The 72,089-nt window shown below is 50.0% G+C and overlaps 1 protein-coding gene across 1 annotated transcript; it reads right to left on the bottom strand.

The window, feature by feature from the left end:
* Positions 1–53,037: 53,037 nt before the first annotated feature.
* On the bottom strand, positions 53,038–61,209 carry LOC147083926 (uncharacterized). The gene has a single exon (XM_085980047.1). It carries the CDS (start codon positions 61,107–61,109, stop codon positions 59,577–59,579), a length of 1,533 nt encoding a protein of 510 aa, XP_085836173.1. The 5' UTR covers positions 61,110–61,209; the 3' UTR covers positions 53,038–59,576.
* Between the last annotated feature and the right edge of the window lie 10,880 nt (positions 61,210–72,089).

Raw genomic sequence — 72,089 nt, 5'->3', positions numbered from 1 at the left:
ATTTAAATTATTGTTTAAAATAGTTATTTCATGTAATTTATAGTTTATTTTAAAAATGTGATTAAAATTTTTTTTTTATTTCGAAATGTTTTGGGGCTTATAGTATTTATAGGTTTGACAGGTTCCTGTCAAACTTATGAATGAAGCATTCCCTGCTACCATTGGCTCTCCATGGCCCACGTGATCCCAGGGGACGCATCGAACTAACTGCGCCCCTGGGATACGCAAGCACTGCGCGCCGGCAGTTGGAGGAGGCCCAGGATCGGAATCCCACGCGGGCCCACAGCTCAACAGCCGGCGCATTGGTAAGTGCAGCTTGGGTACTTGCACCCGCGCGAAGCCCCCGACCCGAATTTCTGGGCCAATAACATAAGAAATAGGAGCAGGAGTCGGCCATTTGGCCCTTCGAGCCTGCTGATCTTCTACCTCATCTCCACTTTCCTGCAATATCCCCATATCCCTTGATTCCCTTAATATTTAAAAATCTATCGATCTCTGTCTTGAATGTACTCAACGACTGAGCCTCCACAGCCCTCTGGGGTTGAGAATTCCAAAGATTCACCACCCTCTGAGTGAAGAAATTTCTCCTCATCTCAGTCCTAAATGGCCGACCCCTTATCCTGAGACTGTGACCCCTGGTTCTAGACTCCCCAGCCAGGGGAAACATCCTCCCTGCATCGACCCTGTCAAGCCCTGTAAGAATTTTGTATCTTTCAATGAGATCACCTCTCATTCTTCTAAACTCTAGAGAATATAGGCCTAGTCTACTCAATCTCTCCTCATAGGACAATCCCCCCATCCCAGGAACCAGTCTGGTGAACCTTCGTTGCACTCCCTCTATGGCAAGTATATCCTTCCTTAGGTAAGGAGACCAAAACTGTCCACAATACTCCAGGTGTGGTCTCACCAGGGCCCTATATAATTGCAGTAAGACGTCTTTACTCTTATACTCAAATCCTCTTGTAATAAAGGCCAACATACCATTTGCTTTCCTAATTGCTTGCTGTACCTGCATGTTAACTTTCAGTGATTTGTGTACAAGGACACCCAGGTCCCTCTGAACACCAACATTTCCCAATCTCTCACCATTTAAAAAATACACTGCTTTTCTATTTTTCCTACCAAAGTGGATAACTTCACATTTCTCCACATTATATTCCATTTACCATGTTCTTGCCCACTCACTTAGCCTGTCTATATCCCCTTGAAGCCTCCTTGCATCCTCCTCACAACTTACATTCCCACCCAGCTTTGTATCATCAGCAAACTTGGATATATTACATTTGGTCCCCTCATCCAAATCATTGCTGTAGATTGTGAATAGCTGAGGCCCAAGCACTGATCCTTGCGGTACCCCACTAGTTACAGCCTGCCAACATGAAAATGACCCGCTTATTCCTACTCTCTGTTTTCTGTCCATTAACCAATCCTCAATCCATGATAGTATATTACCCCCAATCCCATGAGCCCTAATTTTGTTTAATAACCTCTTGTGTGGCACCTTATTGAATGCCTTCTGAAAATCCAAATACACCATGATGTAAGAAAAAGGAGTCGTACCATCAAGTAAATTTAAAGTAAGCTTTAAGTAACTTATAAACACACTATATACAAGAGAGGTCTTTACCATGCCTCTGGTAGAAGCCTCTTACAATACTGAACAGACCAGTATTTATACCAGTCCAACAGGAAGTGACATATGACAGGAAGTGAGGTATGAACACAGTTCATAGTTCATAGTTCACAGTTCACAGGAAGTGATGACATAACTTCCCGGAAGTTATTATTATTATCACACACCACATTCACTGGTTCCCCCTTATCTATTCTGCTAGTTACAACCTCAAAAAACTCCAACAGATTCATCAATCATGATTTCCCTTTCATAAATCTGAGTTGACTCTGCCAATCCAATTATTATTTTCTAAGTGCCCTGTTACCACGTCCTTAATAATAGATTCTAACATTTTCCCCACTACTGATGTCAGGCTAACTGGTCTGTAGTTCCCCATTTTCTCTCTCCCTCTTTTGTAAATAGTGGGGTTACATTTGCTACCTTCCAATCCACGGGAACCATTCCAGAATCTATGGAATATTGGAAAATGACAACCAATGCGTCCACTATTTCTATGGCCACCTCTTTCAAAACTCTAGGATGTAGGCCATCAGGTCCATGGGATTTATTGACTTTCAGTCCCATTCATTTCTCTAGTACTATTTTTTTGCTAATACTAATTTCTTTCAGTTCCTCATTCTCGCTGGAGCCTTCTGAAGTGGGACTTTAGAACTCTATTATGATTACAGGGTTAAGAGTGGGTCTCAGGAACTAAATGAGCTAATAAGTCTTTTTGCAGAAGTAAGCTGTCTTAAGTTGCTGAACTGACAGTTGAGATAACGCTAAGAATGACATTGATTTTGCAGTAGCGTTAGAATGATTAACTGCGGCTAGCTGTGTAACTTGGAGATAATTGCAACTAGTTGGAACCATTGAACCACAAGAGGCCTAGAGGGGCAGATAAGCAGAACAATGGAATCTTCTTCTTAGAAGAATGTACAATGTTGGTGAAACCCCACCTGGCATAAGTACAATGTCACAGTTGCAGCAACAGCTTGCGGTGATAACGGTCATATGCTTTTCCGGTAATGAAGGCGGTATCTTGATGTCACGCGTTGGTAGGCGGCGTTAATGTAAGCTCTGCTTTATTTTATCTAACCAATCATTAAATGTGCACGCGGGGCGAAACCCAATCAAGGATGATTTTTCAGAATTCATTAGACTCGGGAACAGTGCCGATGGATTGGAGGGTAGCTAACGTTACCCCACTATTCAAAAAGGGGGGTAGGGAAAAAGCAGGTAATTACAGACCTGTAAGCCTTACATCAGTTGTGGGCAAAATGCTGGAGTCCATCATTAAGGATGAAATAGCGGAGCACTTAGCAAATGGGGACAGGATAGGACAGAGTCAACATGGATTTACAAAGGGTAAATCGTGCTTGACTAATCTATTGGAATTTTTTGAGGGAGTAACTGGTAGAATAGATGGGGGAGAGCCAGTAGATGTGGTGTACCTGGACTTCCAAAAGGCCTTCGATAAGGTCCCACATAAAAGATTAGCATGGAAAATTGAGGCTCATGGGATAAAGGGGAAAGTTTTGGCGTGGATAGGGAACTGGCTGTCAGATAGAAAACAGAGAGTTGGAATAAACGGCTCATTTTCTGAATGGCAGGCAGTAACAAGTGGGGTACCACAGGGATCTGTCCTGGGCCCCCAGCTGTTCACAATTTACATTAATGACCTGGATCAGGGAGTCGGATGCAGCATTTCCAAATTTGCAGACGACACTAAACTAGGAGGGGGGGTGGGCTCAGAGGAAGAGACCAGGAAGCTCCAGAGCGATTTGGACAGACTGGGCGATTGGGCGGATAAATGGCAGATGCACTATAATGTGGACAAGTGCGAAGTTATCCACCTTGGGTGCAGGAACGGGAGGGCAAATTATTATTTAAATGGCAATAGATTGGGAGAGGGGGAAGTACAGAGAGACCTGGGTGTTCTTGTACACCAGTCACTGAAGGCGAGCATGCAGGTGCAACAGGCGGTCAAGAAGGCAAACGGTATGCTGGCCTTCATAGCAAAAGGGTTAGAATACAGGAACAGGGATACCTTGCTGCAGCTGTACAGGGCACTGGTGAGACCACACCTCGAGTACTGTGTACAGTTTTGGTCGCCTCATCTGAGGAAGGATGTTCTTGCCATGGAGGGGGTGCAGCGGCGATTCACCAGGCTGATACCAGGAATGGCGGGAATGACCTATGAGGAGAGACTATGTAGTTTAGGGATGTACACACTGGAGTTTAGAAGATTGAGAGGGGACCTCATAGAAGTGTATAAAATTCTGACAGGTCTAGACAGACTGGATGCAGAAGGAATGTTTCCCTTGGTGGGTGAGAACAGAACTAGAGGACATAATTTAAGGATAAGGGCTAAACCATTTAGGACAGAGATGAGGGGGAATTTCTTCACTCAGAGAGTGGTGAACCTGTGGAACTCATTGCCACAGAGGGCAGTGTACGCCAGCTCATTAAATATATTTAAGAGGGAATTAGATATATTTCTATGGGCAAAAGGGGTTAAGGGTTACGGAGAGAAGGCGGGGACGGGATACTGAATTAAAGGATCAGCCATGATCTCATCGAATGGCGGAGCAGGCACGAAGGGCCGAATGGCCTACTCCTGCTCCTATCTTCTATGTATCTATGTAAATTGTTGAGATGGGTAATGCCCGAGGCTAATCATGTGCCTATATTTTGTATAAAAGACGGCTTCAAACTTTGTATCAGCAGAGAGAAGTCTGGCTAGACCGATAGCAGGTTGTCTCCCCACCGGTGCGAATAAAGACTGCCTGAATCTCCGAACACCGACCTGGTGTGAGTGTATATTTCAAATACTCCACTTGGTTCTCCAGTATTTCTCGGAAGTTTTTTGCGTCTTCTTCCGTGAAGACAGATACAAAGGGGGAAAAATTTGGTTGATTAGCGCCTCCCGTTAGTGCCCTATGAGGGCACCGCTCGTGAAATTGACCAGACATGTTGCGGCAGCGTTAAACACTACCGCCATGATCTCCTGCGCCCGCAGATCGTGACGTCAGTCGAGTGTGCAACACCCCGGTAGCGCCCCAGACCGGATATTGAGTGGCACCCCCTGACTTACCGCCTGCTGCTAGCAACGACAGGTCGAGGGGAACGTTTTGCAGTCGGGAAGGGGCTGGGGGAGTGCTATTTAAAGGCGGCCGCTTCCTGCCTTTTTTTGTCGGCGACATTTTTGCACCACGCATCCTGAGAGAGAGAGAGAGAGACTCCTGGAGAGATTCAATGCTGTGTGAAGGAGTTTTGGGTACTGAGCAGCACTTTGCAGGTTCATTTTGATTTGACCTTCCTTGCAGCGACTTAGTAGAGACTGTGGGGGCTACACTGATTCGGGGCATCGTCCTGCACCTGCAGAATCGGAGGTAGCAGAGACACAGAGACAGAGTGGCAAACATGTCCAGTGGGAGAAGGGCCAACAGGCCCCTGCACAGGAGACCTTACCCTCCCAGGGTATTCCGGGAACAATTCTCCTACATTCATTTGTCTGAGGAGCAGTGTTTGCGCCGGCTGCGCTTCAGCAAGGAGGTGGTCACTGAGCTCTGCCACCTGCTGCAACCACATCTGCAACCTCAACTGAAGACCAGGACGTCTCTGTCGGTGGCAGTGAAGGTCACAGTGGCTCTGAACTTTTATGCCACGGGCTCCTTTCAAGCAGCTACTGGGGACATCACCAATATCTCCCAGTTTGCTGTCCATTGTTGTATCTGTCAGGTCACAAATGCCCTCTATAAAAGGAGACGCCAGTACATCTCTTTCCCGATGACCTGGGCCAAACAGCATGAACGCGCATTGGGCTTTGCGATGTGATTTAAAAAAAAAATTATTTGAAGATTTAGTGATGTTTTGGGGCTGTAGTATTTATAAGTTTTGACAGCTCTTCCTGTCAAAGTTATGAATGGAGCATTCCCTGCTCCGATTGGCTCTCCATGGCCCACGTGATCCCAGGGGATGCATCGAACTAACTGCGCCCCTGGGATACGCAAGCACTGCGCGCCGGCAGCTGGAGCAGGCCCAGGATCGGAATCCCACGCGGGCCCACAGCTCAACTGCCGGCGCGCTAGGTAAGTACAGGTCGGGGGCTTACACCCGCGGGAAGCCCCTGACCCAAATTTCTGGGCCATTGAAAAGCAGCCACTCACCCTAACCACCCAAGTGAGTTTGTTGAGCTTTTCTGACATTGGGTGTGGGTCCTGGGCACCATGCTCCTGGAGGAGACGTGCTGAGCCACCTCCCTCCAGACTCTTCTGTAGTCATGGGGCAATGGCCTCCTGCCACTCTATGGATAGAGCACTGCCCTTCGCCACGCCACAGCACCAACCAGAGCCACCAAGGCCCCGTCGCTGAAGCACTGAGCTGTTTCCCTGGGCCTATCTATTGGTGGTTCCAGCAGATTTGATGTACGGGTCTCTCCAGGCCGAGATTCAAGGCTGCAATGAGCAGGGTGTGGATGGAGAGCAAGATCGACCCTTCGCTTTAAGAACTGGCTGGCACCAGTGTGTCTGTGTTCCATTGCCAACTGACATCACATGAGCTTTGCCAGCGCTAAGCTTTGCGCCCGGCCGATAATAACGCCCCCCAAATGGGGCAATACCGAATTTCTCCCCCAAAGTATTTGTTTAATGTCTCTGCCATTTCCTTATTCCCCATTATAATTTCTCCTGTCTCAGCCTGTAAGGGACCCACATTTACTTTCGCTAATCTTCCCCTTTTTACAAACCTATAGAAGCTTTTACAGTCTTTTTATGTCTCCATCGCTAGTTTACTCTCTATTTTCCCTTTCTTATCAATTTCTTGGTCTGCCTTTGCTGAATTCTAAAATCCTCCCAATCCTCAGGGTTACAATTATTGGCAGCATTATAAGCCTCTTCCTTTGATCTAATACTATCGCTAACTTCTCTTGTTAGTCACGGTTGGACCACTTTTCCTGTGGGGTTTTTGTGCCTTAAAGGAATGTATTTTTGTTGTAAATTATGTATTAATTCTTTCAATGCTAGCCATTGCTTCTCTACCGTCATACCTTTTAATGTAGTTTCCCAATCTACCTTAGCCAACTCGCCCCTCATACCTACATAGTTTGCTTTGTTTAGATGTAAGGCCCTAGGTTCGGTTTTAACTAAATCACTTTCAAACTCAATATAAAATTCTATCATATTATGGTCACTCTTCCCTAAAGGCCCTGACATAATAAAACTCACTGCACACTTGGTTGGAGCATAAAGCAAGGCTTTAATCAACTTGTTTCAGGACATGGAAGTCTAGTTGTATTTCACTAGCTCCTTGTCTTACAAAATGTCCCTGGCAAGCTGGGGCCCACGCCCGAGTATTTATACTCCTTGGACGGTGCCACCAGCTGGCCGTCCAGCGTTATTTCATAAGTAGTTTCTTGATGATGAGATTTATAACAGGCCCCTTTACTACAAGGTTATTAATTAACCATTTCTCATTGTACAATACTAGATCTAAAATAGTCTGTTCCCTAGTTAGTTCCTCAACATACTGATCTAGAAAACTATCTTGCATACATTCCATGAACTCGTCCTCCACACTATTACTGCAAATTTGGTTTGCCCAGTCTATATGTAGATTAAAGTCCCCCATGATCACTGTATTACCCTTGTTATATGCGCCTCTAATTTCCTGATGTATACACTGCCCTACATTACAACTACTATTTGGGGGCCTATAAACAACTCCCACCAATGTTTCCTGCCCCTTGCTGTTTCTTGGCTCCACCCAAACTGATTGATTTTCGGAGCTAAGATCCTTTCTCTCCACTGTCTTTATCCCATCCTTTATTATCAGGGCTACCCCTCCTCCTTTTCCATTTTGCCTATCTCTTCTAAAAGTTAAGTATCCTGAAATATTTAGTTCTCAACCTTGGCCACTTTGCAACCCCGTCTCCGTTATGGCTATTAGATCAAACCTGTTGATTTCTATCTGCGCTATTAATTCATCTATTTTGTTGCGAATGCTTCGCACATTCAGATATGGTGCCTTTAGCTTTGACTTATTTCTATTTTTCCCTGATGTCACTTTAGTCACTGATGCCCTATTACCTTTGTTACTCTCTCTGTCCCTTCCTGACTCACACTGCTTATTTTTACCCAAAACTCTGCTCTGCGCGAGAGCTTTGACATTTCTCTCGCTGCTTTTAAATTTACTCTTTCCTGAATCCTCCCACCCCCCTCCTTCATTAGTTTAAAGCCCTGTCTACTGCCCTAGTTATTAGATTCGCCAGGACACTGTTCCCAACGGAACAGCTCCCTCTTTCCCCAGTACTGGTGCCAGTGCCCCATGAACTGAAACCCCTTCCTCCCACACCACTCTTTGAGCCACGCTTTTAAACCTCTAATCTGTTTGTCCCTGTGCCAATTGGTGCGTGGCTCAGGTAACAATCCAGAGATGATTACCTTTGAGGTTCTGCTTTTTAATTTGGATCCTAGCTCCTCAAATTCCCTCAGCAGAACCTCATCCCTAGTTCTACCTAAGTTGTTGGCTCCTACATGGACCACAGCAACTGGATCCTCCCCCTCCCCTTCCAACTTCTTCTCCAGCTGCGAGGAGATGTCTTTAATCCTGGCAACACAACTTTCGGAGCTCTCGGTCGCGCCTGCAGAGAACACTATCTATCCCCCTGTATACTGTCCCCTACCACAACTACATTCCCTTTCACTCCCCCCACTTGAATGGTCTCCTGTACCATGGTGCCGTGGTCAGTTTGCTCATCCATCCTGCAGGCTTTTCCCTCATCCACACAGGCAGCAAGAACCTACCTGTTGGACAAGGGCAAAGGCTGAGGCTCCTCCAGCACAGCACCTGGGCTCCCCTTACCTGCCTGAGTTGCAGTCACACCCTCCTGTCCCTGACCACTAACCAGACCTGTACCAATACCTAACCTAAGGGGTGTGACTGCCTCCTGGATCAAAGTGTCCAGGTAACTCTCCCCATCCCTGATGCCCCGCAATGTCTGTATCTCAGACTCCAGCTCAACAACTCTGAGCTGAAGTTCCTCAAGATGCAGGCACTTGCTGCAAACGTGGTTGTCCGGGATCACAATGTTCTCCACAAACTCCCACATGCTGCAGTTGCGGCACACCATCTGCACTGCCATCCCGATAGGAATTGGTTTTATTTAATTAAGTTTAATTAAATTTGTAATTAGGTAACTTAGTTTACAGTGTAGTTTCTTGACTACTTACTTGATTTAGATTAAGTTAAGGGTACTGTAATTAAATATCTCCCTGTAACACAAAGCACTAGTAGTGTCGGCAAAAAGCAAAAACTCCTTCCCCCTCTTCTCCGAATCTCCACTCTTTCCAAATTCCAAATAAAACACTCTGGGGGAAAAATTCAGTATCGCCCCATTTGGGGCGCTGGTACTGGCGGTGCGCAAAGTTTAGCGCCAGGCGCAATTGATCACCACCTCGAGTGATATTGGGTTGTAGCGCCCCTGAAGGTGATTGCGGCGCTAAATCAGGCGCTGCATGGTAGTCTTAAGGCGCTAACCCGGCGGCGCAACGCAATTTCCCCGCGGGTGGGCGCAGCGCAGGTGCTGTCAATAATCGATTGGACCTAGACACGCTGGCACCGGTCAGCCCTTAAAGGGGCTGATGGATTCTCATCTGCAGCTACACTCTGCGCCTTGTAGGCCTCAAACTCGACGGCAACCTACCTGTGGCAGCCAAAACTTCAAGGACATGGCGAGGGTCAGGGAGAGAGCGCAGCGCTTCAGCGAGGGGGCATTGGATGCTCTGGTTGGCGTGATGGACCACCGGCGAGCTGTGCTGCACCCGGAGAATGGCAGGAGGCCTAATCAGACCGAATACCGCAGAGCTTGGAGGGAGGTTTCCCACAGAGTCACCTCCAGCAGCATGGTGCCCAGGACTCCTGTGCAATGCAGGAAGAAGTTCAACGACCTCACTCGGGTCGTTAGGGTGAGTGCCTTTTTCAGATTAATCTTCATCCCTCCACTTGCACCTCACTTTATGGCCAGAGGGTGCGCAGAGCCCCAATGGCCAGCTGGCATCCAGCACCCATGGCCCTTTCTGGAAACACACACGCACATTCAGCTCAGTGCATAATGTAAGGGCTATTCGACCATGGGAGGCATGTGATGTCAGCTCAGGGCAGCATAATGTAAGGGCTATTCTCCCATGGGAGGCATGTTTCATCACACCCCATCCTTTCTCTTGCAGGCCAAGCTGGCGAGTAACCGCAGACAACAGCTTCGTACCGGAGGAGGCCGGCCTCACCTGCAGACCCTTACAGACCTGGAGGAGCGAGTCCACCAGATCGTTGCAAGCCGAATGAGTGGTCCCATCGCCTCTGGATCTGCCGACCCCATTGTGCGCAGCGGTGGTAAGGTCATCACCTATTTGAACTCTCTCCTTCCACTTGTTCCCCACACCAGCATGCTTTTTCACTCTGGACCCAAGTCAGTGCATTGCAGCACACATGCATCTCTTGCTGCCACCCTGTCCTTTCGCTAAAGCCACTCTTCAACCTCCCTGCTTTCAGATGCTGCATCACCAGCTCGGGAGCCGGGCCCTCAAGCTGCCACTGCGGCTGACTCGGGAGGTGACGAGCAGGAGGAAGCCGGACCATCCGTACCACCCTCAGGCGAGCCAGCCCATCTGCAGACTGGGGAGACTACTCCCCTGGAGGGGAGCGGGGGGGGAATGCTCTGAGGAGGATCCAGCTCCAGGAACCAGCGGCCTGCAGCAACGCGGGGGGGATAGGGAAGCTCGGGGGCCATCTCCCCAGAGGGCGAGTCGGGCCCCGAGTGCTGCTGCACAGAGCGCAGAAGAGGTGCGTGCCCTCACAGAAATGAGCGCTCAGGCTGGGCTGAGGCACACTGAGCTCATGGCTGCAGTGGCAAGGATGCCTGAATCCATCGAGACACTGGCAAGGAGTGTCCAAGACTTCGGCGCAGCACAGGCCAGGATTGCGCAGGACTTCGGGACAGCACTGGAAAGGATTGTCCAGGGCTTCACCGAAGCACTGGCACCTGCCACGCAAGTGCTGAGTGCTGCCACGCAGTCACTCGCTGGTCTCATGCAGACGTAGATTGAGGCCACGTGAGCACTGACTGCTGCCACCCTTGCTGGATCGGGCAGGATTACCCGGGGCCCTTGCAGCACCACAGCAGGCCAGCAATCTGTGGACCAGCCGATTGCTGCGCATGCTGCGGTGCTGCCCCGTCAGAGTGCCAGTGTGTCGGCCAACCAGGGAGCTGCTGTCCGCTCTCAGGATGACAGCATTCCTGATGCCACCACTGGCACGTCTCCACTGCAGCTGCCACCACCTGTAGGACAGACTGCTTCCACCCATGCAGAGTTGGAGCAGTCAGCAGCTGGGCCCTCCAAGCCCAGAGCTCGTCCAGGCCGTCCCTCAGGGGCATCTGCGCTTTCGGACAGTCAGCAGGCCTCCCCCAGCTTTGCTGCAGCCACTGGGGTCCCATTACGGAGGAGCTGCAGGGAGGGAAGGGGCCAATCTCGCAAGCGAAGCAGATCACCATCGAGGGGAAGAAAGTAGAAGGTGCTGCTCTTACCTGTTATTTGTAGAATTCAAGGCCGAGGATGCTGGTCTGAATGTTAGTGATGTTTTGGACAGTCTCCCAGGTGTGCGAGTCACTTATGTGGCAGTCTGTTTGTTTAGCTTTTTGTTGCCATTACTTTGTCATGCGGGAAGGAAGCACATCTTGTTAAATAAACAAATTTCTTTATTTACAATGGCCATGTCTGCTCTTTATATACATTTTGCCCTTCACAGGCTTTGGGGTATCAGAACAGTTCCATTCCTGCTCTTGGAATGGCAGCAAACGTTCCCTGAGAGTGGCCTAGAAGCGGCTTCTGATAAGCCTCTGACGGACGGCCCTTCCACTTTCTGTCTCCCTCCCGTCCTTGGTGCTGTTCCTCCTCCTCTTCCTCCTCCTCCTCCTCCTCCTCTGCTGGTGCTTCAATGTCTGGTGGCATTGGCTGGGCCCTCAGGATGGCGAGGTTATGTAACATGCAACACACAACCACGAAGCTGGAGACTCGCTCAGGTGAGTACTGAAGCGCACCTCCGGAATGGTCCAGACAATGGAACCGTTGCTTTAACACGCCGATTGTGTGCTCAATAATGTTCCTGGTCGCTTGATGGCTCGCTGGGCGAACGGAGCGGGGTCATCAGCCACGGGCACAGAGCATAGCCCTTGTCCCCGAGAAGCCATCCTCCTGGGTGAGCCGGGGCCTCGAATAGGTCTGCCACAGAGGTCTGGCGCAAGATGAAGGCGTCGTGGCTGCTGCCTGGAAACTGGGCATTCACAGCGAGGATCAGCTGTCGGTGGTCACAGACCAGCTGTACATTCAATGAATGGAACCCCTTGCGGTTGCGGAACTCCTCCGCATTCTCTACAGGCACCCGCAAAGCCACATGCGTGCAGTCAATGGCGCCCTGCACCATGGGGAAGTCCGCTATTCTTGCGAAGCCTTCTGCGCGCTCCCTCTGCTTGTCCGGGGTCATTGGGAAGGACATGTATTGCCGCCTCCTTTTAAAGAGGGCATCAGTCACTTGACGGATGCAGCAATGCACCGCGAACTGCGAGATGTTGGCTATGTCCCCAGTTGCGGCCTGAAAGGAGCCGCTTGCATAGAAGTTAAGGGCAACAGTGATCTTCACAGCCACCGACAGAGATGTCCTGCACCTTAGCTGAGGCTGCAGATCTGGCTGAAGCAGGTGGCACAGCTCAGTCACCACCTCCCTACTAAAGCGCAGCCTTCGGAAACACTGCTCCTCCGACATGTTCAAATATGAAAATTGCTGTCTGAAAACCCTGGCAGCGTAAAGTCTCATGTGGCAATGTCTGTTGGCCCTCCTCCATCTGGCCATGCCTGCCCCTCTATCCCTGCATTTCTGTGCCCTGTCAAGATGATTCAGAAGCAGGACATTCCCATCCAATGCCACCCCCATATTAAGTGCGCACAGAAAGTTTTGCCGTTTCAGATGCTCACCAACAGCAAGGTAATGGTCAGAAGGCTGAAGTTCTTCTGCCAGCGCTGGCTCAATGTTGAAATGGCTCTCCGTCTGCAGCTGAGCAACTCTCTGTATCTCTCTAAGAAGTTGTGGTCCAAAAATGGCTGCCGCATTTAAACCACAACAGTCCCCTATAAAGAACGCCCCCCCAGCTCGATAGCGACTGGGAAACGTTTCAGGTAAGCTGTCCTTATTAGCGCCAGGCGGAACGGAGGGGGGCGCCACTGAATTTGCGGTCCGGGGTGCCCCAAAGGTGTTGCACACTGAAATGACGTCATGATCTGCGTGCGCCGGTGAGCGGGCGCTACGGTTTAGCGCCAGCGCAAAATGTCCGCTCAATATGGGGAGAGGCGCAGGGTTTGCTGCGCCTGGGCGCTAGTTGGTTAGCGCCCCACTTGTCGGCCTCTTTAGGCGCTAACGGGTGGCACAAAGAACCAAATTTTTCCCCCTCTGTTTCCAAATTTGGGGCTTCCAGTGTCCCTGGAAAATGCAGAGATGGTCACCAGGATCCTTGAAGACAATATGCGGACTCGCCCTCAGCATTCTGAGTGAGGGACAAAAAGATTAAGGGCTAGAAATTTGTCTTGGGTGGAGGTGCAACATGGGGGGTCACGGATCAGCCGCCCCTTACACACAGCGCCTGATATTCAGGGCCACGGGTGATTAGGAAACGCAATCCATTATCACAGGGGGACTGGTACAGTGGGATGAAGCTCAGCATTCAAAATACCCCAGGAAACATATTAAAGGGCAGTGAGAGACAACACGGTAAGCGCAGAGGGACAGCAGCGACCAGGACAGCTGCAATCTGTACGATAAGACCGAATGAAGGGCGTACGCAAGCCTGATGATGTCACTTGAAAGCTGCAATCTGTATGATAAGATGAAGTAAGCAGCCTCTTTCCGGTGTGTTATTGGCACAGGAGGAGACCATTCGGCCCGTCACTGCTGTGTTCAGTCTGAGCATCATTCAGCAATGGCACGTTACTGCGTCTTCCTGCTCCATGGACTCACCCCTCCCACATCCCCGCCCCCGCCCCTGCACCCGCCCCCGACGTCTGTAACCTCCTCCAGTCCCCGCCCCTGACCTCTGTAACCTCCTCCAGTCCCCGCCCCTGACCTCTGTAACCTCCTCCAGTCCCCGCCCCTGACCTCTGTAACCTCCTCCAGTCCCCGCCCCTGACCTCTGTAACCTCCTCCAGTCCCCGCCCCTGACCTCTGTAACCTCCTCCAGTCCCCGCCCCCGACATCTGTAACCTCCTCCAGTCCCCGCCCCTGACCTCTGTAACCTCCTCCAGTCCCCGACCCCGCCCCGACCCCGACCTCTGTAACCTCCTCCAGTCCCCGCCCCTGACCTCTGTAACCTCCTCCAGTCCCCGACCCCGCCCCGACCCCGACCTCTGTAACCTCCTCCAGTCCCCGCCCCTGACCTCTGTAACCTCCTCCAGTCCCCACCCCTGACCTCTGTAACCTCCTCCAGTCCCCGCCCCCGACCCCGACCCCGACCTCTGTAACCTCCTCCAGTCCCCGCCCCTGACCTCTGTAACCTCCTCCAGTCCCCGCCCCTGACCTCTGTAACCTCCTCCAGTCCCCGACCCCGCCCCGACCCCTGACCTCTGTAACCTCCTCCAGTCCCCGCCCCTGACCTCTGTAACCTCCTCCAGTCCCCACCCCTGACCTCTGTAATCTCCTCCAGTCCCCGCCTCCGCCCCCGACCCCTGACCTCTGTAACCTCCTCCAGTCCCCGCCCCCGACCTCTGTAACCTCCTCCAGTCATCACCCCTGACCTCTGTAACCTCCTCCAGTCCCCGCCCCCGACCCCGACCCGACCTCTGTAACCTCCTCCAGTCCCCGCCCCTGACCTCTGTAACCTCCTCCAGTCCCCGACCCCGCCCCGACCCCTGACCTCTGTAACCTCCTCCATTCCCCGCCCCCGACCTCTGTAACCTCCTCCAGTCCCCACCCCTGACCTCTGTAATCTCCTCCAGTCCCCGCCTCCGCCCCCGACCCCTGACCTCTGTAACCTCCTCCAGTCCCCGCCCCTGACCTCTGTAACCTCCTCCAGTCCCCGCTCCCGGCCCGACCCCGATCTCTGTAAACTCCTCCAGCCCCCACCCCCGACCTCTGTAGCCTCCTCCAGCCCCCACCCCTGACCTCTGTAACCGCCTCCAGTCCCCGCCCCGCCCCGACCCTGACCTCTGTAACCTCCTCCAGTCCCCACCCCTGACCTCTGTAATCTCCTCCAGCCCCCGCCCCCGCCCCCGACCTCTGTAACCTCCTCCAGTCCCCGCCTCTGACCTCTGTAACCTCCTCCAGTCCCCACCCCTGACCTCTGTAACCTCCTCCAGTCCCCGCCCCCGACCTCTGTAACCTCCTCCAGCCCCCACACCCGCCCCCGCCCCCGACCTCTGTAACCTCCTCCAGTCCCCGCCTCTGGCCTCTGTAACCTCCTCCAGTCCCCACCCCTGACCTCTGTAACCTCCTCCAGTCCCCGCCCCCGATCTCTGTAACCTCCTCCAGCCCCCACCCCTGACCTCTGTAACCTCCTCCAGTCCCCGCCCCCGCCCCGACCCCTGTAACCTCCTCCAGCCCCCACCCTGACCTCTGTAACCTCCTCCAGCCCCCACCCCTGATCTTTGTAACCTCCTCCAGCCCCCACCCCTTACCTCTGTAACTTCCTCCAGCCCCCGCCCCTGATCTCTGTAACATCCTACGGCCCTACACCACTCCTTATCTCTATAACCCCCTCCGGCCCTACATCCCTCCCCATCTCTAGAACCCCCTCCCACCCTACACCCCTCCCCATCTCTGTAACCCCCTCCAGCCCCTACACCCTTCCTGATCTCTGTAAGCTCCTCCGGCCCTACACCCTTCACTATCTCTGTAACCTCCTCCAGCCCCCTACAACCTTCCCTATCTCTGTAACCTCCTCCAGCCCCTACACCCCTCCCTATCTCTGTAACCTCCTCCAGCCCCCTACACTCCTCCCGATCTCTGTAAACTCCTCCAGCCCCCACCCCCGACCTCTGTAGCCTCCTCCAGCCCCCACCCCTGACCTCTGTAACCGCCTCCAGTCCCCGCCCCGCCCCGACCCTGACCTCTGTAACCTCCTCCAGTCCCCACCCCTGACCTCTGTAATCTCCTCCAGCCCCCACCCCCGCCCCCGCCCCCGACCTCTGTAACCTCCTCCAGTCCCCGCCTCTGACCTCTGTAACCTCCTCCAGTCCCCACCCCTGACCTCTGTAACCTCCTCCAGTCCCCGCCCCCGACCTCTGTAACCTCCTCCAGCCCCCACACCCGCCCCCGCCCCCGACCTCTGTAACCTCCTCCAGTCCCCGCCTCTGGCCTCTGTAACCTCCTCCAGTCCCCACCCCTGACCTCTGTAACCTCCTCCAGTCCCCGCCCCCGATCTCTGTAACCTCCTCCAGCCCCCACCCCTGACCTCTGTAACCTCCTCCAGTCCCCGCCCCCGCCCCCGACCCCTGTAACCTCCTCCAGCCCCCACCCTGACCTCTGTAACCTCCTCCAGCCCCCACCCCTGATCTTTGTAACCTCCTCCAGCCCCCACCCCTTACCTCTGTAACTTCCTCCAGCCCCCGCCCCTGATCTCTGTAACATCCTACGGCCCTACACCACTCCTTATCTCTATAACCCCCTCCGGCCCTACATCCCTCCCCATCTCTAGAACCCCCTCCCACCCTACACCCCTCCCCATCTCTGTAACCCCCTCCAGCCCCTACACCCTTCCTGATCTCTGTAACCTCCTCCGGCCCTACACCCTTCACTATCTCTGTAACCTCCTCCAGCCCCCTACAACCTTCCCTATCTCTGTAACCTCCTCCAGCCCCTACACCCCTCCCTATCTCTGTAACCTCCTCCAGCCCCCTACACTCCTCCCTATCTCTGTAAACTCCTCCAGCCCCTACAACCCTCCCTATCTCTGTAACCTCCTCCAGCCCCTACAACCCTCCCTATCTCTGTAACCTCCTCCAGCCCCTACAACCCTCCCTATCTCTGTAACCTCCTCCAGCCCCCTACAACCCTCCCTATCTCTGTAACCTCCTCCAGCCCCCTACAACCCTCACTATCTCTGTAACCTCCTCCAGCCCCTACAGCCCTCCATATTTCTGTAACCTCCTCCAGCCCTACACCCTGCCCGATCTCTGTAACCTCCTCCAGCCCCTACAACCATCCCTATCTCTGTAACATCCTCCAGCCCCTATAACCATCCTGATCTCTCCTCCAGCCATACAACCCTCCCGATTTCTGTAACCTCCTCCTTTCGCTATAACTCTCCCTATCTCTGGAACCTACACCTGTCCCTACACCCCTCCCTAGCTCTGTAACCTCATCCAGCCCTACACCCTTCCCGATCTCTGTAACCTCCTCCTGCACTACACCCCTCCCTATCTCTGTAACCTCCTCCTGTCCCTACATCCCTCCCTATCTCTGTAACCTCCTCCTGTCCCTACAACCCTCCCTATCGCTCTAACCTCCTCCCGTCCCTACACCCCTTCCTATTTCTGTAACCCCTCCAGCCCTACACCCCTCCCCATCTCTGTAACATCCTCCAGCCCTACACCCCTCCCTATCTCTGTAACCTCCGCCTGTAATGATATCAGCAAATAGAGATGGTATTTGCCTGTTCGATTATGATGCCTTAATAGCATGTTTGCATGTATTGATTGCTTGTGCCTGACCAGCAGAGGGCATGTGACCGAGCCAAGCAAGGCAGTTAGGTTTTAGTTTCAGTTTCGTTCTAGATGCATCACTAGCTTGATGTCTCCTGTAAAAGCTGTATAAAAGAGTTGAACAGACTTTAGATTAAAAGTCATTCTCTTTCATAAAAGTCTCGTTATTGAACCCACAAAGAAATCAATACATGGTGTCAGAAGTGACTGAAAGAGATGAAGAGAAAAAATCTGAAGTTAAATCAGCTCTCCACAGATTAGCAAGCCAAAAGAGAACATCATTACTTACCATTAGAGAATAGCTAACGAAGTGAAAAATGGAAGGTTTACTCCCACCGGCGACGCTTCAGTTGACAGGTAATGTGGCTGAAAATTGGAGGAGATTCAAACAACGTGTAGCGTTGTATTTAGCGGCAATCGGAGCTGACGAGAAAAGTGATAATAAGAAATCGTCAGTGTTCTTACATGTCGTGGGTGATGAAGTGCTGGAGGTGTATAATAACTTCACATTCGTTGCTAATGGAGACAAAATGAAACTAGATAAAATAATGGAACAGTTTGAGGCCTACTGCATACCTAAACGTAACGTGACATTTGAGAGGCACAGATTTTTCACATGTGTACAGAAAATGGGTGAGACTATTAATCAGTATGTGACTGAACTGAGAAACCGAAGCAAACATGTGAATTTGGGGGACTGACAGACTCGCTGATAAAAGACAGACTGGTGTGTGGTATTCCAGATAATGGTCTAAGGGAAAGACTGCTAAGAGAGCAAGATCTAGACCTGGGAAAAGCCATAGCACTGTGTAGGGCTACAGAGACTGTGAAGTTGCAGGCAAATGAGCTGTTCAGTGACAATAGCTGCAACGTGGATGCAGTGAGAATGAACGGACATGAACCGCTTAACAAAAAGAGCGCCAATGTGAAAAAAGAGGCGTGGCCAGCGAACGAAAATGAAAGGGACAATCGAAAGTCATGTAGTCGATGCGGTACACAGCATCCACCAAGAAAGTGTCCAGCATATGGTAAAACATGCAATAGTTGCAACAAAAACAACCATTATGCCCGTTGCTGTAAGAACCAAGCACAACAAAGCAAGGTCCATGCAGTAGATGAAAGCGGGATAGAGGAGTTCAATGTGGATGTTGTGTCTGAAAACAAAAAAGAAGAAAGAGACTGGATGTTGACACTAAAAGTGAATGACATACACATTCCATTTAAATTGAACACTGGAGCACAAGTTAATGTGATATCAGAGACTGATTTTAAGAAAATTAGACCCAGACCAAAGATACATGGAATCAAAGTGAAAGTGACAGGATACTCAGGGACTGATATACCAGTGAAAGGAAGATGCATTGTCAAAGTAACACACAAGGACAGAGAGCACAAGCTAGCATTAATCGTGGTGCCAAAGGATGTGCAAGCCATACTAGGTTTAAAAGCCCGTGAGAGACTGAACCTGGTAAAGAGAGTCCTCATTGTGGAAAGCGAAGGAGAGACAGTCTATGATGAACTGAATGTTGCGTACACACTGGGTAAGCTGATGTATACAGCAGACACGTTGTCCAGAGCTGTTGACCCAGGGGAGCCTGCAAACACAGTGAAAAGACTGAAGTACAAGGCAAAAGACAGTGGAACTGACTTCTACCAGAGCATGCTTGTATACCGCACAACGCCGCTCGAGTGTGGTAAGTCACCAGCCCAACTCCTGATGGGACGTCGGCTAAGGTCAAACCTACCCATCCCGGAGAACCTCCTGAAAACGAAAGAGGGGGAGAAAGTGAGGAAGTTCAAAGAACAACAGAAAGAAAAGCAAAAGTACTACTATGACAGAGGAACACAAAACCTACCTGAACTCCACACTGGTGACCAAGTAAGGTTGAAAGACAAAACAAACACATGGACTCAGAAGGGAACTGTCCTGAGTGAAGTTCAACCAAGATCATACACCATTCAGACAGATGAGGGTGCTGTTCTGAGAAGAAATCGTCGAGATCTTCTCATGGGACCAGCCACAGCAGGCCAAGAGACTGATACTGTTGAACAACCTGATCACACAGCTGAGAACCAATCATCTGAGGCAACAACTCAGATTCAAGGACAATCAATCAGAAAATCCTCAAGACACGTGAAGCCTCCTGAGAGACTCATTGAGCAAATTTAAGGACTATTGTTATAGAAGGAAGTAATGTTATCTTATTCTTTCTTCAAGTTCTAGTGTATTGACATATTTCATGTGAACACACAAAGCAAGGTTAAAAAACCTTGATCATGATAATGATAATGTAAGTTCATTAAGTGTTACAGTTAAAATGTAGATTAATACAAAGAAAACATGTTGTTAGTTAAAAGTAAAATACTTTTGTTTTAAGAAAAGGAGATGTAATGATATCAGCAAATAGAGATGGTATTTGCCTGTTCGATTATGATGCCTTAATAGCATGTTTGCATGTATTGATTGCTTGTGCCTGACCAGCAGAGGGCATGTGACCGAGACAAGCAAGGCAGTTAGGTTTTAGTTTCAGTTTCGTTCTAGATGCATCACTAGCTTGATGTCTCCTGTAAATGCTGTATAAAAGAGTTGAACAGACTTTAGATTAAAAGTCATTCTCTTTCATAAAAGTCTCGTCATTGAACCCACAAAGAAATCAATACACCTCCGGCCCTACAACCCTCCTGATCTCTATAAACTCCTCCAGCCCTACACCACTCCCTATCTCTGTAACCTCCTCTGGCCCTACACCCCTCACGATCCCTGTAACCTCCTCCAGCCCTACACCGCTCCTTATCTCTGTAACCTCCTCCAGCCCTACACCACTCCCTATCTCTGTACCCTCCTCCAGCCCTGCACCACTCCCTATCTTTGTAACCTCCTCCAGCCCTACACCACTCCTTATCTCTGTAACCTCCTCCAGCCCTACACCACTCCCTATCTCTGTAACCTCCTCCAGCCCTACACCACTCCTTATCTCTGTAACCTCCTCCAGCCCTACACCACTCCCTATCTCTGTAACCTCCTCCAGCCCTACACCACTCCTTATCTCTGTAACCTCCTCCAGCCCTACACCCCTCACGATCCCTGTAACCTCCTCCAGCCCTATTTCATGAATCTTATCATGACTCATGAATTAACACTGGGTGGCCAGCTGGCGGCACCGTCCAAGGAGTATAAATATCTGGGCGTGGGCCCAGCTTGCTCAGGATGTTTCTGTAACCAGGAACTAGTGATGTAACTAGAAATCTCATGGTTGTGAAACAGTTGATTAAAGCCTTGTTTTATACTCAAACCAATTGCTCAGTAGTCTTTTTACATCAATTTAATCAACTGTGTATCGGCTCCACGCTCTGAGTGATTTCGGGAACAGCCAGCTATGACTTCAACTGTAGAAGGGAACTCCGGCGTAGTAATCAATCCATCATGGACAAACTACTCAGACCCGCCCATCTTGACCTGGACCCAAATTCACCTACAACTGCTAAGGATTGGAAACACTGATATCGTACCTTCAGCAACTTCATCAGAGCGTGTGGTGAGAATGTTCCTGATAAATTAGAGATACTTGCCAATTACGTATCTCCTCATGTGTTTGACTATATCGAAGACTGTGTCGACTATGACTCCGCTATCCTAATATTACAGCGACTATATGTTAAGGCCCCAAATGAAATTTTTGCTCGGCATCTACTGGCCACTACTCGACAACAACCCGAGGGATCACTTGACGAATTCCTTCAAAAGCTTCGCAGGCTCAGCAAGGATTGTAATCTTAAAGCTGTCACAGCCGAGCAGTACCAGGAGGAGTTAATTCGTGATTCTTTTATTAACGGAATTACGTCTCCCTTCATATGCCAGCAACTGTTGGAGAATAAAACCCTCGAGTTACAGGCTGCCTATGACCAGGCGTGTTCCCTGGACTTAGCAAAGAGGAATGCAGATACCTATCTTTTACCACTGGCATGGGCTGCTTATATCACTTTTAATGACTCCTTCGATAGGTCTCGGGCAGAAGCCCTCACTGATGATGACTCTAACCTAGCGGATGACAACCCTACCCTAGAAGCCTTCACTGATGACGACCCTGCCCTAGCGGCACCTTGGCAATCTGGAAGGAAGTGTTTCTTCTGTGGAGGTGCATTCCACTACAGTAAATTTTGTCCTGCTCGTAACGCAACCTGCAACCATTGCAGCAAGAAAGGTCACTTTTCTAAGGTATGCGTCAAGAGCCGCTGTTAGTAAGAAAGGCCACTTTTCTAAGGTATACTGGTCGAGAGCTCCTGTTAGTTTTGCAGCTGCTATCTATAAAACTGCTCCTCCCCCAAGAGCCACTACTAAGTTTACAGCTGCAATCTATAAAACTGCTCCTCCCCCAAGATCCACTACTAAGGTTACAGCTGTCAAGGGTAAAACTGCCCCTCCTCCAATCACAGCTGTTTTTCCCCAAAGTCTGTCCCATGCAGTCACAAAGTTTTCAGTAAATGGACACATTTTGAGTGCACTAATCGACTCATGCAGCTCTGACAGCTTCATTAGTGAGCAGGCTGTCAGTAAGTTAAAATTGCGTATTTACCCCTCGGACAGGAAAATTGCAATGGCTCTGACGACACTGACCACCAACTCTTCCGGCTTTTGTCTTATCGACCTTATTCTCAATGGCCACACTTATTTCTCCACCCGGCTCGGGGTGCTCAAAAACCTATGCAGTGATGTGCTCCTGGGACAGGATTTCCAGAAACAACACAAAAGACTCACTTTCGAGTTTGGAGGGTCAATGCTGGAGCTTACTATTTCCAAAGTACTGTTTTGTGCGCTTTCGGCGGCTTCGCTCGACAAGCCTTCCTTGTTTGCCAATCTTTCCCCCCGATGTAAGCCCATAGTCACTAAATCACGATGTTTCAGCCAAGATGATCGATCCTTTATCGAGGCAGAAATCTCTCGCTTTCTAACTGACGGAATCATTGAGCCATGTTCATCTTCTTGGCGAGCTCAAGTCGTCATTGTTAAAAATCCTCTGAAGCAACACAAGAAACATCTTTGCATCGATTACTCGCAAACTATTAAAACAGTATACCGACCTGGATGCCTACCCACTACCACGCATTGATGACATGGTCAATAACCTTGCCAACTACAAGGTATTTTCAACTTTTGATTTAAGGAGCGCATACCATCAAGTACCGTTAAAGGACTCTGACAAAAAGTATACGGCCTTTGATGTCAATGGTCGGCTTTACCAGTTTTGTCGCCTTCCAGTTGGGGTCACCAATGGGGTGGCCGTCTTTCAACGGGCAATGGATAGCCTAGTCAAACAGGAGAACTTAACGGACACTTTTCCATATCTGGATAATATCACCATTGCTGGTCATGACCAGAAGGAGCATGATGCCAACCTCCAGAAATTTTTTGACGTTCTCCATCGTCGCAACTTAACCTTAAATGAGTCCAAATCTATGAAATCAGTACCATCAGTCAACATCCTTGGCTATTGGGTGGGCAACGGTGTCATCAAACCGGATCCGGAGCGAATTCGTCCGCTTCAGGAGCTCCCTCCCCCTATGAATCTTGGCTCTCTTCGCCGGGCACTCGGCATGTTCGCCTATTATGCGAAGTGGATACCCGTCTTCTCCGACAAGGTCTAGCCCCTGCTTCACGCAAAGTCATTTCCGTTGGAGGTAACGGCTATTTCAGCTTTCAACCTCCTCAAGCGACAACTGGAAAAAGCCACGCTTCGTTCCATTGATGAAAACCTCCCTTTCGTGGTCGAGTGCGATGCATTGGAGGTGGCGATCTCTGCTACCTTGAATCAAGGTGGTCGACCCGTTGTATTTCTGTCCAGAACTTTGCAGGGTAGCGAGCTCCATTATCCTCCTGTCGAGAAGGAGGCTACGGCCATCATCGAAGCAGTGCATAAATGGAGTCATTTTCTCGCTCGTCGCCATTTCACGCTTATAACCGATCAGCACTCCGTGGCCTTTATGCTGGATAACCGGAAACGCACTAAGATCAAGAATAACAAAACACAACTCTGGAGGATGGAATTGGCCGCCTTTGGATACACCATACATTATCGACCCGGCAAAGAGATTGTGGCCCCGAATACCTTCACGCATGCATTCTGCTCTTCTATGTCAACTTCGACTCTTGCGGATCTTCATACTGACTTATGCCATCCTGGCGTTACCCGTATGTTGCACTTTGTGCGATCTAAAAATCTCCCATTTTCTACGGAAGATGTGAAAAGAACGTGCTCCTCCTGTAGAATTCGTGCAGAATTAAAACCGCAATTCTTCCGTCCATCGGATGGCTCACTCATACACGCTATGCAGCCTATGCAGCAACTCAGCATTGACTTTAAAGTGCCATTGCCTTCCTCAACGCGAAACACCTACTTACTTACTATGGTGGATGAATATTCATGCTTTCCCTTTGCTTTCCCCTATCCCAATATGCTTACTTCCACAGTGATCAAATGCCTCAATCAGGTCTTTTCCCTTTGTGGAACGGCCAATTTCATCCACTCTGATTGGGGTCCCTCCTTCATGTCAAGCGAACTCAAAAGTTATCTTTCCCAATGGGGAATCGCCACAAGCAAAACAACACCGTATCATCCCATCGGTAATGGACAGGTTGAGAGATACAATGCTATCATTTGGAACGCTATTCGTCTTGCACTGAGGTCACGCAACCTACCAGACCAGCAGTGGGAAACTATGCTCCCTGACGCATTGCATTCCATCAGGTCTCTTCTTTCTACGTCCACCAATGTCACTCCTCACGAGCGATTCTTCAGGTTCCAGCGTCGCTCCACTCACGGGACGTCCCTACTGTCATGGTTGGCAGCTCTCGGCCCCGTGCTGCTCCAAAGATTCGTCCGACCTTCCAAAAACGATCCCCATGTCGATGAGGTGGAGCTAACGGACATTAATCCCACTTACGCGCACGTGCGCTACCCTGATGGCCGGGAGTCCACCATTTCACTCCGAGATCTGGCTCCCTGTCCAACCAATCCCACGGACTCAACTGGTAGAGGAACCCATGGTATTGATACCAATGCTCTGCACTCCTTTGAGGATGATGCCCTACCTGCGACATCAAGGGATCTAAACATAGAAGATAGGAGCAGGAGTAGGCCGTTCGGCCCCTCGAGCCTGCTCCGCCATTCAATGAGATCATGGCTGATCATCCAAATTCAGTAGCCTGTTCCTGCCTTCTCTACATATCCCTTGATCCCTTTAGCCTTATATATAAGAAATATATCTAACTCCTTCTTGAATATATTTAATGAGTTGGCCTCTACTGCCTTCTTTGGTAGAGAATTCCACAGGTTCACCACTCTCTGGGTGAAGAAATTCCTCCTCATCTCTGTCCTAAGTGGCTTACCCCTTATCCTTAGACTGTGATCCCTGGTTCTGGACCCACCGACCATCGGGAACATCCTTCCTGCATCTAGTCTGTCTAGTCCTGTTAGAATTTTATAAGTTTCAATGAGATCCCCTCTCATTCTTTGAAACTCCAACAAGTATAAGCCCAATCGACCCAATCTCTCCTCATACGTCATTCCTGCCATCCCAGGTATCAGCCTAGTGAATCTTCGCTGCACTCCTTCCATGGCAAGAACATCCTTCCTCAGATAAGGCGACCAAAACTGCACACAATACTCAAGGTGTGGTCTCACCAAGGCCCTGTACAACTGCAGCAAGACATCCTTGCTCCTGTACTCAAATCCTCTCGCTACGAAGGCCAACATACCATTTGCCTTCTTAACCGCCTGCTGCACCTGCATGCTTACCTTCAGTGACTGGTGCACAAGGACGCCCAGGTCTCATTGCACTTCCCCTTCTCCCAATCTATTGCCATTCAGATAATAATCTGCCTTCCTGTTTTTGACACCAAAGTGGATAACCTCACATTTATCCATTTTATATTGCATCTGCCATGCTTCTGCCCAATCACCCAACCTGTCCAAATCATACTGGAGTTTCTTGGCATCCTCCTCACAGCACACACGCCCACCCAGATTTGTGTCGTCTGCAAACTTGGGAGATATTACATCCAGTTCCCTCGTCTAGATCATTAATATATATTGTGAAAAGCTGGGGTCCAAGGACTGATCCCTGCGGTACCCCACTAATCACTGCCTGCCACTCGGAAAAAGAGCCGTTTATTCCAACTCTTTGCTTTCTGTCTGCCAACCAGTTCTCTATCCAAGTCAATACCTTGCCCCCAATCCCATGTGCCTTAACTTTACACGCTAATCTCTTATGCGGGACCTTATCGAAAGCCTTTTGAAAGTCCAAATACACCACATCCACTGGTTCTCCCTTATCTATTTTACTAGTTACATCCTCAAAAAATTCCAGTAGATTAGTCAAGCACAATTTACCTTTTGTAAATCCATGTTGACTTTGTCCGATCCTGTCACTGTTTTCCAAGTGCTCTGCTATTACATCCTTTATACTGGCTCTAGCATTTTCCCCACTACCGATGTCAGGCTTACCGGTCTGTAATTCCCCGCCTTTTCTCTACCACCTTTTTTGAATAGTGGGGTAACATTAGCTACCCTCCAATCCATGGGTACTGTTCCAGATTCCATCGAATGTTGGAAGATGATCAGCAATGCATCTACTATTTCTAGGGCCACTTCCTTAAGTATCCTAGGATGAAGATTATCAGGCCCTGGGGATTTATCGGCCTTCAATCCCATCAATTTCCCTAACACCATTTCCCTACAAATACTGATTTCTATCTGTAAATGTCTGCCGGCTACTCCACCGGATCAACTCGGGGAGCCGAGCGCTCCCCACGGGATGGCCACCTGAAGCCAGGACGCTGGTCAATCCCCGGCTACCAACCAAGATGATGCCAGCTCAGCGCCTGTGGGGACCCGCACCTGGAGTCACGATCTCCCCAGTCTTCCGCAGGTCGATCAAGGTGACACGGGCCCCGTCGACCTACCAGTACGGACCAAGGTCCGAGGAGACGTGCCTTCCAGCCACAAGTGAAGGTCCAAAATACTGCGCCTATTCGTGGTCCGCCTAATCCACTTTCAGGCATGAAGGATGTCATGAATCTTATCATGACTCGTGAAGTAACACTGAGCGGCCAGCTGGTGGCGCCGTCCAAGGAGTATAAATAATCGGGCGTGGGCCCAGCTTGCTCAGGATGTTTCTGTAACCAGGAACTAGTGATTGTAACTAGAAATCTCATGCTTGTGAAACAGTTGATTAAAGCCTTGTTATATACTGAAACCGAGGGCTCAGTAGTCTTTTTACATCAAACGCACCCTCCCTATCTCTGTAACCTCCTCCTGTCCCTAGAACCCTCCCTATCTCTGTAACCTCCTCCTGTCCCTACAACCCTCCCTATCTCTGTAACCTCCTCCTGTCCCTACAACCCTCCCTATCTCTGTAAACTCCTCCAGCCCCTACAACCCTCCCTATCTCTGTAACCTCCTCCAGCCCCTACAACCCTCCCTATCTCTGTAACAACCTCCAGCCCCTACAACCCTCCCTATCTCTGTAACCTCCTCCAGCCCCTTCAACTCTCCCTATCTCTGTAACCTCCTCCAGCCCCTACAACCCTCCCTATCTCTGTAACCTCCTCCAGCCCCTACAACCCTCCCGATCCCTGTGAACTCCTCCAGCCCCTACAACCCTCCCTATCTCTGTAACCTCCTCCAGCCCCTACAACCCTCCCTATCTCTGTAACCTCCTCCAGCCGCTACAACCCTCCCTATCTCTGTAACCTCCTCCAGCCCCTACACCCCTCCCAATCTCTGCAACCTCCTCCAGCCCTACACCACTCCCTATGTCTGTACCCTCCTCCAGCCCCTACAACCCTCCCGATCCCTGTAACCTCCTCCAGCCCCTACAACCCTCCCTATCTCTGTCACCTCCTCCAGCCCTACAACCCTCCCTATCTCTGTAACCTCCTCCAGCCCCCTACACCACTCCCTATCTCTGTAACCTCCTCCAGCCCCAACAACCCTCCCTATCTCTGTAACCTCCTCCATCCCCCTACACCACTCCCTATCTCTGTAACCTCCTCCAGCCCCAACAACCCTCCCTATCTCTGTCACCTCCTCCAGCCCTACAACCCTCCCTATCTCTGTCACCTCCTTCAGCCCTACAACCCTCCCTATCTCTGTAACCTCCTCCAGCTCCCAACACTCCTCCCTATCCCTGTAACCTCCTCCAGCCCCCTACACCCCTCCCTATCCCTGTAACCTCCTCCAGCCCCCTACACCACTCCCTATCCCTGTAACCTCCTCCAGCCCCCTACACCACTCCCTATCTCTGTAACCCCCTCCAGCCCCCTACACCACTCCCTATCCCTGTAACCTCCTCCAGCCCCCTACACCACTCCCTATCTCTGTAACCTCCTCCAGCCCCCTGCACCACTTCCTATCCCTGTAACCTCCTCCAGCCCCCTACACCACTCCCTATCTCTGTAACCTCCTCCAGCCCTACACCCCTCCCTATCTCTGTAACCTCCTCCAGCCCCCTACACCACTCCCCATCTCTGTAACCTCCTCCAGCCCTACACCATTCCCTATCTCTGTAACCTCCTCCAGCCCTACACCACTCCCTATCTCTGTAACCTCCTCCAGCCCTACACCACTCCCGATCCCTGTAACCTCCTCCAGCCCCCTACAACCCTCCCAATCCCTGTAACCTCCTCCAGCCCTACAACCCTCCCGATCCCTGGAACCTCCTCCAGCCCCTAAAACCCTCCCGATCCCTGTAACCTCTTCCAGCCCTACAACCCTCCCAATCCCTGTAACCTCCTCCAGCCCTAAAACCCTCCCGATCCCTGGAACCTCCTCCAGCCCCTAAAACCCTCCCGATCCCTGTAACCTCCTCCAGCCCCTAAAACCCTCCCTATCTCTGTAACCTCCTCCAGCCCTACAACCCTCCCAATCCCTGTAACCTCCTCCGGTCCTACAACCCTCCCAATATTTTTTGGGCGCGTGGGGGGCACAGGGAGCATTCCCTGTGTCTGAATGGTGAGGCCTGAGGCTCCCTAGTTATTGGGCCTTGGGCTTCATGTCAATGGAGTCGGTGCAACAATGAGCGCCTTTGGCCGAGATCTGGCTCATTGCTAGTGTTGCAGCGGCCCTCGGGTCAGTGGATCCAGGGGTCGGGTGAATGATCGGGTCCAGGGGTCCGGTCTGAGAATCACGGGGCAGCTGTTCCTTGCTGACACTGAATACTGTGACATCCCTAATCCTGGGGGCACTAAGTTTCCCCAAGTTGGGTGAGTGACCCTGGGGATCAGCAATTATTTATTGACACTCTACAGAGGGATCGGAGCTTGCCTGTTTCCACAGCCTGGCATTTATGGCAAACGTGCTTTTAAACAATGTGCTCAGACTGGTGGATTTCCAAACACTGAGTGCTGAGAAGATAACATTACACACAAGCGGTTAACAAACACCTCACACTGTGACAGGAAGCATGCTTGTGAAAGCTGGTCCTGAGCTTACATCAACCCTCAGGGCAGATATCTTTTACTTGCACTCAATAACACTTACTCCCTCTCCACTCTCCTGAAGGTGCAGGCTATTGCTGGGTTATGAGAAATGCCAAACCGGTGAGGCTGCACCAGAGGTGGACAGTCCACATCTGTCATTACTCTGTAACTCTTGCATTCAGCCTAACCTCGGTGGTGGGAATATTATTGGAAAGAATTCTGAAGGACAGGATAAATCTTCATTTAGTAAGACACGGATTAATCAAGGATATTCAGCACGGATTTGTTAAGGGAAGGTCGTGTCTGACAAACTTGATTGAATTTTTTGAGGGGGTAACAAGGAGGGTAGATGAGGGTAGTGCATTTGATGTAGTGTATATGGACTTTAGCAAGGCTTTTGATAAGGTTCCACATGGCAGACTGGTCACAAAGTTAAAATCCCATGGGATCCAGGGCAAAGTGTCAAGTTTGATTCAAAACTGGCTCGGAGACAGGAAGCAGAGGGTAATGGTTGATGGGTGTTTTTGTGACTGGAAGGCTGTTTCCAGTGGGGTTCCGCAGGGCTCAGTACTAGGCCCCTTGTTTTTTGTGGTATATATCAATGATCTTGACTTGAATATAGGGGGTATGATTAAGAAGTTTGCAGATGATACTATAATCGGCTGTGAGGTTGAAACTGAAGAAGGAAGCTGTAGACTGCAGGAAGATATCAATAAATTGGTCAGGTGGGCAGAACAGTGGCAAATGGAATTCTTTAAATCCATGTGAGGTAATGCATTTGGGGAGGGCTAACAAGGAAAGGGAATACACATTAAATGGTAGGACACTGAGTAGCGTAAAGGAATAAAGGGACCTTGGAGTGCATGTCCACAGATCCCTGAAGGTAGCAGGCCAAGTAGATAAGGTGGTTAAGAAGGCATACGGAATGCTTGCCTTTATTAGCTGTGGCATAGAATACAAGAGCAGGGGGGCTATGCTTCAACTTGTTGAATCCGTGAATGTTGATGTATGGTGTCCTTCAATAAATCGACAGACTGCAGAGGAACAATTAACAGGTGTTTACTGGATGAGGGTTACTCTAAAACTAAAGTACAGATCCCTACTCAGGGTTTATATACAGGTGTGGTCACTGCCGGTACTACAGTATACAGGAGCTGTAAAAAGTAGTTCTCCCCTTAAAGGTACATACACTACAATTCCTCCCCTTTTAGATTAACAGTACCATAACATTCATTTAACAATGAACACTTTTAACATGCAACATTAACGGCAAATAGTCCATTTATAAATTCAGTCTCTGGGGCGGCTTCCTGATCCTTTCTGGATAGCGCCTTTCCTGAGTGTCTTGCTCTTGGTGCGCAGGCGATTCTGGCCCCCTGTCATCGGTTGATTCATCAGCTTCCGATGCTACTGTTTCTGGGGTAGATGCTACCGGTATGTCGGGTTCATCACCAGGTTGACTCGTTCCTGTGACGCTAGGATCTGGTCGACATGGCGTCTCACAATGTTCTCCCCAACATCCACTGTGTACATTAGTGGCCCCTGCCGTGTGCATATCGTTTCTTGTTGCCATTTCTCTGTTCGGTAGTCGCGGGCCAAGACTGGTTGCCCTACATTGAAGCTCCTTGTCGGCTTCTCATTGATGTGCTGGAATTGCATATTCTCAACATCTCTTCGTACATTTGGTCTGAGCAAATCCAGACGAGATCTCAACCTTCGGTTAAAGAACATCATGGCCGGGGTCTGGTTGGTGACTGCATGTGCAGCATTTCTGTAGGCTAACAGGAAATTGTCCACCTTATGCTGCAGTGGAATGTCGTCATCGCACATGGCCCTTACTGCTTTTTTTAAAGGTTTGTACGAACCTCTCAGCCAATCCATTGGTGGCTGGATGATACGGGGCGGAGGTGTAATGCCTTACCCCATTCCTTTTCATAAATCTTCAAAACTCTTCGGACACAAACTGTGGTCCGTTATCAGAACAAATCTGCTCTGGCAAGCCGTTCCTGGCAAAGATGGTCCGTAGGACTGCAATAGTTTTCTCTGTGGTGGTGGAGGACATTTTGAACACCTCAGGCCATTTCGAGTGCGCATCCAGAGCTATTAAAAACATTGAGTCCATGAATGGACCAGCAAAATCAATATGCACCCGTTGCCATGGAGATGAGGGCCACTCCCCTGGGTGTAGAGGGGCATGTGGTGGTGCATTTTGGACCTTCTGGCATCCTGAGCAGCTCTTTGTCAGGTCCTCGATTTGCTGATCGATCCCCGGCCACCACACATAAGCCCTAGCAAGGCTTTTCATTTTCACCCCTCCCAGATGGCCTTCGTGAAGCTCATTGAGCACTCTCTCCCTTAACTTGGGTGGAATTACCACTCGGGATCCACACATCAAGCTCCCCTGGCATACTGACAGCTGTTCTCTTCTGGATGAGAATGCTGGCAAAAGTGAGTCGCCATGTGCCGGCCATCCCTTCACCGTCAAATCATATACCCGAGACAGTGTCGGGTCATTTCGGGTCTCCTTCTTTATACCAGCGTTAGTTACTGGCAAGCATTCAATTATAGTCGAATGAAATATTTCGACAGGATCCACTGCTGGTGCTTCCTCCGCAGTAGGGAGTGGCAGGTGAGATAGCCCATCAGCGTTTCCATGCTGTTTCGTGCCCTTATACTCAATATCATATTGGTGTGCCCCTGGAAAAAGGGACCATCTTTGTAGCCGTTGTGCAGTCATCACCAGAACGCCCTTCTTTGGATTAAAGATGGAGACAAGTGGTTGGTGGTCAGTCAGCAAGGTGAACTTCTGCCCGTGCAGATAGTAGTTGAACTTTTTCACTCCCCACACTAGGCTGAGGGCCTCCCTGTCAATCTGGGCGTAGTTACGCTCGGCTGAGGTTAGTGACCGAGACACAAAGGCTACTGGCCTCTCCGAGCCGTCCGGGAATTTGTGCGACAGCACCGCTCCAATGCCATAGGGTGATGCATCACACGCCAGCTGAAATGGTAGTGCTGGGTTGAAATGAGCCAACACCTCTTTTGATGTGATCAATTCTTTGCACTTCTGGAAAGCTCGTTTACATTCGTCATTCCACTTCCATGGTACCCCCGTTTGCAGTAGGGTGTTCAGTGGGTGTAGAACTGTAGACAAATTCGGCAAGAACTTATGGTAGTAGTTCACCAACCCGAGGAACGACCTCAGTTGTGACACATTTTCCGGTGCTGGAGCCTTGACTACTGCCTCAATCTTTTCAGGGGACTTATGTAACCCCTCTTCATCAATAACGTGGCCACAATACGAGATCTGCTTCTGGAAAAACTCGCATTTGTGGCGATTAGCTCGGAGCCCATAATCCTTCAATCTAGTGAGCACCTGCTCCAGGTTGGCGAGGTGATCACTGTCATTTTCGCCCGTGACCAGGATGTCGTGCAAATAACACTGGGTCCCTGGAATCCCTTGCAGCACTTGATCCATTGCCCTTTGCCAAATAGCCAGAGATGATGCTACCCCGAACACCAGCCGGTTGTATTGGTAGTGACCTTTACGAGTGTTGATCGTGAAGTACTGTTTCGAGGCTTCTTCTACCTCCATTTGCAGGTACGCCTGGGCCAGATCAATCTTAGTGAAGCGTTTCCCTCCAGATAGCGAGGCGAAAATATCTTCAATCCGCGGAAGCGGATATTGTACAGTGTGAAGGACTGGGTTCACTGTCACCTTAAAGTCCCCACAGATGCGAACCTTCTTTGGTTCCCCAGACGTATTTCTCAACGACCTCTTCATTAAAGGAACGATGGGTGTAGCCCACTCGCTCCAGTCCACTTTGGATAGTACTCCTGAACGTTCCAAACCTTCCAGCTCTGCTTCGACGGCTGGGCGGATCGCATAAGGTACCGGTCTGGCCTTAAAAAACTTTGGGCTTGCATTTTCCTCTATTTTGATCATTGCTGTTATGCCTTTTAGTGTTCCGAGTCCCTCCTGGAACACTTCTTGTGCGTCAGTTAGCATTTTTGACAGTCGTCCCGGTGTGACGTCGTCATCCTTTTTGGCATCTACAATCAGTGCTTGTATGGAATGCCAATCTAGCTGTATCTTCCGGATCCATTCACGCCCTAGTAGTGGTGGTCCTCCATCTGGCAATACATATATGTCCATTTTTGGTGTTTCCTTGCCGTTGTATATCACGTTCACCCTTATTTTTCCTTTGGGGTAGACTTTTTGCCCCGTGTACGTCTTCAAGACAATCTCTGTATCTCTCAAGGGTATATGTGAGAATAGCCGCTTGTAGTCCCTTCGGTTTATGACTGTTAGGACTGATCCTGTGTCCAATTCCATTTTCACTTGGACTCCGTCTATCTTGAGCGTGACCCAGATAGTTTGGTGATCCTCCATTTTGATTACATGATGTAGTTTCAGACAACCCAGCTCCTTGCTTCTGGAGTCTGAATCACTTTTCTGTTCGTCTGAACTACTCTCCATCACCTTATGTACCTTTTTGTACTTCTCCTGTGGAGATTTCTTGCTGCTGGTTTTCTTTCCCGACCTGCAGACACTTGCTATGTGTCCTACTTTTCCACACTGTCTGCACACTTGGTCCTTGAACCAACAATCCTTATGGTCGTGTGTTGTTCTGCCGCAGCGATAACACTTCACTGCTCCATATGACATTTCATTTGTGCCATATTCTTGCGATCTCCATTGTATCTCTGCAGCGCCCCGTGCGGCTGCTTCGTGTGATACTGCCATGCTGAAAGCCTTGTCCAGCGTAAGATCCTTTTCTGATAGAAGCTGTTTCTGGGTTCCTTCTCTTTGAAGCCCACACACAAACTTGTCCCTTAAAGTATCTGCTAGTCCCGTTCCAAACTGGCAGTGTTTCGATAGTTTGCACAGTTCCGTTAAATACTGAGCATTACTTTCGTCTTTATGCTGGTTCCTTTAGTGAAACTTAAATCTTTCTGCTATCAGCAGTGGTGTGGGGTTTAAGTGGTTCTGTAGGATTGACACTATGTTTCCAAAATCCTTTTCTACTGGCTTCTCTGCGGTTATTAGGTTTCGCAGTAAGCCGTACGTTTTTGCACCCTTGGAATTCAACAATACCAGTGCTTTCCTGGCATCTGGCACTTCATTCGCCTTGCAGTACACTTCTGCACATTCTGTATATGTTGCCCAATCTTCGACTTCATTGTCGAACGCTGTGACACTGCGACTCTTCTGCAACCCTGGGTGTGGTTAGACTGGCTAAAAATGGCGTCTCCCTCGCTCTCCCTTCTTCTCCGCTGGCTCAAAATGGCATCTCCCGTGCTTCTTTCTTCTCCCGCGGACGCTGCTCACCACTTGAAACCCCAGCCGCGCTCTGCGCGTTTTCCCTTCTCTCGTTGACGCCGCTCGGTCTTCAACCCCGGCTGCGCCCTGTGCGCTTTACCCTCTCTCTTACCCCGTCGACGCTGCTCAGCCTTTTTCTGTGCCGTCGGTCGGCTCCAGCCACTGCCGTCCGGGAAGGGTCTGCGCCGTACCTGCTGCCAGCCCACTGTGCTGGATCATCTCGACTGGGGAACCAAGCCCAGCTCTCCACAGCCTCCTCTGCGATGTTCAAGTCCTCTCTGGATGGTCGACGCCCGCACTGGTGGAATCGGCCTTCTTCTACAGAGTTGCAGGTAGGTTCGAATCGACTCGTTGCCACTGTTGAATCCGTGAATGTTGATGTATGGTGTCCTTCAATAAATCGACAGAGACTGCAGAGGAACAATCAACAGGTGTTTACTGGAAGCAGGTTACTCAAAAACTAAAGTACAGATCCCTACTCAGGGTTTATATACAGGTGTGGTCACTGCCGGTACTACAGTATATGGGAGCTGTAAAAAGTAGTTCTCCCCTTAAAGGTACATACACTACACAACTGTATAAAACACTAGTTAGGCCTCAGCTAGAGTACTGCGTGCAGTTCTGGTCACCACATTACAGGAAAGATGTGATTGCACTAGAGAGGGTACAGAGGAGATTTACAAGGATGTTGCCGAGAGTAGAGAATCTTAGCTCTGAGGAAAGACTGGATAGGCTGGGTCTGTTTTCCTTGGAACAGAGGAGACTGAGGGGAGACCTTATTGAGGTGTATAAAATTATGAGGGGCATAGATAAAGAGGATAGAAAGGAGCTATTTCCATTAGCAGAGGGGTCAAAAACCAGGGGGCACAGATTTAAAGTAATTGGGGGAAGGTTTAGAGGGGATTTGAGGGGAAATTTCTTCACCCAGAGGGTTGTGGGGGTCTGGAACTCACTGCCTGAAAGGGTGGTAGAGGCAGGAACCCTAACCACATTTAAAAAGTACTCGGATGTGCACTTGGGATGCTGTAACCTACAGGGCTACGGACCAAGAGCTGGGAGGTGGGATTAGGCTGGATAGCTCTTTGTTGGCCGGCGAGGACACGATGGGCCAAATGGCCTCCTTCCGTGCTGTAACTTTCTATGACTCCAGGACGCCTGTCACAGCTCTTTGAAAGAGCTCTCCAATTAATCCCACTCCCCCGCTCTTTCCCCGTAGCCCTGCATATATTTCAATTTCAAGTATTTTTCCAATTCCCTTTTGAAAGTTCCTATTGAATCTGCTTCCACCGCCCTTTCAGGCAGCACATTCCAGATCACAACAACTCGCTGCGGAGAAACATTCTCCTCATCTCCCTCTGGTCCTTTGACCAGTTATCTTCAATCTGTGTCCCCTGGTTACCGACCCTCCTGCCAGTGGAAACAGTTTCTCCTTATTTACTCCATCAAAACCCTTCATGATTTTGAACACCTCTATCAAATCTCCCCTTAACCTTCTCTGCTCCAAGGAGAACAATCCCAGCTTCTCCAGTCTCTCCACATAATTCCTCTCATCCCTGTACTCATTCTCATCAATCCCCTCCGCACCCTCTCCAAGGCCTTCATAGCCGACCCAAAGTGCGGTGCCCAGAATTGAACCCAATACTCCAGCTGATGCCGAACCAGATGATTATGGTAGTGGGCTGGCCGCCCAGAGGTCATGAGTTTAAATCCATGACAAGTTGGCCCAGCACATCCCTCACTATCCATCGGCAGCAAGCTGGGAGAGCACCCCAGGGTCAGTGGGGCAGTAGGACAGTTACCCTCATCTCTCCTCCACCATTCAGCTCTTGTATCCATGTCTGGATCGAGGCTGTGATCAGGTCTGGAGCTGGGCAGTTCTGGCAGAACCCGAATTGAGCATTGGTGAGTATTTATTGGTGACTCGGTGTCGTTTGATGGCACAATTGATGACATCTTGCTTCATTTTACTGATGGTTGAGAGGAGACTGATAGGTTGGTAATTGGCCGGATTAGATTTATTCTGTTTGTTGTGGACAGGACTTACCTGGGCAATCTTGTCAGGTTGCTGCCAGTGTCACCTTGGTTACGGGAGCGACTCGTTCTGGTGCACAGATCAACACTAGAGCTAAAAGGTTAGAATTTGCTGTGTCCAGTGCACTCAACCACGTTTTAATTCCCTGTGGAGTGAACCAAAGTGGCTGGACTCTGGCAGCTACGATGGTGGGGAACTCGGGAAAAGGCTGATTAGCAACTTGGGAATCTCCTCCTGGCAGTCTGTTCACACTTCCTTGGTTTTGTGGGCCTGGAGGTTTGGGAAGGGCTGTTCTCAGCGCTGTTTCCTCATTGGTGGGTAAATCCTAAATCACAGCCCCCAGATCAGTTTGTTGAGATATCTGTAAATGAATACTGACATGAATCAGTCATTCATGAAAGAAAGTCTTATGAAATAATACTGAGCGGCCTGCGGGTGGCGCTGTCCAGGGAGAGTATAAATACTCGGGCACGGGCCCAACCTGCGCAGGACATTCTTAACAGGAACTAGTGAAGGACACAACTAGACCTCCATGTTGTAAAACAGCTGATTAAAGCTTTGTTTAACGCTTAGACCAAGTGCCTAGTAGTTTTCTTACATCAGATATGTGCCCCCCCCTCCCTCAAGGCTTTATTATGGTACATATATGGGGGGCCGACAAAGAATCGTGGAACCCCGGCTTAGGGAATGAGCATCTGTCTCCTCTCAAATCTCTACACCCCCGACCTCTCCCAGAACCCCTCTCCAGCCCCCAACATGCAATGCTCTGCAGCCTCCCTCAGCTGTCAGACTGTTCTTGTCCATCACCCACCACCCGCTCCCGCGATCTCTCCAGCACCTGACCATTCAGCTACGCTTCCTTCATCTAATGCTTGCCAATGTCGGCAAACTCTCCCTTTCCTCAGCTAGTTTTCTCCCAGCTTCAAACCTGCTGTTCTCACCTGCTCGGGAAGAAGGCCCAGCCCTGAACTCCCCATCCACAAGCCCAGCTCCTAAAGGCACAATGTTAGCTTGGCTCAGTGCTAGCATTCTCCCCTGTGAATCAATCGACTGCAGGTTCAAGCCCCACTGCAAGGCTTGAGCTGATAATGTGCTGATAGTTCAGTGCAATGCTGAGGCAGGCCTGTGCTGCCAGGCGTTCTGAGCAGCAGGAAATTCTCCCACAGTCCTGGCCAACGTTCCTCCCTAAACCAACACCCCCCAAACAGCTGCTTCATCTCATTTGCATTTATAGCTCTCTGCTATTTCCAATGGCTTTGGGTCGAAATGGTCCTCGAGTTTCTCGACAATGTCTTCAAACGACGCATCATTCGCTTTCCCTGGCCTGATCTCCGTTAGAAACAGAGCGGGATTAAACAGACTGGACCTGAACAAGGGGCTTTGTTTGGGAATTTGGAAAGAGTGGGGATTTGGAGAAGAGGGGAAAGGAGTTGTTGCTTTTTGCTGACACTACTTGTAGTGCTTTGTGTTACAGGTAGATATTTAATTTCATTACCCATAACTTAATCTACTGGAATATTTTGAGGATGTAACTGGTAAAATAGATAAGGGAGAACCAGTGGATGTGGTGTATTTGGACTTTCAGAAGGCTTTCGATAAGGTCCCGCATAAGAGATTAGCGTGTAAAGTTAAGGCACATGGGATTGGGGGCAAGGTATTGACTTGGATAGAGAACTGGTTGGCAGACAGGAAGCAAAGAGTTGGAATAAACGGGTCTTTTTCCGAGTGGAAGGCAGTGACTAGTGGGGTACCGCAGGGATCGGTCCTAGGACCCCAGCTATTCACAATATATATTAATGATCTAGACGAGGGAACTAGATGTAATATCTCCAAGTTTGCAGATGACACAAAGCTGTGTGGGTGTGTGTGCTGTGAGGAGGATGCCGAGAAACTCCAGGATGATTTGGACAGGTTGGGTGATTGGGCAAAAGCATGGCAGATGCAATATAACGTGGTTAAATGTGAGGTTATCCACTTTGGTGGCAAAAACAGGAAGGCAGATTATTATCTGAATGGCAATAGATTGGGAGAAGGGGAAGTGCAACGAGACCTGGGTGTCCTTGTGCACCAGTCGCTGAAGGTAAGCATGCAGGTGCAGCAGGCGGTTAAGAAGGCAAATGGTATGTTGGCCTTCGTAGCGAGAGGGTTTGAGTACAGGAACAAGAATGTCTTGCTGCAGTTGTACAGGGCCTTGGTGAGACCACATTTTGAGTATTGTGTGCAGTTTTGGTCACCTTATCTGAGGAAGGATGTTCTTGCCATGGAAGGAGTTCAGCAAAGATTCACCAGGCTGATACCTGGGATGGCAGGAATGACGTATGAGGAGAGATTGGGTCGATTGAGCTTGTACTCGCTGGAGTTTAGAAGAATGAGGGGATCTCATTGAAACTTATAAAATTCTGACAGGACTGGACAGACTAGATGCAGGAAGGATGTTCCCGATGGTCGGGGAGTCCAGAACCAGGGGGTCACAGTCTAAGGATAAGGGGTAAGCCATTTAGGACAGAAATGAGGAGGAATTTCTTCACCCAGAGAGTGGTCAACCTGTGGAATTTTCTACCACAGAAGGCAGTAGAGGCCAATTCATTAAATATATTCAAGAAGGAGTTGGATATATTTCTTAAGGCCAAAGGGATCAAGGGGTATGGGGAGAAAGCAGGGACAGGGTACTGAATTTGGATGATCAGCCATGATCACATTTGTGGTATCTTGAGGTGGCCATAGATGGAGACGGACACCGGTTAACTCCGTAACATGGTTTAATCAACACTTGCACATAAAAGCTTCTGCCATGAGGCAGCAAAAACAAAGAGTACAACCAGTACAGACCAGACTTAACTCAGGAGAGCAATTGCCACAGCACCACCTGGTGGATCAGGTTACTCATAACCTCCCAGGTTACTACAACATTGAATGGCGGAGCAGGCTCGAGGGGCCGAATGGCCTACTCCTGCTCCTATCTTTTATGTTTCTATGTAATCTAGATCAAGTAAGTAGTCAAGAAAGTAAACAAAAACAAAGTGAAACCATCAGTGAGTACATTGTAGCTCTTAAAAGCCTGTCTGCATTGTAACTTCGACACATTGTTGGATCGTGCGTTGTGAGATAAGTTTGTGTGTGGACTGGTGGATGAGCGCACACAGTCCAAGTTACTGAACACTCCGAACCTAACGTTTGACATAGCATGCAAAATTGTCCCATCTATGGAGATACTGTCTAAGAATGCTAGGGAGCTCCGTCCAACTCAAGTGACTGGGGCAGCTGAGGTCTACAGTCACAAAGCCATCGCCAAACCTAAAGCTGTGAGGACAAGTCAAAAGCATGTCGGTGGGAGCAGTTCAGTGAATTGTTATCACAGCAAAGGAAATCACTCACCACAGTCCTGCCCATAAATTACAGGAGGACATTAATAAACCCGCAGAATGGGCAAATAATGGGCAAATGAAATTGTGTCAGCCATGGCTCATTTGGTAGCTGAGTCCAGGCAGAGCGGAGCTGGACGGAGCACAGCGAGAGCGGAGTAGGCCCGAGCGGAGCTGGAGGGAGCACAGCGAGAGCGGAGTAGGCCCGAGCGGAGCTGGAGCGAGCACAGCGAGAGCGGAGCAGGCCCGAGCGGAGCTGGAGGGAGCACAGTGAGAGCGGAGCAGGCCCGAGCGGAGCTGGAGAGAGTACAGCGAGAGCGGAGCAGGCCCGAGCGGAGCTGGAGAGAGTACAGCGAGAGCGGAGCAGGCCCGAGCGGAGCTGGAGCGAGCACAGTGAGAGCGGAGCAGGCCCGAGCGGAGCTGGAGGGAGCACAGCGAGAGTGGAGCAGGCCCGAGCGGAGCTGGAGGGAGCACAGCGAGAGCGGAGCAGGCCCGAGCGGAGCTGGAGCGAGCACAGCGAGAGCAGAGCAGGCCCGAGCGGAGCTGGAAGGAGCACAGCGAGAGCGGAGCAGGCCCGAGCGGAGCTGGAGGGAGCACAGCGAGAGTGGAGCAGGCCCGAGCGGAGCTGGAGGGAGCACAGCGAGAGCGGAGCAGGCCCGAGCGGAGCTGGAGGGAGCACAGCGAGAGCGGAGCAGGCCCGAGCGGAGCTGGAGCGAGCACAGCGAGAGCGGAGCAGGCCCGAGCGGAGCTGGAGCGAGCACAGCGAGAGCGGAGCAGGCCCGAGCGGAGCTGGAGCGAGCACAGCGAGAGCGGAGCAGGCCCGAGCGGAGCTGGAGGGTGCACAGCGAGAGCGGAGCAGGCCCGAGCGGAGCTGGAGCGAGCACAGCGAGAGAGGAGCAGGCCCGAGCGGAGCTGGAGCGAGCACAGCGAGAGCGGAGCAGGCCAGAGCGGAGCTGGAGCGAGCACAGCGAGAGCGGAGCAGGCCCGAGCGGAGCTGGAGCGAGCACAGCGAGAGCGGAGCAGGCCCGAGCGGAGCTGGAGCGAGCACAGCGAGAGCGGAGCAGGCCCGAGCGGAGCTGGAGGGTGCACAGCGAGAGCGGAGCAGGCCCGAGCGGAGCTGGAGCGAGCACAGCGAGAGCGGAGCAGGCCCGAGCGGAGCTGGAGCGAGCACAGCGAGAGCGGAGCAGGCCCGAGCGGAGCTGGAGGGAGCACAGCGAGAGCGGAGCAGGCCCGAGCGGAGCTGGAGCGAGCACAGCGAGAGCGGAGCAGGCCCGAGCGGAGCTGGAGCGAGCACAGCGAGAGCGGAGCAGGCCCGAGCGGAGCTGGAGCGAGCACAGCGAGAGCGGAGCAGGCCCGAGCGGAGCTGGAGGGAGCTCAGCGAGAGGGGAGCAGGCCCGAGCGGAGCTGGAGGGAGCACAGCGAGAGCGGAGCAGGCCCGAGCGGAGCTGGAGGGAGCACAGCGAGAGGGGAGCAGGCCCGAGCGGAGCTGGAGCGAGCACAGCGAGAGGGGAGCAGGCCCGAGCGGAGCTGGAGCGAGCACAGCGAGAGGGGAGCAGGCCCGAGCAGAGCTGGAGCCTGAGACCGGACGCTATGTCCGCCAGGGTCAGGGGGGCCGACCTGCAGCCGGGGCGGCGTTAGTTAAAGGGGAGGTGCCGGGCGGCTATATTGGTTGTTGGCCGCCTGCCAGCGCCTGCCCCCGTTGCGGTCCCTGGCCCCCCGTGAAGCCCCCCGCGGGAGTGCCAGGCATGTTTGCCGGCACTCCCGATCCCTGGTGGTCCAGCTGGGCCCCGGGTCTCGCTGCGCTAGGCCCCTTCCCTTTAGAGTCATACAGCACAGAAAGAGGCCCTTCGGCCCATCGTGTCTGCGCCGGCCATCAAGCCCTGTCTAATCTAACCCCATTTTCCAGCACTTGGTCCGTAGCCTTGTATGCTATGGCGTTTCAAGTGCTCACCCAAATGCTTCTTGAATGTTGTGAGGGTTCCTGCCTCTACCAGCCTTTCAGGCAGTGAGTTCCAGACTCCAACCACCCTCTGGGTGAAAAAGTTTTTCCTCAAATCCCCTCTAAACCTCCTGCCCCTTACCTTGAAACTAGGCCCCCTGGTTATTGACCCCTCTACTAAGGGGAAAGGTTCCTTTCTATCCACCCTATCTATGCCCCTCATAATTTAGTACACCTCAATCAGGTCCCCCCTCAGCCTTCTCTGCTCCAAGGAAAACAACCCCAGCCTGTCCAGTCTTTCTTCATAGCTGAGGCGCTCCAGCCCAGGTAACATCCTGGTGAATCTCCTCTGCACCCTCTCCAAAGCAATCACATCCTTCCTATAGTGTGGCGACCAGAACTGCACACAGTACTCCAGCTGTGGCCTTACCAGCGTTTTGTACAGCTCCATCATAACCTCCCTGCTCTTATATTCTATGCCTCGGCTAATGAAGGCAAGTATCCCATATGCATTTTAACCACCTTATCCACCTGTTCTGCTGCCTTCAGGGATCTATGTACATGCACACCAAGGTCCCTGTGATCCTCTGTCTTTCCTAGGGTCTTACCAGTCACTGTGTATTCCCTTGCCTTGTTAGTCCCTCCAAAATGCATCACCTCACACTTTTCAGGGTTAAATTCCATTTGCCACTGTTCCGCCCATCTGACCAACCCATCAATATCGCCCTGCAGACTGAGGCTACCCTCCTCGCTATTTACCACCCCACCAATTTACGTGTCATCTGCGAACTTACTGATCATACCTTTTACATTCACATCCAAATCATTAATGTAGACCACAAACAGCAAGGGACCCAGCACCGATCCCTGCGGTACCCCACTGGACACAGGCTTCCAGTCACAAAAACAACTGTCGACCATCACCCTCTGCCTTCTGCCACTAAGCCAGTTTTGGATCCAATGTGCCAAGGCACCCTGGATCCCATGGGCTCTTACCTTCTTGACCAGTCTCCTATGCGGGACTTTAACGAAAGCCTTACTGAAATCCATGTATACCACATCCACTGCACTACCCTCATCCACACACCTCGTCACCCCCTCAAAAAATTCAATCAAATTAGTCAGACATGATCTTCCCTTGACAAAGCCATGCTGACTATCCCTGATTAATCCTTGCCTCTCCAAGTGGAGACTAATTCTGTCCCTCAGAATTTTTTCCAATAATTTCCCTACCACTGATGTTAGGCTCACTGACCTGTAATTCCCTGGTTTATCCCTACTACCCTTCTTGAATAATGGTGCTACGTTAGCTGTTCTCCAGTCCTCTGGCACATCCCCTGTGGCCAGAGTGGTTCTGAAAATTTGTGTCAGAGCCCCTGCAATCTCCTCCTTTGTCTCACACAGCAGCCTGGGATACATCTCGTCCGGGCCTGGGGATTTATCCACTTTTAAGCCTTCTAAAACCGCTAGTACCTCCTCCCTCTCGATGCTAATATGTTCAAGTATATCACAGTCCCTCTGCCCGATTTTTATGTCTACATCGTCCTTCTCCATAGTGAACACAGATGCAAAAAATTCATTTAAAACCCCACCTACATCCTCTGGCTCTACACACAGTTTGCCACTTTGGTCCCTAATGGGCCCTACTCTTACCCTAGTTATCCTCTTGCCCTTAATATACTTATAAAACATCTTAGGATTTTCCTTTATTTTGCTCGCCAGTGTTATTTCATGGCCCCTCCTCGCTCTCCTAATTTCTTTTTTAAGTACTTTTTATATACTTTTATATACTTTTTATACCTGCACTTTTTATACTCTAGTGCTTCCTCTGTCTTTAGTCCTTTGTATCTGCCAAAAACCCTCCTTTTTTTCCTAATCCATTCTCGTATATTCCTTGACATCCAGGGTTCCCTGGGCTTGTTGGTCCCACCCTTGACCTTTACGGGAACATGTTGCCATTGTACTCTCTCAATTTCCTTTCTGAAAGACTCCCACTGCTCTGATGTGGATTTTCCTACAAGTAGCTGATCCCAGTCCACTTTGGCCAGATCCTGCCTTATCATATTAAAATCGGCCTTCCCCCAATTTAGAACCTTTATTTCCTGCCCATCTCTGTCCTTTCCCATGACTACCTTAAATCTCACCGAATTATGGTCACTGTTGTACAGATAACTGTAGCTGTAGTAAAGACAGCTGCTTGACGGTAGCTGTAGTAAAGAGAGCTGCTTGATGGCAGTCGTATAAATAGGAAGCCATCTTGGCCATGCGGCAGTACTGCAAGCGCTGGCACTGACTCAAGACCTAATAAAGAGTACTCAACAATATCTACTTGTAAGCCTCTTAATACTAAAATATAAGATAACATTACAACTGTCACCAAAGTGCTCACCTACTAACACTTCTACCACTTGCCCGGCCACATTCCCTAGAATTAGGTCCAGTACTGCCCCCTCTCTTGTAGGACTTTCTACATGCTGGCTCAAAAAGCTCTCCTGGATGCACTTTAAGAATTCTGCACCCTCTAAGTCTTTCACACTCTGACTATCCCAGTTAATATTGGGAAAGTTGAAATCCCCCACTATTATTACCGTATTTTTTGCACAGTTCTCTGAGATTTGCCTACATATCTGTTCCTCTATCTCCCCCTGACTGTTTGGGGTCCTATAGTACACTCCCAGCAAAGTGCTTGCCCCCTTTTTGCTTTTAAGTTCCACCCATATGGCCTCATTAGAGGAACCTGTTAATATATCATCCCTCCTTACAGCAGTAATTGACTCCTTAATTAATATTGCGACACCCCCTCCCCTTTTACCCCCCCGTCTCGCCTGAAGATCCTATACCCCAGAATATTGAGCTGCCAGTATTGCCCCTCCCTCAACCATGTCTCCGTGATAGCAACAATATCATACTCCCATGTGTTCATCAACACCTTCAGTTCATCCACCTTATTCGCAAGACTCCTTGCATTAAAATAAATGCCACCCAGCCTTGCCCTGCTCCCTTGTGCCGTTACATATTTGCTCTGCCTTCCAGTCTGACTTGTTTTTTCCTCTATATTTGGCTGTACATCACCCCCTATTATAGCTCCACTCTGTATCCCATCCCCCTGCCAAGTTAGTTTAAACCCCCCCGAACAGTGCTAGCAAACCTCCCCGCAAGGATATTTGTCCCGTTCCGGTTCAGGTGCAACCCGTCCGACTTGCACAAGTCCCACCTTCCCCAGAAGCAGACCCAGTGATCCAGGAAACTAAAGCCCTCCCTCCTGCACCAACTCTTTAGCCACGCATTCATCTGCTCTATCCTCCTATTCCGATACTCACTAGCATGTGGCACCGGGAGTAATCCAGAGATTACAACCTTTGAGGTCCTGCTCTTTAATCTGCTACCTAGCTCCCTAAATTCTTGCTGCAGGACCTCATCCCTCTTCCTACCCATGTCGTTGGTCCCAATGTGAACCACGACCTCTGACTGTTCACCCTCCCCCTTCAGAATGCCCTGCAGCCGTTCAGTGACATCCTTGACCCTGGCACCAGGGAAGCAACAAGCCATCCTGGAGTCACGTCTATGGCCACAGAAATGCCTATCTGTTCCCCTTACGATAGAATCCCCTACCACTATTGCTCTCCCACTCTTTTTCCTCCCTTCCTGAGCAGCAAGAGCACCCCTGGTGCCAGGAAGTTGGCTGCTGCTGCCTTCCCCTGGTAAGTCATCCCCCTCAACAGTATCCAAATTGGTATATCTGTTTGAGAGGGGGATGGCCACAGGGGTCCCCTGCACTACCTGCCTGCTTCTACTGCTCCACCTGGAGGAAGGCCTGCAGTACCGCGGTGCGACGTGTCACTGCGCCATGTCGCGCTGCGATATTGGCTCACGGCGCCCCAAGAGGGATGCGGGGCGCTTCCAGTTGCGCCCATTCGCCCTCTCGGGGCGCTACCTGGGAAAATCAGCCACGGACGCGCTAACTTTTTCGAAGCGCTAAAATTAGTGCCCAAAGGCGGCGCTACCCAACTTTTACCCCTATATGTTTCAATAAGATCCCCTCTCATTCTTCTAAATCCAATGAGGCCCAACCTGCTCAACCTTTCTTCATAAGACAACCCCTTCATCTCAGGAATCAACCTCGTGAACCTTCTCTGAACTGCCTCCAATGCAAGTATATCCTTCCTTAAATAAGGAGACCAAAACTGTACGCAGTACTCCAGGTGTGGTCTCACCAACGCCCTGTACAGTTGTAGCAGGCCTTCCCTACTTTCATACTCCATTCCCCTTGCAATAAAGGCCAACACTCCATTTGCCTTCCTAATTACTTGCTGTAACTGCATGCTAACTTTTTGTGTTTCATGTACAAGGACCCCCCGATCCCTCTGTACCCCAGCATTCTGTAGTCTCTCTCCATTTAAATAACCTCACATTTTCCCACATTATACTCCATCTGCCAAATTTTTGTCCACTCACTTAACCTATCTATATCCCTTTGCAGACTCGTTCCACCACACCAACGGTTCCACCACAGACCCAATTCACGTACGGACCGGGGTCAAGCAAGGTTGTGTCATCGCACCAACGCTCTTCTCGATCTTCCTTGCTGCAATGCTCCATCTCACCCTCAGTAAGCTGCCCGCTGGAGTGGAGCTAATTTACTGAACAAACGGGAAACTGTTCAACCTCCGTCGCCTCCAGTCCAGATCCAAGGTCGTCCCATCCTCTGTCGTCGAATTACAGTATGCAGATGATGCTTGCGTCTGCGCTCAATCGGAGGTCGAACTCCAAACCATCGTCAGCACCGTCACCAAAGTGTACGAGAGCATGGGCCTTACACTAAACATCCGTAAGACAAAGGTCCTCTACCAACCTGCCCCCGCCACACAGTACTGCCCCCCGATTATCAAAATCCATGACAAGGCCTTGGACAACGTGGACCATTTTCCATACCTCGGGAGCCTACTGTCAACAAGGGCAGACGTCGATGACGAAGTCAAACACCGCCTTCAGTGTGCCAGTGCAGCCTTCGGTCGCCTGAGGAAGAGAGTGTTTGAAGACCAGGACCTCAAACCCGGCACTAAGCTCATGGTCTACAGAGCAGCAGTGATACCCGTCCTGCTGTATGCCTCAGAAACCAGCGCACTACTCGGAGCTTTGGCACAGCAAGAGAGCCCCAGGTGGGCAGAGGAAATGCTTCAAGGACACCCTCAAAGCCTCCTGTTGGAGGGCAGATTGCTGACCTGCTGCGACACCCTGCAAGCCCCTTTCAACACTCGTAAACCCAGCGACTCTGAGCTTGTGTGGCAGCAAGCTGAGCTTGCAGGAGAGCAGTCTGCACTTCCACTGCAGCACTGAGACACTGGGTCACTTCTGCCTGTGCTGCAATGGAAGCTGCGAGATCGCCCATCACACCCAGCATCACCCGTGGATCCACAAGGTCTCTCCTGAAGTTATCCATCCTGGAAATCATGGGCTCCAAGCTCCACACAAAGCCCCGTGCGATGTTGGAGCCGGACACCTCCATGCTCCTTGACACTGACAAGAGGCTCTCTGGCAGGCCTGCCGTTGCACCAAGCATTTCCATGTGCACGCCCATCACCCTTCTTCTAAAGGCCTGTCCATCAAGGTCATCATCAGAACTCATGCGCGAAGTCGCCCTCCGGGGAACTGGCAACCGAGCTAGCCTTTCCCCCTGGCCTGGCTGCAGCCCACTCGTGCCCAGTGACTCACCACGTGCTGATCATGCCTCTATACTACCCAAAACAAGCGCTCTACTCGGAGCTCCGACACGGCAAGAGAGCCCCAGGTGGGCAGAGGAAACGTTTCAAGGACACCCTCAAAGCCTCCTTGAAAAAGTGCAACATCCCCACCGACACCTGGGAATCCCAGGCCCAAGACCGCACAAAGTGGAGGAGAAGCATCCGGGAAGGCGCCGAACACCTCGAGTCTCTTCGCTGAGAGCAAGCGCAGGAAGCGGAAGGAGCGCACATCAACCCAAGCACCCCACCCACCCGCCCCTTCAACCACCGTCTGCCCCACCTGTGACAGAGACTGTAGGTCCCGCACTGGACTCATCAGTCACCTGCAAACTCATTTTTAATGTGGAAGCAAGTCATCCTCGGTTCCGAGGGACTGCCTAAGAAGAAGAAGAACTACCTACTAAAGTGCGTGCAGTGCCATTTTCTGAGCTGGTGTCTGCGAGCGTCAAATGCAGTGACGGTATCGCTCCTCCGTCAGTTTGCTGATGATGAGGGACAGGCTGGGCTGGTGGCACTTCTGAAAGGGACTTGAAAGCAGGAAGGCCCAAGGGTCGGGTTGTGGTGAGGGGAGGGGGGAAAGCAAGACATCCATGCATACACCATCAGCAGCTTGTAAGTGAGAAGAGATTGAGGGGGAAGTGGGATGTGAGAAGAAGGAGTAGGGATGAGCATACCGTCATCATCAGCAACGGTTTCAGCTTCGCTGCTGGCCGCGGACTCTGTCACTGCCCCTCCAATCAATTCAAGGACGGCTCCTCGAGGTCTGTCAGGTTCTCAATTGTGGCTTGGCCTCCTCCCGTCTGCTGCTTTTCTCTCTTGTTATGTGCCTCCTTGGCCTGCAAGAGAAAGGGAAGTGTGTCAGTGAGTGTGGTGCAATGTCTTTGGGTGATGTGCCTGCCATGGTTGAATAGTTGTCAGTTTGTGCAAGGTGTGAGATGTGGGTGTGAGTGTTGCAGCAGTGGTAAGAGTGTGAGGGTGAAGTGAAGCACTAATTGTGAGGTGTGAGTGGTGCTGGTGTAAGGGGTTTTAGATCGCAGAGGTTTCTCTCTCTCGAGGCCTCTCCCTCTTACACAGTAAAACCTTGAGTGGTTCGACCCACTCGCCCCTTAGGTTCTAGACACTGGACGTTGAGGCAGGAACTACAATGTAGAGAATACTCTATAGGCCAGGTTTAATGGAAACAAAATGAAATTTTATTGCATAGAGAAAAACAAATCAAATGCAAGTCAATAAAAGGTACATGGGAGGGAAAAAGAAATTCATAATACATTGCTAACTGAGATAAATACAGGCATATTATACTTCACAAAAGTCATCATGAAATGGGGAAACACACGGAACATCGAGGGACAACAACTCATAATTAATTATCCCCTGAAATACCCACCCCCTAAACCTATCTAGATCGAATTATGAGGGGCCAGAAACATGCTCACCAATCCAGTTAGGAACTGCAAGATTTTGAAAGGTCTGCGTTTTGATCCTCTCAGGCGTCCTGTCTCCACGTGGTCGTTGGGCTGTAGGAGCAGCGGGCTGCTCAGGCTGATGGCTCCTCTACTTCAGCAAGACGAGCAGACCCTCGCCCCATTCACAGCTCGTTTTCTTCTGTGCTCCAGCCCACGATGTGGTGGGGCGTTTCGTCCTCTTTTCTTCTCCTCGACTTTCTCCTCATTTTGCAGTGGCCCCGGGGTTTTTGGTCGATGATCTCCCGACGAGTACCCCGGAGGCCGAACGCAAACCCGAACCACCTTCTGGACTCGGGAATGGCCGAGGCATTCCCGCTACCGAATTCTCTCTCTGGCTACGAGGTTTTAGCGTGCTTGTCTTTCAGAAGCATCTACAAGCTTCCTCATGGATCTCCCCAGTGTCCTCGGCTATCTGGGCGCTCAATTCTTCAAACAACGCTCCAACCTGATGCTCAATTCGTAGCACACTATCTTTTCTCCGGGATCCCCAATTATACTTCTCAATCGAGGCCTTATCTCCCGCCTAGATCAAGGTTAGTCTTTGTTTAATTTTTGTCGGGCTGGTATCACAATGGGGTAGTTATTATATTTAAACTGCTTTCGGGATGGCCGGTGATGGCCATCTCTGGTCTGGAATGGCCTTGTATTGTTTTGAATGTCTTCTTGATGTCTTTAATGGGTCTTTGATGCTCCCCCTATGAATATAAAATTGTTTCCCTTTGTCTGGGTAAACATTTAGATGGCCTTTATCTACAGGCCGATCTGACTGGATCTGCATCCAATCCATATGTATAGGGTTCTGTCTGGTTTCATTTTCTCCGAAACGGCCTTCCAGAACTTACTGTGGGCTGAATCCACAAAGGCTGTCTGGGGGCTGCAGGAACCATTTTAAAAGTGTCCAAAAGCTGGTCACGGGGTCTGGCGGCCATTTTGTGTGCCCTTTTTCCTGGCCTTCTTTTAAAAACAGTCTTTAAAAGTAAAGGCCTCTTCTACCAAGGGACCCCTATCTGACAATATCAATTTTGCGGATCTTACACTGGCTAGAGATTGTTGGTAGATGAGTAATGGGGTGAGGTTCATTGAGCAGTGTGTGAGGGTGAAGTGAAGCTTTAATTGTGAGGTGTGAGTTGAGCAGTGTGTGAAGCTTGTGGTGCAGATGGTGGGATAAGGCATTTGTTGAAGCCTTCAGTCACCTTGACTAGCCGTGTGAGGTCATTTAACTTTTTGCAGCACTGGATCCAGGTCCTTGGGACAACACTGGTGGCCGTGACCGATTGTGCAATCTCTTCCCAGAACCTTCTGCACATGACTATGGATGGCTTCTTGCCTCCCTGAGGGTGAGACAGCTTGCCTTTGTTGGGCCCCCGGGATCAAGGCCTCCGGCGCAGCATTTGAAAATCTTCTAGCTCATTCTCGTTGTCCATTGTGTCTCCAGACTAACAATGAGGTGCTTTGTTCCAAAGCACCTCCCTTTTAAGTAGTGGACTGAGCCTCAACCAAACATTACTGGCCAGTAGACTGCACCTGATATTACACCCCACCCCCGGCCCCCGTTGAGCACTCAGTCAATCAGCAGCATGTTTAGCACTGCGAGCAGTGCTCCAATCATGTTAATGAGCAGGCAGCATGAATTTTGTGTGTTGCCTGCTCCACTTAGAAGAGGCGAGGCAAACAGCGCTGGTCCGTGACACCGCCCGTTTACAGGCCTTATCCAATTTCTAGGCCTCAGAGTCTTGTATGTTTCAATGAGATCACCTCTCATTCTTCTAAACTCCAGAGAGCATCGGCCCAATCTACACAATCTCTCATCACAGGACAGCCCTCTCCTCCCAGGGATCAATCTAGTGAACCTTCGTTGCACCGCCTCCAAGGCAAGTGTATCCTTCCTCAGATAAGGAGACCAAAACTGTGCCCAGTACTCCAGGTGTGGTCTCACCAAGGCCCTGTACAATTGGAGCAAGACTTCCTTACTCTTATACTCCAGCCTCTTTGCAATAATTCCCATTTGCCTTCCTCATTGCTTGCTGTACCTGCATGTTAACTTTCTGTGTTTCCTGTACAAAGACACCCAAATCCTACTGAACACCAACATTTGAAAGTTTCTCACCATTTAAAAAATATCCTGTTTTTCTACTCTTCCTCCCAGAGTGATTTCCCCACATTATATTCCATCTGCCACCTTCTTGCCCACTCATTTAACCCGTCTCTATCCCTTTACAGACTCTTTGTGTCCTCCTCACAGCTTACATTCTCACCCAGCTTTGTATTGTGAGCAAATTTAGATACATTTCATTCAGACCCTTCATCTAAGTCATTAATCTAGATTGTAAATAGCTGAGGCCCAAGCACTGATCCTTGCAGCACCCCACTAGTAACATCCTGCCAGGCTGAAAATGACCCATTTATCTCGACTCTGTTTTCTCTCTTAACCAATCCTCTATCCATGCTAACATATTACCCCCAACCCCATGAGCCCTAATCTTGTGTAACAACCTTTTGTGTGATACCTTATCGAATGCCTTTTGAAAATCCAAACATACTACATCCACTGGTTACCCTTTATCTATCTTGCTAGTTACATCCTCAAAAACCTCGAATAGACTGGTCAAACAAGATGTCCCTTTCATAAAACCATGAAAACTCTTCCTAATCATTCTAAATGCCATTACCATTTTCTTAATAATGGAGTCCTGCATTTTCCCAACGCCTGATATCAGGCTAACTTGCCTGTATTTCCCTGTTATCTCTAGCCATCCTTTCCTGAATAGCGGTGTTACATTTGTTACCTTCCAATTCGCTGGGACCGTTCTAGAATCTAGGGAATTTTGGAAGATCACAACCAATGCATCCACTATCTCTGCAGCCACTTCTTTTAGAACCCGAGGATGTAGGCCATCAGGTCCAGGGGATTTGTCGGCTTTTAGTCCCATTAATTTCTCCAGCACTTTTTCTTTACTGATATTAATTACTTACTCTCATTAGACACTTGGTTCCGCACTATTTCTGGTATTTTTTGTGCCTTCTACTGTGAAGACAGATACAAAATACTGATTCTACTTCCTACTCTTCCGAGTCAAGATCATTACTCACTACTGTCCTTATGTCATCCTTTATTATCAAGGTTATCCCACCACCTGTTCCATTTTGTCTGTCTTTTTGAAACATCTACTATCCTGGAATATTTAGTTCCCAACCTTGGCCACCTTGCAACCAAATCTCTGTAACGGCTATTAGATCAAAGCCACTTGAATCTATATTTGCCATTAATTTGTCTATCTTGTCACGAATGCTTTGTGCATTCAGATAAAACGGTTTACTTTTAACTTTTTACCATTTTTTCCTGATTTGACATTCAGTGATGCACTATTACCATTAAACTCTCCCTCCCTTCCTGTCACACTCTGCTTAGCTTTACCCAAATCACAACACGTCAAATTCACTTCCTGAACTGCCTACACCTGCTCCAGCTACAGTGCACCAACCTGTTAAGCAGTGCAGGCTAGCTTTAAAGGGTGCTAACAAGTTACAATTTTGGGCCCCTTGCCGATGTATGCAGCCAATGAACAGAGTGGTTACTGTTGGCTGCATACTGTCGGAGGGGCAGTACTGAGGGAGCGCCGCACTGTCGGAGGGGCAGTACTGAGGGAGCACTGCACTTTCAGAGGGGCAGTACTGAGGGAGTGCTGCACTGTCGGAGGGGCAGTACTGAGGGAGTGCTGCACTGTCAGAGGGGCAGTACTGAGGGAGTGCTACACTGTCGGAGGGGCAGTACTGAGGGAGCGCTGCAATGTCGGAGGGGCAGTACTGAGGGAGCGCCGCACTGTCAGAGGGGCAGTACTGAGGGAGTGTTGCACTGTCAGAGGGGCAGTACTGAGGGAGCGCCGCACTGTTGGAGGGTCAGTACTGAGGGAGCACCACACTGTCGGAGGGGCAGTACTGAGGGAGCGCCGCACTGTCGGAGGGGCAGTACTGAGGGAGCGCCGCACTGTCGGAGGGGCAGTACTGAGGGAGCGCCGCACTGTCGGAGAGGCATTACTGAGGGAGTGCTGCACTGTCAGAGGGGCAGTCTTGAGGGAGCGCCGCACTGTCGGAGGGGCAGTACTGAGGGAGCGCCGCACTGTCGGAGGGGCAGTACTGAGGGAGCGCTGCACTGTCAGAGGGGCAGTACTGAGGGAGCGCCACACTGTCAGTGGGGCAGTACTGAGGAAGCGCCACACTGTCGGAGAGGCAGTACTGAGGGAGTGCTGCACTGTCAGAGGGGCAGTCCTGAGGGAGCTGCTGATTTTCCGGGTCTGCGCCAATTTACCGTTTTCCTCCTATGTTCCAATAGATTCGACTTGTCTCGATTTGTTGACAGTAATTATATTTTATTCAGTGAAAGAGAGAGATTGATACATTACAGCACCTGAGCAGTAGTCAAACAAAGCACAATCAAGGTTTCTATTACTTGTTGGGCCCTGGGTAGAAGACGCAATCTCCACGGGTCAACCCCAGTCAGCCCGGGCCTCTCGTGTGTAACCCCTTGTTCTGCCAGGAATACATCTTTAACTTCGCCAACCAAGGCCCAGCACTTCGGTCTCTTCCATTTTAAAATCTAACCTAGTCTACCCAGGGCATCTAACAGTAGGGTTTACAAGTATGATTATAATTGCAGCAATAACATAATGAAATCATTAAACTAAAATTAGCAATAGAATCAACTGATTTAGTTCAGGTTAGTTAGTAGGGAGACACAGAAATGAAGATTTCCTCCTTTCTTACAGAGCACCGCACTGTCGGAGGGGCAGTACTGAGGGATTTTTTTTATTCATTGATGGGATGTGGGCGTCGCTGGCAAGGCCTGCATTTAGTGCCCATCCCTAATTGCCCTTGAGAAGATGGTGGTGAGCCGCCTTCTTGAACCGCTGCAGTCCATATGGTGTAGGTACACCCACAATGCTGTTAGGAAGGGAGTTCCAGGATTTTGGCCCAGAGACAGTGAAGGAACGGCGATACAGGTCCAAGTCAGGATGGTATGTGGCTTGGAGGGGAACTTGTAGGTGGTGATGTTCCCATGCGTCTGCTGCCCTTGTGGTAGAGGTCGCGGGTTTGGAAGGTGCTGCTGAAGGAGCTTTGGCGAGTTGCTGCAGTGCATCTTGTAGATGGTACACACTGCAGCCACAGTGCGCCGGTGGTGGAGGGAGTGAATGTTGAAGGTGGATGGATGGAGTGCCAATCAAGCGGGCTGCTTTATCCTGAATGGTGTCGAGCTTCTTGAGTGTTGTTGGAGCTGCACTCATCCAGGCAAGTGGAGAGTATTCCATCACACTCCTGACTTGTGCCTTGTAGATGGTGGAAAGGCTTTGGGGAGTCAGGAGGTGAGACACTCGCCGCAGAATTCCCAGCCTCTGGCCTGCTCTTGTAGCCACAGTATTTATATGGCTGGTCCAGTTCAGTTTCTGATCAATGGTAACTCCCCGGATGTTGATAGTGGGGGATTCAGCGATGATAATGCCATTGAATGTCAAGGGGAGATGGTTAGAGTCTCGCTTGTTGGAGATGGTCATTGCCTGGCACTTGTGTGGTGCGAATGTTACTTGCCACTTGTCAGCCCAAGTCTGAATGTTGTCCAGGTCTTGCTGCATATGGACACGGACTGCGTCAGTATCTGACGAGTCTCGAATGGTGCTGAACAGTGTGCAATCATCAGCGAACATCCCCACTTCTGACCTTATGATGGAGGGAACGTCATTGTTGAAACAGCTGAAGATGGTTGGGCCTAGGACACTGCCCTGAGGAACTACTGCAGTGATGTCATGTGATTGAGATGAATGACCTCCAACAACCACAGCCAACTTCCTTTGTGCTAGGTATGATTCCAACCAATGGAGAGTTTTCCCCTTGATTCCCATTGACTTCAGTTTTGCTAGGGCTCCTTGATGCCACACTCGATCAAATGCCGCACTGATGGAGGGGCAGTACTGAGGGAGCACTGCACTGTCGGCGAGGCAGTACTGAGGGAGCGCCGCACTGTCGGAGGGTCAGTATTGAGGGAGTGACGCACTGTCGGAGGGGCAGTACTGAGGGAGTGCTGCACTGTCGGAGGGGCACTACTGAGGGAGTGCTGCACTGGCGGAGGGGCAGTACTGAGAGAGCGCCGCACTGTCGCAGGGGCAGTACTGATGGAGCTTCTTCTTCTCAGGCAGTCCCTCGGAACCGAGGATGACTTGCTTCCACATTAAAAATGAGTTCTCAGGTGACTGATGAGTCCAATGCGGGACCGACAGTCTCTGTCACAGGTGGGGCAGACGGTGGTTGAAGGGGCAGGTGGGTGGGGTGCTTGGGTTGACGTGCGCTCCTTGTGCTGCCTGCGCTTGGCTTCCGCTTGTTCCCGGCGAAGAGATTCGAGGTGTTCGGCGCCTTCCCGGATGCTTCTCCTCCACTTTGTGCGGTCTTGGGCCAGGGATTCCCAGGTGTCGGTGGGGATGTTACACTTTTTCAAGGAGGCTTTGAGGGTGTCCTTGAAGCGTTTCCTCTGCCCACCTGGGGCTCTCTTGCCGTGCCGGAGCTTTGAGTAGAGCGCTTGTTTTGGGAGTCTCGTATCGGGCATGCGGACAATGTGACCCGTCCATCGGAGCTGATTGAGCGTGGTCAGAGCTTCGATGCTGGGGATGTTGGCCTGAGCAAGAACACTGATGTTGGTGCGCCTATCCTGCCAATGGATTTGCAGGATCTTGTGGAGGCAGCGTTGGTGGTACCTCTCCAGTGCTTTGAGGTGCTTGCTGTACATGGTCCATGTCTCTGAGGCATACAGCAGGGCGGGTATCACTGCTGCTCTGTAGACTATGAGCTTAGTGCTGGGTTTGAGGTCCTGGTCTTCAAACACTCTCTTCCTCAGGCGACTGAAGGCTGCACTGGCACACTGAAGGTGGTGTTGGACTTCGTCATCGACGTCTGCCCTTGTTGACAGTAGGCTCCCGAGGTATGGAAAGTGGTCCACGTTTTCCAAGGCTTTGTCGTGGATTTTGATAATCGGGGGGTAGCACTGTGTGGTGGGGGCAGGTTGGTAGAGGACCTTTGTCTTACGGATGTTTAGTGTATGGCCCATGCTCTCGCATGCTTTGGTGAAGGTGTTGACGAAGGTTTGGAGTTCGACCTCCGAGTGAGCGCAGACGCAAGCATCGTCTGCGTACTGTAATTCGACGACAGAGGATGGGACGACCTTGGATCTGGACTGGAGGCGACGGAGGTTGAACAGTTTCCCGTTTGTTCTGTAAATTAGCTCCACTCCAGTGGGGAGCTTACTGAGGGTGAGATGGAGCATTAGAGCAAGGAAGATCGAGAAGGGTGTTGGTGCGATGACACAGCCTGGCTTGACCCCGGTTCGTACGTGAATTGGGTCTGTGGTGGAACCATTACTTAGGATCACGGCTTGCATGTCGCCGTGAAGCAGGCGAAGGATAGTGACAAACTTTTGAGGGCAGCCAAATTTGAGGAGGACACTCCATAATCCCTCACAGTTGACAGTGTCGAAGGCCTTTGTGAGATCAAAGAAGGCCATGTATAAGCGGTTGGTGCTGTTCCCTGCATTCCTCTTGTAATTGAGGGGCAGTACTGAGGGAGCGCCGCACTGTCAGTGGGGCACCACTGAGGGAGCGGCGCACTGTGGGAGTGGCTGTACTGAGGGAGCGCTGCTCTGTCGGAGGGAAAGTACTGAGGGAGCACCGCACTGTGGGAGGGGCAGTACTGAGGGAGCGCTGCCCTGTCAGAGGGGCAGTACTGAGGGAGTGCTGCACTGTGGGAGGGGCAGTACTGAGGGAGCGCTGCACTGTCGGAGGGGCAGTACTGAGGGAGCACTGCACTGTCGGAGAGGCAGTACTGAGGGAGCACTGCACTGTCGAATGGGCACTACTGAGGGAGCGCTGCACTGTGGGAGTGGCAGTACTGAGGGAGCGCTGCACTGTCGAATGGGCACTAATGAGGGAGTGCTTCACTGTGGGAGTGGCAGTACTGAGGGAGCGCTGCACTGTCGGAGAGGCAGTACTGAGGGAGCGCCGCACTGCCGGAGGGGCAGTACTGAGGGAGCGCTGCACTGTGGGAGGGGCAGTACTGAGGGAGCGCCGCACTGTGAGAGGGGCAGTACTGAGAGATCCCATGGCCACTATCTCAAAGTAGAGCAGGGGAGTTGTTTGACTGTTTCTATACTTTTGGTGAATTTCATAACTGTGTAAAGTTGATGGTTAAAGTATTTAAAACTGCGAGAGGAGGAAATTAATCAGTGGCACAGATAATCGTAAAAATCAGATTAATGTAATTAATTTTTTTTCAGATTTCAATATAAGCTTAAAAGGGACAGAGAAAGCAAACACCAATCAAACATGATCAATTGATGACTATTCTGTCTGATTGGATCTTCCAGAATCCTTCAAAACTTTGCAGTAATTCAATCAAAGAATTCTCCGGACCTGCCCGCGGGATTTAATCAGAACTTTCACATTCCCTCACCTCAAATGGAAGGTCACCGGAATTCCAGGGGTTGGGAGAGGAGGTTGGTGATTGGATTGGAGTTTCCAGGGGTTGGGAGAGGAGGTTGATGATTGGATTGGAGATTCCAGGGGTTGGGAGAGGTGGTTGATGATTGGATTGGAGATTCCAGGGGGTGGGAGAGGAGGTTGATGATTGGATTGGAGATTCCAGGGGTTGGGAGAGGAGGTTGATGATTGGATTGGAGATTCCAGGGGTTGGGAGAGGGGGTTGATGATTGGATTGGAGATTCCAGGGGTTGGGAGAGGAGGTTGATGATTGGATTGGAGATTCCAGGGGTTGGGAGAGGAGGTTGATGATTGGATTGGAAATTCCAGGGGTTGGGAGAGGAGGTTGATGATTGCATTGGAGATTCCAGGGGTTGGGAGAGGAGGTTAATGATTGGATTGGAGATTCCAGGTGTTGGGAGAGGAGGTTGATGATTGGATTGGAGATTCCAGGGGTTGGGAGAGGTGGTTGATGATTGGATTGGAGATTCCAGGGGTTGGGAGAGGTGGTTGATGATTGGATTGGAGATTCCAGGGGTTGGGAGAGGAGGTTGATGATTGGGTTGGAGAGTCCAGGGGTTGGGAGAGGAGGTTGATGATTGGATTGGAGATTCCAGGGGTTGGGAGAGGTGGCTGATGATTGGATTGGAGATTCCAGGTGTTGGGGGAGGAGGTTGATGATTGGATTGGAGATTCCAGGGGTTGGAAGAGGGGGTTGATGATTGGATTGAAGATTCCAGGGGTTGGGAGAGGTGGTTGATGATTGGATTGGAGATTCCAGGGGTTGGGAGAGGTGGTTGATGATTGGATTGGAGATTCCAGGTGTTGGGAGAGGAGGTTGATGATTGGATTGGAGATTCCAGGGGTTGGGAGAGGAGGTTGGTGTTTGGATTGGAGATTCCAGGGGTTGGGAGAGGAGGTTGATGATTGGATTGGAGATTCCAGCAGTTGGGAGAGGTGGTTGATGATTGGGTTGGAGATTCCAGGGGTTGGGAGAGGAGGTTGGTGATTGGATTGGAGATTCCAGGAGTTGGGAGAGGTGGTTGATGATTGGATTGGAGATTCCAGGGGTTGGGAGAGGTGGTTGATGATTGGATTGGAGATTCCAGGGGTTGGGAGAGGAGGTTGATGATTGCATTGGAGATTCCAGGGGTTGGGAGAGGATGTTAATGATTGGATTGGAGATTCCAGGTGTTGGGAGAGGAGGTTGATGATTGGATTGGAGATTCCAGGGGTTGGGAGAGGTGGTTGATGATTGGATTGGAGATTCCAGGGGTTGGGAGAGGTGGTTGATGATTGGATTGGAGATTCCAGGGGTTGGGAGAGGAGGTTGATGATTGGGTTGGAGAGTCCAGGGGTTGGGAGAGGAGGTTGATGATTGGATTGGAGATTCCAGGGGTTGGGAGAGGTGGTTGATGATTGGATTGGAGATTCCAGGTGTTGGGAGAGGAGGTTGATGATTGGATTGGAGATTCCAGGGGTTGGAAGAGGGTGTTGATGATTGGATTGGAGATTCCAGGGGTTGGGAGAGGTGGTTGATGATTGGATTGGAGATTCCAGGGGTTGGGAGAGGTGGTTGATGATTGGATTGGAGATTCCAGGGGTTGGGAGAGGAGGTTGATGATTGGATTGGAGATTCCAGGGGTTGGGAGAGGTGGTTGATGATTGGATTGGAGATTCCAGGGGTTGGGAGAGGAGGTTGATGATTGGATTGGAGATTCCAGGGGTTGGGAGAGGTGGTTGATGATTGGATTGGAGGTTCCAGGGGTTGGGAGAGGTGGTTGATGATTGGATTGGAGATTCCAGGGGTTGGGAGAAGAGGTTGATAAGAACATAAGAACATAAGAAATAGGAGCAGGAGTAGGCCAATCGGCCCCTCGAGCCTGCTCCGCCATTCAATAAGATCATGGCTGATCTGATCCTAACCGCCAATCCACTATCACAGAACCATCTCCTGAATCTAACAGAATTAGACACATGAAATAGGAGCAGGATCAGGCTACACGGCCCCTGGGCCCGCTCCGCTACCCACAGGGCCATGACCGATCCGAACCTAGGCTCATGTCCAAATTCCTGCCCGCTCCCCGTAACCCTTAATTGGATTGGATTGGAGATTCCAGGGGTTGGGAGAAGAGGTTGATGATTGGATTGGAGATTCCAGGGGTTGGGAGAGGTGGTTGATGATTGGATTGGAGATTCCAGGGGTTGGGAGAGGAGGTTGATGATTGGATTGGAGATTCCAGGGGTTGGGAGAGGTGGTTGGTGATTGGATTGGAGATTCCAGGGGTTGGGAGAGGTGGTTGATGATTGGATTGGAGATTCCAGGGGTTGGTCACTCGCACAGCTGAGAATATGTTTCATTGCAGGATTTCCATTCACTTCCTGGGCAGCAGCAGGTCTGTAAGTTTAGCAATGGCTTCACTTCTCTGCTGGGCATTCTTCTGAAGTTGCTCCTGATTCACAGCGGCCCTGTGATGGATTTCCTTTCTTGCTTCATCACATTTATCCTGGACCTTCTTAAACTTGTATTCAGACCCCTGCCCGCCCAGCAATGAGCTCAGCTCGCCCAGTTGACCTGCAAGGTACTTGTCGTGAATCTCCACATAGGTTTTTGACATGTCACCGATGTGGGTCATGATGCTGACTGCCTGGGACACTTGAAAGTTCATCATCTGACTACTGGCTAACGCACCTGGAGCACCCTGCGTGCCTTCACCACTCACCGCACTAAGTCTCTTAAATGTCTTCTGGCAATCTTCAGTTAATTTTGGTATGATATGAATGAAGTTGATCATCTCTGACCAGTTGGACTTGATGCTCCCCAGTGCCCCAAGCCCTTTAGCCATCAACGCTACACGTGTGCTGATATCCATCTCTTGTGCCTGATTGTTCTTTATCTCTCTCAACAACGTCTCACTCTCATCACACGAACTTTTCATATTTTGGTGACATTCATTGTACATTTTTTGCGACTCCTCCAACTGGGATTGGACTTCCTTGATCTTCAGTGAGGCTTCCTCTCTAACCTTGCTGAGGAAACTGCTGATTTCAGGGTTTGATTCAGAGGATTCTTCGTCTTTCAGCTCAGACACCAGTTGTATGAGAAAGATCAACCCTTTCCCCAGCTCCACCACCAGAAGCACTGGGCTGGTCACATTGCTCAAAAGATCAACAATCTTTGGGAGAAGCTTCTTCATCTGTTTCAGTCCTTCCAAACAGAACTGATCAATGAGAGCACTCGCCCTTACATTGTCGTATTCACTGGTGACTTCCTCACGTTTTCGGGAAGCCTCGATCCATTGCTTCTGTAAATTGCACTTCTTCTCCTCTACTAACTCATTCTTCTGTTGTGTTTCCGACAGGACTTTCCTTACTTCCCCCAGCTTATCCTGGCTGATACTCTGGGAATCTGTACAGGTCTCCAGCAGCTCACTCAGTAGATCGCTGAGATTGGAGAGCTCCTTTTCCACAGATTCGGCACATGTTTTGGATTTGTCTGCACAAACCCGAATGTTCTGCAGCTGCATGGGAAGGTCTTTGTTCAGAGATGACCCTTCACCCACATTCTTCACATGGACAAGGAGGTCCTCACAACACATGCGGATTTTGTTCAGATTAGTGCGGGTCTGTTGAAACGAGTTTACGGTTTGGTTGCAAACCTCCATCAGGCACCTCTTGAATGAATCTGGACGTTTAAACAGGGATTTCTTGCCTGCACTGCCTTGGTTTAGTTTGAAGTCCTCCATCCTCGTAGCCAGATGCACCAGTTCACCCAAAATAGCGACAGATGTGGGTGCTGGCATCAGAAACTTCTCCCACTTGACCTGGGACTGCACCATCACATCAAAGCAAAGGGACACTTGCTGTTGGCTGTGGAGCTCGGTCACGTGACACTGCTTGTCCGACATGCTGATGTTTCCTGCAATGAGAATTCGCACAACTGGATTGGCTCAAACATTAACAGTTCTGTTATTGGAGAGAGAGGGTTCACATCAGAACAGGCCAGTAGTCAGCCTTATACAACACAAAGACCACCTTTCAGCCTTGCTGTGCTGACTTAGATGATATAGGGCATGGTGAGGGCACGACAATTGGGCTCATTGACCTGGGCAAGGGAGGGGAAGATTTCTGAGCACCGTCCCGTGACTGCTGAGGGCATCAGCGTTGGGCGCGGTTATCAATAATCCAACAACATGCTGATACTCAGAGCTTCTTCTGTTCAGGTGGACCAGCACACCCATCCCCCGTCCCCCCCGTCCCCCCCACACCTGTCCCCCGTCCCCCCCACACCCGTCCCCCCCACACCCGTCCCCCCCACACCCGTCCCCCGTCCCCCCCACACCCGTCCCCCGTCCCCCCCACACCCGTCCCCCCCACACCCGTCCCCCGCCCCCCCCACACCCGTCCCCCCCACACCCGTCCCCCCCACACCCGTCCCCCCCACACCCGTCCCCCCCACACCCGTCCCCCCCACACCCGTCCCCCCCACACCCGTCCCCCGTCCCCCCCACACCCGTCCCCCGTCCCCCCCACACCCGTCCCCCCCACACCCGTCCCCCGTCCCCCCCACACCCGTCCCCCGTCCCCCCCACACCCGTCCCCCCCACACCCGTCCCCCGTCCCCCCCACACCCGTCCCCCGTCCCCCCCACACCCGTCCCCCATCCCCCGTACCCCCATCCCCCGCCCCCCCCACACCCGCCCCAGTCCCCCCCACACCCATCCCCCCCACTCGCGTGCCCCGTCCGCCCCACACCCGCCCCAGTCCCCCCCACACCCATCCCCGTCTCCCTCGTTTCCCCCCACACCCGTCCCCCATCCCCCCCACACCCATTCCCCTGTCCCCCCCACACCCAATCCCCCGTTGCCCCCACACCCGTCCCCCATCCCCTCCACACCCATCCCCCGTCCCCCCCACACCCGACCCCATCCCACCCATTTCCCTGGCTCAAGCATCACCTCTGATGCACGGGTTACTCTCATTTCCGGGGGCCTCCTGCTACTATAAAGAGGCTGTAAGAGGACAGATGCCAGCTAAATCTGGCGCTATGCCCCCCACGTCATTTGTACGTGGCAGGTGAGGCTGGAGCAGCCAACGGCTGTCCTGGTGAGATGGAGATACATCCAGGTGCAGCGGTGTGGCAACAGCACTGGGGAATTTTCTCTCATTCTCTGCTGCACTCCACTTCGGGGTGGCAGGCGGTGACTAAGGAAGGATATACTTGCCATAGAGGGAGTGCAGCGAAGGTTCACCAGACTGATTCCTGGGTTGGCAGGACTGTCGTATGAGGAGAGATCGGGTCGACTCGGCCTGTATTCACTAGAGTTTAGAAGAATGAGAGGGGATCTCATTGAAACGTATAAAATTCTGACAGGATTAGACAGACTGGATGCAGGGAGGATGTTTCCCCTGGCTGGGGGGGGTCTAGAACGAGGGGTCACCGTCTCAGGATACAGGGTAGGACATTTAGGACTGAGATGAGGAGAAATCTCTTCACTCAGAGGGCAGTAAACCTGTGGAATTCTCTACCACAGAAGACTGTGGAGGCCAAGTCACTGAATATATTTAAGAAGGAGATACAGGAAACTTTGTGCTATCCGGCACCGACGGGACTCAGCTGTTGCCGTTCCCTCAAAACTGCCGGACACTCCAGCTGTAATGTTGAAGCATACGGAGGTTTTCATCTCCGTATCTGACAACAAACACTGTTGCTTAGCAACAGCTTCTAAACAGTCGGCAAGCCTCTCTGTAGCATCTCTAGCTGAAGCTGTTGCTTAGCTACAGACCTTGCAGAGCTTGACTGTTGAGAAAAAAGCAACGAAAAGAAACAAAAAGAAAAAATACGGCTCCTGATTTTTGCCGGTGGCTCGAGCTTGCCGGACATTTAGCCTCCGGATAACACAAAGTTTCCTGTAGATAGATTTCTAGACACAAAAGGCATCAAGGGTTATGGGGAGAGAGCCAGAATATGGTATTGCGATAGAGGATCAGCCATGATCATATTGAATGGCGGAGAAGGCTCGAAGGGCGAATGGCCGACTCCTACTCCTATTGTTCGATGTTTCGATGTCAGGAAGCACTTCTTCACACAAAGAGTAGTGGAAATCTGGAGCTCTGTTGAGGCTGGGGGTAAAGTGAAAAAGTCAAGACTGATATTGCTAGATTTTTATTAGTGAAGGTCATTAAGAGATATGGAGCAAAGGCGGATAAATGGAGTTGAGACGCAGATCAGCCATGGCCTCATTGAATGGGAGAACAGGCTCGAGGGGCTGAATGGCCTCCTCCTGTTCCAATGTTCAGAGATGTAGCCTTCTGCGTTTGTTTTTGTAACTGGCAGTTCCTGGAGTATATTTATATCCCACGATTGGGCGCTATGCTTCAGGAATTCATTGGAACTATAAATTCTCACATATAGCCGTGGCCATTGCCTAGACCACAGGATGACGTTTATGGGGAGGTGCCTGAGGATTGGAAAGTGACAAATGTGACCCCATTGTTCAAGAAAGGGTGTAAGGACAATCCTAGTAACTACAGGCCGGTCAGTTTAAGATCAGTGGTGGGTAAAGTTTTACAAACAATAATCAAGGAAAAAATTAATGGGGCTTGGAGAGGTTTAAGCTAATTAAGGAGAGCCAACACGGATTTGTAAAAGGCAGATCATGTTTGACAAATCTAATTGAATTTTTTGATGAAGTAACAGGGAGAATAGATGAAGGGAATGCAATGGATGTTGTCTACATGGATTTTCGGAAGGAGTTTGACAAACTACCACATAGAAGGCTGGTTAACAAAATTGAGGCTCATGGAATAGGTGGGTCAGTGGCAGCTTGGATAAGGAATTGGCTTAAGGACAGAAAATAGCGAGTTGTGGTAAATGGTTGATTTTCAGACTGGAGGATGGTAGACAGTGGTGTTCCCCAAGGGTCAGTGCTGGGGCCACTTCTTTTTTTGATATATTTAAATGACCTGGATATTGGAATACAAAGTAGAATTTCTAAATTTGCCAATGATACCAAACTTATGGGTGTGGCAAACAGTGAGGATGATATCAATCGACTGCAACAGGTCATAGAAAGGCTAGCAGAATGGGCAGACAAGTGGCGGATGGAATTTAATACAGAGAAGTGTGAGGTGATACATTTTGGCAGAAGGAACAGGGAGAGGCAATATACACTTAATGGCACAGTTTTACAGAGTGTGCAGGGACAGAGGGACCTGGGAGTTAATGTGCATAGGTCCCTGAAGGTGGCGGGACATATTGAGAGAGTGGTTAACAAAGCATATGGGATCTTGGGCTTCATAAATAGAGGTATTGAGTACAAAAGTAGAGAAGTTATGCTGAACCTTTATAAAGCGCTGGTTAGGCCACAACTGGAGTATTGCGTCCAGTTCTGGTCACCACACTTTAGGAAGGATGTGAAGGCCCTTGAAAGGGTGCAGAGGAGATTTACCAGAATGGTTCTGGGGATGGGGGAATCTTAGCTACAAGGACAGGTTGGAGAAGCTGGATTTGTTTTCATTTGAACAAAGGAGGTTGAGGGGTGATTTGATAGAGGTGTACAAGATTATGATGGGTTTGGATAGGCTAGACGGGGAAAGGCTGTTCACACTAGTTGATGGTACAAGGACTAGGGGACACAGATTTAAGGTTTTGGGCAAGAGATACAGGGGGGATGTGAGCAAAAACTTTTTTATGCAGCGAGTGGTGATGACCTGGAACTCGCTGCTGACAGAAGTGGTAATAACTAGGGCTGTAGAGAGGGTTTTAAACTAATTAGTGGGGGGGAGGTTTCAAGAGAGCGAAAAATAAAAATGTCAGTGGAGAAGGCAATAGAGCAAAGTAGCAGTGGGGAAATTAAAAACCAGAGCGTGTCAGGAAGGGACAGAATGTATAAAGATAAAGGTAAAGTAGTAAAGGGGGTAAAAGCAGGAATAAATTGTCACAAAACCTATTTGAAAGTTCTTTATCTGAATGCACGCAGCATTCGTAACAAAATAGACGAGTTGACGGTACAAATAACTACACATGGGTATGATCTGGTGGCCATTACAGAAACATGGCTGCGAGGTGACCATGACTGGGAACTAAACATCCAGGGGTATTTGACTATTAGGAAGGACAGACAGGAAGGAAAGGGAGGTGGGGTGGCTATGTTAATAAAGGATGGAATCACTGCAATAGTGAGAAATGATTTTGGGTCAAAGGATCAGGATAGTGAAACAGTTTGGGTGGAGATAAGGAATAATAAGGGGAAAAAGTCACTAGTGGGCGCCATCTATAGGCCTCCTAACAGTTGCAACTCTATTGGTCGGAGTATAAATCAGGAAATAATTGGGGCTTGTAATAAGGGAACAGCTATAATCATGGGAAATTTTAACTTTCATATTGACTGGACAAATCAAATTGGGCAGGGCAGCCTTGATGAAGAGTTCATAGAGTGCATTAGGGACGGTTTCCTTGAGCAGTATGTTACTGAACCAACCAGGGGGCAGGCAATCTTAGATCTGGTCCTGTGTAATGAGACAGGATTAATAAAAAAATGTCCTAGTAAAGGATCCCCTTGGAATGAGTGACCATAACATGGTTGAATTCCAAATTCAGTTGGAGGGTGAGAGAGTTGGATCTCAAACCAGCGTACTAAGCTTAAATAAAGGAGACTATGAAGGTATGAGAGCAGAGTTGACTAAAGTGGACTGGGAAAATAGATTAAGGTGTAAGACGGTACAGGAGCAGTGGTGTACATTCAAGGAGATATTTCACAACTTTCAAGAAAAATATATTCCACTGAGGAAAAAGGGGCGTAAAAGAAAAGACAGCCATCCGCGGCTAAGTAAAGTAATAAAGGATAGTACCCAACTGAAAACAAGGGCATATAAAGTAGCCAAATCTAGTGGGAGGATAGAAGATTGGGAAGCATTTAAAAGCCAGCAAAGAATAACTAAAAGTTTAATTAAGAAAGGGAAGATAGATTATGAAAGTAAACTAGCAAAAAATATAAAAACAGATAGCAAGAGTTTCTACAGTTATATAAAAAGTAAAAGGGTGGCTAAAGTGAATGTTGGTCCCTTAGAGGACGAGACCGGGAAATTAGTAGTGGGGAACATGGAGATGGCAAATACGCTGAACAAATATTTTGTATCAGTCTTTACAGTAGAGGACACTAAAAATATCCCAACACTGGACAAACAGGGGGCTATGGGGGGGAGGAGCTAAACACAATTAAAATCACTAAGGAGATGGTACTCGGTAAGATAATGGGACTTAAGGTGGATAAGTCCCCTGGACCTGATGGCTTACATCCTAGGGTCTTGAGAGAAGTAGCGGTAGGGATTGTGGATGAGGCGGCGGACCTGCGAGGGAGTACCAGAGGCGGCGGCGGTACTTAAGGAGCAGCCCCGAGGCGGCGAGCAGCGAGGCCCAGAGCCCCGAGAGAGCGGAGAGGCGGTGGACCTGCGAGGGAGCACCAGAGGCGGCGGCGGTATTTAAGGAGCTTACCAATCCAGGTTCCGGGAGAGGGAAGCAAAAAGTAATCGAAGTGTGATGTCACCAAGAAGCGGGTAAGTGATTGGTTGGTGAGTATTTTCTTTCTAAATTTTTTTAAACTTAAATTTTGTGGTTTCTAAGGTCTCTGTTGTGTAGTGGGGACTACTATTAAGCAAGGGCCTTTGAGTATATCATTTAATTGAAGTGAAATTGGTGGGATTCATTTAATTTTAATTAATTAATTAAAGGGTCAGTCATGGCAGGGCAGCCCAGCCCCGTAGTGTGCTCCTCATGCTCTATGTGGGAAATCAGGGACGCTTCCTGCATCCCTGACGACCATGTGTGTGGGAAGTGTGTCCAGCTGCAGCTACTGACAGACCGCATTGCGGCACTGGAGCTGTGGCTGGATTCATTTTGGAGCATTCACGATGCTGAGGACGTCGTGAATATCACATTTAGCGAGTTGGTCACACCGCAGGTAAAGGGTGTATAGGCAGGAAGGGAATGGGTGACCAGCAGGCAGAGTAAGAGGCGCAGGCAGGTAGTGCAGGAATCCCCTGCGGCCATCCCCCTCTCCAACAGATATACCACTTTAAATACTGTTGGGGGGGATGACTCATCAGGGGAAGGCAGCAGCAGCCAACTTCCTGGCACCATGGGTGGCTCTGCTGCACAGGCTGGGAGGAAAAAGAGTGGAAGAGCTATAGTGATAGGGGACTCAATTGTAAGGGGAATAGATAGGCGTTTTTGCGGCCGCAATCGAGACTCCAGGATGGTGTGTTGCCTCCCTGGTGCAAGGGTCAAGGACGTCTCGGAGCGGCTGCAGAACATTTTGGAAGGGGCGGGAGAACAGCCAGTTGTTGTGGCGCACATAGGCACCAACGATATAGGTAAAAAACGGGATGAGGTCCTAAAAGCAGAATATAGGGAGTTAGGAGGTAAATTAAAAAATAGGACCTCAAAGGTAGTAATCTCAGGATTGCTACCAGTGCCACGTGCTAGTCAGAGTAGAAATAGGAGGATATTTCAAATGAATATGTGGCTAGAGGAATGGTGCAAGGGGGAGGGATTCAAATTCCTTGGACATTGGAACCGGTTCTGGGAGAGGTGGGACCAGTACAGACGGGATGGTTTGCACCTGGGCAGGGCCGGGACCGATGTCCTAGGGGGAGTGTTTGCTAGTGCTGTTGGGGCGGGATTAAACTAAAGTGGCAGGGGGTTGGGAACCTGAGCAGGGAGACAGAGAAAAAGGAAACAAGGAAAAAAGCAAAAGACAGGAAGGAGAAAAACAAAATTAGAAGGCAAAGAACTCAACGGTTTAACTCAAACATGGTCACAGTAAATAATAATTCATCTAGGTCTGAGAGCGTTAAAAAAACAAGCCTGAAGGCTTTGTGTTTTAATGCAAGGAGCATTCGGAACAAGGTGGATGAATTAGCTGCGCAAATAGAGGTAAACGAATATGATTTGATTGGGATTACAGAAGCATGGCTCTAGGATGGCCAAGGCTGGGAACTCAACATCCAGGGGTATTCAATATTTAGGAAGGATAGGCAAAAAAGAAAGGGAGGTGGGGTAGCATTGCTGGTTAAAGAGGGGATTAACACAACTGAAAGGAAGGCTATTAACTCTGGTGATGCGGAATCTGTATGGGTAGAACTGAGAAATATCAAAGGGCAGAAAATGTTAGTGGGAGTGGTAAATAGACCTCCAAACAGTAATACGGAGGTTGGGGATGGCATTAAAAGTGAAATTAGAGAAGCATGCAGTAAAGGCACAGCAGTCATCATGGGTAACTTTAATTTACATATAGATTGGGCTAACCAAATTAGTAAAAATACTGTGGAGGAGGAATTCCTAGAATGTTTACGGGATGGTTTTCTGGAACAATATGTCGAGGAACCAACCAGAGATCAGGCCATCTTAGACTGGGTATTATGTAATGAGAGAGGATTAATTAGCAATCTTGTTGTACGAGGCCCCTTGGGTCAGAGCGATCATAATATGATAGAATTCTTCATTAGGATGGAGAGTGAAGTAGTTGAATCAGAGACTAGGGTCCTGAATTTAAATAAAAGAAACTACGATGGTATGAGGCGCGAATTGGGTAGGATTGATTGGGGAATGTCAGTCAAAGAGTTGACGGTGGATAGGCAATGGCAAACATTCAAAGACCGCATGGATGAACTACAGAAGTTGTTCAACCCAGTTTGGGATAAGAATAAAACAAAAAGGGTGACTCAACCGTGGCTAACAAGGGAAATTAGGGATAGCATAAGATCCAAGGAGAGTGCATATAAATTGGCCAGAAAAAGCGGTAACCCTGAGGATTGGGAGCAGTTTAGGATTCAACAAAGGAGGACAAAGGGATTAATTAAGAAGGGGAAAATAGAAAATGAAAGTAAGCCTGCAGGGAACATAAAAACTGACTGTAAGAGCTTTTATAGATATGTGAAGAGAAAAAGGTGAGTGAAATCAAGTGTAGGTCCCTTGCAGTCAGAAGCAGGGGAAATTATAATGGGGAACAAAGAAATGGCAGACCAATTAAATGCATATTTTGGTTCTGTCTTCACAAAGGAGGACACAAATAACCTCCCAGAGATGTTGGAGAACATAGGGTCTGATGAGAGGGAGGAACTGAAAGAAATCAGTATTTGTAGGGAAATGGTGTTAGGGAAATTGACAGGATTGAAGGCCGATAAATCCCCAGGGCCTGATAATCTACATCCTAGGGTACTTAAGGAGGTGGCCCGAGAAATAGTAGATGCATTGCTGATCATCTTCCAAAATTCGCTGGAATCTGGAACTGTACCCATGGATTGGAGGGTAGCTAATGTTACCCCACTATTCAAAAAGGGGGGTAGTGAGAAAGCGGGGAATTGCAGACCGGTAAGCCTGACATAGTGGGGAAAATGCTAGAGTCCATTATAAAGGATGTAATAGCTGAGCACTTGGAAAACAGTGACAGGATCGGACAAAGTCAACATGGATTTACAAAAGGTAAATCGTGCTTGACTAATCCACTGGAATTTTTTGAGGATGTAACTGGGAAAATAGATAAGGGAGAACCAGTAGATGTGGTGTATTTGGACTTTCAAAAGGCTTTCGATAAGGTCCCGCATAAGAGATTAGCGTGTAAAGTTAAGGCACATGGGATTGGGGGCAAGGTATTGACTTGGATAGAGAACTGGTTGGCGGACAGAAAGCAGAGAGTAGGAATTAACGGGTCTTTTGCCGAGTGGCAGGCAGTGACTAGTGGGGTACCGTAGGGATCGGTCCTTGGACCCCAGCTATTCACAATATACATTAATGATCTAGATAAGGGAACTAGATGTAATATCTCCAAGTTTGCAGACGACACAAAGCTGGGTGGGAGTGTGTGCTGCGAGGAGGATACCGAGAAACTCCAGGATGATTTAGACAGGTTGGGTGATTGGGCAGAAGCGTGGCAGATGCAATATAATGTGGATAAATGCGAGTTATCCACTTTGGTGTCAAAAACAGAAAGGCAGACTATTATCTGAATGGCAATAGATTGGGAGAAGGGGAAGTGCAATGAGACCTGGGTGTCCTTGTGCACCAGTCGCTGAAGGTAAGCATGCAGGTGCAGCAGGCGGTGAATAAGGAAAATGGTATGTTGGCCTTCATAGCGAAAGGGTTTGAGTACAGGAGCAAGGATGTCCTGCTGCAGTTGTACAGGGCCTTGGTGAGACCACACCTTGAGTACTGTGTGCAGTTTTGGTCGCCTTACCTGAGGAAGGATGTTCTTGCCATGGAAGGAGTTCAGCGAAGATTCACAAGGCTGATCCCTGGGATGGCAGGAATGACATATGAGGAGAGATTGGGTCGATTGGACTTATACTCGCTGGAGTTTAGAAGAATGAGAGGGGATCTCATCGAAACTTATAAAATTCTAACAGATCTGGACAAACTAGATGCAGGTAGAATGTTCCCGATGGTCAGCGAGTCCAGAACCAGGGGTCACAGTCTAAGGATAAGGGGTAAGCCATTTAGGACAGAGATGAGGAAGAATTTCTTCACCCAGAGAGTGGTGAACCTATGGAATTCTCTACCACAGAAGGCGGTTGAGGCCAAGTCATTAAATATATTCAAGAAGGAGTTAGATATATTTCTTAGAACTAAAGGTATCAAGGGATATGGGGAGAAGGCAGGTACGGGGTACTGAGTTTGGATGATCAGCCATGATCTCATCGAATGGCGGAGCAGGGTCGAGGGGCCGAATGGCCTACTCCTGCTCCTATCTTCTATGTTTCTATGTTTCCAAAACTCCCTGGATTCAGGAAAGGTCCCAGCAGATTTGAAAACTGCTAATGTAATGCCCTTATTTAAAAAGGGAGGTAGACAAAAGGCTGGAAACTATAGACCAGTTAGCCTAACATCTGTGGTTGGTAAAATGTTGGAGTCCATTATTAAGGAAGCAGTAACAGGACATTTGGATAAGCATAATTTAATCGGACAGAGTCAGCATGGTTTTATGAAGGGGAAATCATGTTTGACAAATTTGCTCGAATTCTTTGAGGATGTAACAAACAGGGTGGATAAAGGGGAACCAGTGGATGTGGTGTATTTGGACTTCCAAAAGGCATTTGACAAGGTGCCACACAAAAGATTACTGCACAAGATAAAAAATCACAGGATTGGGGGTAATATACTGGCATGGGTGGAAGATTGGCTATCTAACAGAAAACAGAGAGTTGGGATAAATGGTTCATTCTTGGGTTGGCAATCAGTGACGAGTGGTGTTCCGCAGGGGTCGGTGCTGGGACCCCAACTCTTTACAATCTATATTAACAATTTGGAGGAAGGGACCGAGTGCAACGTATCCAAGTTTGCCGACGATACAAAGATGGGAGGGAAAGCAGTGAGTGAGGAGGACATAAAAAACCTGCAAAAGGACATAGACAGGCTAAGTGAGTGGGCAGAAATTTGGCAGATGGAATATAATGTTGGAAAGTGTGAGGTTATGCACTTTGGCAGAAAAAAATCAAAGAGCAAGTTATTATCTAAATGGAAAGAAACTGCAAACTGCTATAGTACAAAGGGATCTGGGGGCCCTGGTGCATGAAACACAGAAGGTTAGTATGCAGGTACAGCAGGTGATCAGGAAGGCCAATGGAATCTTGGCTTTTCTTGCAAGGAGGATGGAGTATAAAAGCAGGGAAGTCTTGCTTCAGTTATACAGGGTACTGGTGAGGCCACACCTGGAATACTGCGTACAGTTTTGGTTTCCATATTTAAGAAAAGACATACTTGCTCTCGAGGCAGTTCAGAGAAGGTTCACTCGGTTGATTCCGGAGATGAGGGGGTTGACTTATGAGGAAAGGTTGAGTAGGTTGGGCCTCTACTCATTGGAGTTCAGAAGAATGAGAGGCGATCTTATCGA

This window comes from Somniosus microcephalus, unplaced genomic scaffold (assembly GCF_052327205.1).
Source record: "Somniosus microcephalus isolate GS21.2 unplaced genomic scaffold, FLI_Smic_1.0 scaffold14, whole genome shotgun sequence".
NCBI classification, from domain to species: Eukaryota; Metazoa; Chordata; class Chondrichthyes; order Squaliformes; family Somniosidae; genus Somniosus; species Somniosus microcephalus.
This window is presented reverse-complemented; position numbering and strand designations above follow the sequence as displayed.

Bases quoted from the DNA above. Each gene is read 5' to 3' on its own strand.
- LOC147083926 (XM_085980047.1), bottom strand. From the start codon at position 61,109: ATGTCGGACAAGCAGTGTCACGTGACCGAGCTCCACAGCCAACAGCAA.